General features: G+C 33.7%; 2 protein-coding genes, 1 non-coding gene and 1 pseudogene across 3 annotated transcripts; 1 reads left to right on the top strand and 3 right to left on the bottom strand.

The window, feature by feature from the left end:
* Nucleotides 1–6,324: 6,324 nt before the first annotated feature.
* LOC131174410 (probable terpene synthase 8) lies at nucleotides 6,325–9,058 on the bottom strand. The gene is made up of 7 exons (XM_058137530.1): nucleotides 8,928–9,058; nucleotides 8,425–8,698; nucleotides 7,978–8,350; nucleotides 7,682–7,900; nucleotides 7,443–7,581; nucleotides 6,951–7,196; nucleotides 6,325–6,802 (listed from the first exon to the last, which is right to left on the bottom strand). Exons 1-7 carry the CDS (start codon nucleotides 9,030–9,032, stop codon nucleotides 6,509–6,511), a joined length of 1,650 nt encoding a protein of 549 aa, XP_057993513.1. The 5' UTR covers nucleotides 9,033–9,058; the 3' UTR covers nucleotides 6,325–6,508.
* Nucleotides 9,059–27,700: 18,642 nt separating this feature from the next.
* Nucleotides 27,701–66,985, bottom strand: LOC110647725 (probable terpene synthase 8; annotated as a pseudogene).
* Nucleotides 49,787–49,893, top strand: LOC131175056 (small nucleolar RNA R71). Its single transcript, XR_009145216.1, has one exon. It is a non-coding gene; the product is annotated as a small nucleolar RNA R71 (small nucleolar RNA).
* On the bottom strand, nucleotides 66,962–68,295 carry LOC131174627 (probable terpene synthase 8). Its single transcript, XM_058138383.1, has 5 exons — nucleotides 68,213–68,295; nucleotides 67,583–67,790; nucleotides 67,384–67,523; nucleotides 67,088–67,306; nucleotides 66,962–66,989 (listed from the first exon to the last, which is right to left on the bottom strand). Exons 1-5 carry the CDS (start codon nucleotides 68,293–68,295, stop codon nucleotides 66,962–66,964), a joined length of 678 nt encoding a protein of 225 aa, XP_057994366.1.
* Nucleotides 68,296–72,089: the final 3,794 nt, after the last annotated feature.

Raw genomic sequence — 72,089 nt, 5'->3', positions numbered from 1 at the left:
TGGGGATGTTGGCTTTTCATATGATCTTTCTTTATGGGCATCTCCTTTGCAGAAGCGTTATATTGCCACGAGTGTTAATTCGGCCTATAATGGTAGTCATACTGAATCGAAACAGTTAGGTAAATCTCTATTTGTATGTCATCAGCTTGATCTTTAGGATGATGAGCAAGAGTCAGATTTTTGGGAAGATACCTCTAATTCTGTTCGGCAAGCTGTTATGGATGGTCTTGATGGGTCTTTTAATAAAAAGATGGCTATTGGTTTGACAACGGTGGAGGTGCCTATTGGTATTGTGTCTAATGTTGAAGTGACGGCTTGTGTTGAGGCTGCACCTCATGTTGTCTAGGATGGCAAGCACTTTTCCATGGGTTTGTCGATGCCGGTGCAACATCGTCGATGACACCCTAAGAAAGTGGCTCATGTGCCGAAGGGTGGGCAGGATAGAGATTGCATAGGAACAGTGGTAGGGACTAGTAAGCCAAAAAAGAAACGGTGGCGACTTTCACAAAAAGAAGAAAGGCTTATTCCTGTGCACTCATCATATATGAGGGGTCAGTTAGAGCTCAGAAGAGGAAGGATGTGATGGTTATTGACTAAGAGGTTGAATTTTCTGTGAAGAAGTTAGTTGTGGCAGATGTTCACTCTCCTAACCCAATTTGTAAGGCAGTGTCTTTTGTGCAGCACAGCCCAACGCTATGAGGCTCTTAAGTTGGAGCCTCTGGGGGCTGGGTAACCCTTGGACTATTCATGCATTATAACAAGCAGTTAAAAATAATTACCTGGACATTGTTTTTCTTATGGAAACTCATTTATGTAATTTTGAGTTTGCTGGAATAAAACGTTTATTTTTTTAGTTATAATTTTCTTATTGTGGATGCTTCCAGTAGATCGAGTGGTTTGACTCTGATGAGGAAAAAGGATGTACATGTATCTATTGTGGGCTTTTCTAGTCATCATATTGAGTTTGTAATTGATAAAGGCCAGCAGGAGCAATGGAGGGTTACTGGTATTTATGGGTGGCCCGAGGTTAGAAGCAAAAAATTGACTTGGGCTCTAATTCGCCAGCTTGCTTTGCACAACGGTGTTCCCTGGTTAATGTTTAGGGATTTCGATGAAATCATGTTTCATTATGAGAAGGCTGGATCTCAAAGGCGTCAAAAAATGCCTGATGATTTTTAAGCTATGGTTGATTCTTGTTCTTTGAATGATTGGGGTTTCCAGGGACCTATTTTTATGTGGGATAATGGTAGATCAGAAGGTAATAATATTCAGGAGACTAAGCCTTTCAGATTTGAGGCAATGTGGACTAGAAATGGTAATTTCAAGGTAGTTATGAAGGAAGGTTGGGGTGGAAATGGGGTAGATGGTGTTCAGTCAGCTCCTAAAAAGATTAAAAATTGGGCAGCAGCTCTTCGGTAATAGAACTCTATTTCTTTTAGGCATGTGGGCAAGCGAATTCAACATTTGCAAGGTGAATTAAAGAGGTTGCAAGTTGCACATAGATTGGAGGAGAATGTTTAATTGAGAAAAGATAGGCAGAAAAGTCTTGGTAAGGTCCTAAAGAAAGTTATGGGAGCTTTGAAGCAAATGCATCCGCTGAAGGTGCTGGGTCCTGATGGTATGCATGTACTTTTCTTTTCAAAATATTGGAATGTGGTGGGTTAGGATGTGCTTAATTTTGTGTTGGGTTTTTTGAATACGGGTGTTATGCCTCCTTTTATTAATCATACTTTCCTGACCTTAATTCCTAAAGTAAAAGCTCCTGAGTCTATGAAGGACGTAAGGCCTATTAGTCAGTGTAATGTACTCTATAAGTTGATATCGAAAGTTTTGGCTAATCGGTTGAGGAAAGCTCTGCACATTTAGTCTATGAAACACAAAGTGCCTTTATTCCAGAGACTTATCATAGATGATGCATTGGTCGCTTTTGAAGTGTTCCATTCAATGAAGCACAGGTGTAAAGGAAAGCAAGGTTATTTTCTTTCAAGTTGGATACGAGTTACATCAAGTGATGCTTAAAATGGGCCTCCCAATTATGTTTGTGGACTTAATTATGACCTGTATATCTTTTGTGTCTTTCTCTTTTCTTATAAATGGTAGGCCTTCCAGGTTTTTTTCGCCCTAGTATGAACAAAAAGAGAGTTACGATTCGGTCATTCATTCCACATATACAAAACAAGGCAAAGTTTTCTTTTTGTATGGACATGGAAGTGTTGCATATTAGATTTTTCTTTAAAAGACAATTATCTTCAAATCAAGCCTTTGTTTGTTTCGTAGAAAATAATTTGTATGTCAAAAGTATATTTTTCATGAAAATATTTTTCATTATTTGATTGTAGTGTTAACTAATAATATGTATTTATATTATACTTGCGTAAATATTTTCATATTTTAATAAGATTATTAAAGTCAGGACAATGACTTTTTCTTTAAAAAAAAAGAGAAAGCTATTTTTCTTAAAAATGGTTTAATTTTTCTTTTGATCAGAAAAATATTTTTCATTCACCTATTTTTTTAAGTGTTCAAACACTAAAAAATACGAAAAATATTTTCTTTAAAACAAATGGAGCCTAAGATCTGAATGAAAAACAGTACCAAGCCTTTGCATCATCAGGCATTTATCCATGTTTATTCAAGTTTAAAACACTTAATAAATTAATATTACATTCAATTTTGATAGGAATTGCTTCACTCATACTTCCTGGAGGGAGAACCGTGGCACATGGTAAATTTGATATACTCAACACTAGGCCTTTGCAATAGTACTAGACTTGTGATAACACAATTAAGAAGGCACATCATTTAAGGAAATATAATCAACGGCAACAATAAGCTAGCAACAAACTGTTAATTCCAATAATTAACATGACTTCCACTGAAACAAAATGGCCCTTCATTCCCAACAGCCAATTCAAGCAAACTTATTGTTTTTCCTATGTATCCCTAGGATTGTGGATTTAATGCAGCACATAATTGACAAGAAACAAATTTATGAAGTGACCATGAGTTGTCCAGAAGCTAAGGATGGAATGTACATAGTATTATGAGTTTCTCTGAGATAATTTGAGTGAATTTGAAAGTTTACTAAAGGTGCAAATGCATGGATCTATAATCTCATTGTGTGAAAAAGAATATGATAGTAATTTTCACTTCTATTTTATGAGCAATTGCAAGTTATCATTGAACTGGATTAAACAAGAGGAGGTGAATGAGTGGGTCGAGATAAGAATTTGTGAAGTGTGAGATAATGAGATGAGCTTACTTAGACTTGGACTAAGCATTGCTAAAATGTTAGAACTAGCTATTAGTTGGCCATTCACCCTTTTAAGTGTACCTTGACACTTGAATTGAATTGGACAATACCTATTCTGATACCATATCATTGAATTGAATTGAACAAGCGGAGGCGAATGAGTGAGTCGAGATAAGAATCCATGAAGTATGAGATGAGCTTACTTGGACTTGTAACAGCCATTGCTAAAAGGTTAGAACTCTCTAATTAGTTGGTCGCCCATCCTTATAAAGGAATATTGACACTTGAATTGAATCAGGCTAGACCTGTTTTGATACCATATCACTGAACTGAATTATTAAACAAGTGGAGGCGAATAAGTGGGTTGAGATAAGAGTTTGTAAAGCGTAAGACTTAGGCTTGGACCAATCAGGTAATCATTATTTAGAACTAACCAATTAGTTAACTGGCCATTCATCTTTATATAAGCCCTTTAAACATCTTATAATTTTTAGAGGTAGAACTCGTCACAAGCATCAAAAAGAGGAAGCTCTGTAAATCATATCAATTCAGCTCACAATACATGAATAATACTTAACTAGTATTATTGAAAAATCTAAAAACACCAAATTAAATAATAAATTTTTTTATCATATCTATTCTATAAGATTGGTGTTAATAAAAAGAAAGTTTCATAAATTTATTATTTTTCTTTAATATGCTATTAATTTTTTTTATCAATTAAATTTAAAAACATAATATATATATATATATATATATATATATATATATATATATATATATATATTATGAATTGAATATGACAATATGAATTGAATTGAATTAAAAAAAAAATAAATTGATTCTATTTTGATTTATTGATTTGCATTACATTCTGTAAAGTCTATAAAATCAATAAAAATTATTATAAATTGGATAAATTGGTCAGTTTTTTTTTTTTTTTAGTGTTTTTATGAAAATAATTGAATGATTATATGGAATTTTCTAAAAAAATACTAACTATATCGAATCTAACCAATTAAAAAATTAAATTGAAACAGTTCGACTTTCAATTATAATTAATTTTTACTCACCCGATAATTTAGTGACACTTCTAACAATATTAATTTGAAAAATGAAAGATATAAAATAGTAAAAAATAATAAATATATAAAAGAATTTACGTGGTTGAGCACATGCACCACGTCAAGACTGCTGCTAGTGTGCCAACTAATTGCTTCATTATTATTAATATTATTATTATTACTAGTTGGTTACAAACCACAAATTATATCGAAGTCTATTTTTTAAAAAATATGTTTTGATGAATATTAAATAAATATGAATATTTTAGAGTAAATTTTCCATGAAACTGAAAGAATTATTCAAATTAAATGCAAAAAAGCCTCCCAAGTTATACACTTAAATTATATATTTAAAACATCTAAAACAATAAACAACTGAATCATTCAAGGAAACAAGTTTTGATACATCAAAGAATTACACCTATTTGAATCACATAAATATAATTTCAAGCGGCCATGGTAGGCTAATCTTCAATATTAATATGCGGTCACACCTTCAAGGCATAGGCAACTTGCATTTCATCATTGCTTACATGATTTCTTGATATTATTTAGCTTTTAGTCATTAGATTATTGGTTAAACTTAGAGCCTATTTAGTTCGCATATTAGAAATCAGAATTAATATTAAAATCAAAATCGAACGAAATTAAAAATAGAATAGTGAATTTTTATTTTTGCTTGGTTTACCTTTTCAAGATGTTTGATTCACATACAAAAGCCGTGGAATTGAAATTGAACTTATTTTATACTTAATGAAAATTAATCTAAAATTACTTTATATATATATATATATATATATTTATTGTTTTCTAATTTTAATTAATTGTAAAAAATAAAAATTTTTTTTTTATATTTTCAATTATAATTAATTATAAATTTTTAATTTTGTTTAATTATAAGAAAATATAAAATATATTTTTTGCATTTTTAATTTAAATAATTAAAATTAATTATAGTAATAAATTTTTAATTTTAATTATTTATATCAAAATATAAAATAATACTTTATATTTTTAATTATTATAATTATTTTTCATTTTAATTTTAATTTTTAATTAATTATATGAAAGTATAAAATAATATTTATTATTATTATTTCAATATTTAATTTTAATTAATTATATAAAAATACAAGATATCATTTTAATTAATGATATGAAAAATATCAAAATTGAAATATCTAATAATGGATGAAATTGAGCATTTAACTTTTAACATGATAATCAATTTCATTTCTCACTTTTGATTCCTAGATTAAAAATGGGAATGATGATTCTCTTAATTGTGGGAATTGAATTATCTAAATTGTGAGAATAAAAATGAAAAAAAAAAATTCAAACATCTACAAAAGGAATGAAATCCATTCATTCCCATTCTTGGATCATTTTTGGTAAACTAAACAGGGCTTAAAATTATCCTTTCTATAGGGGCAAAGATGGACAAAAATATTGATTTAATTTGATACAGGAAAGGTTCAGCACCAATGTTCGTCCAATCCAACAAGTAGATTTAACTAGCAATTTTTTTTTTTTGGCATTTCTTCTTATTTAAGTAGAGTATTATTTTTTTTCTTGTCTTGGCACTTATAAAGGCCAAATACTTTCATTACTTGATAATTATATCTAAATTTTTTAATTTTGAAGAAATTTGAACTTTTTTTTTAAGCTAAGAGAACAATTTATAGCTTGTAGGCAACAAAATGAACCCTAAAATCTATATTTTATTGTTGTAAAATTTGAAATTTGGATATAATTGCTCTCGATTTTAAAGATTGTGGTTCAAAATTATTGAATAATGATTGTCCAATGGTTAATTTTAAACATTATTAATAAATAGATTTTTACATTACAGAATAAACACTAGGCCATTGAGCAATGGATGCCAATGGTTGCAAACATTCTTATTAATAAACAGAATCAGCATATCAACTATAAACAACATGCTTGAATTGAGAGACATTTCTCTTACTCAGTTGAAAGTGAACACACATGACACTGCTCACTCGGTTATTTTTTTTTTTTAACTCATAATCTTATTAAAACTAATAAAACAAGAAAAAACTTAGCAAAATAAGCCAGACTAAACTATGGGCAATAGACTAACCCACAATACCCAGACTAAGGGACAGCTCACTCAGTTTATTTTGATGTTTTCTCCACAACACAACAAATATAGCTCCTCATTCCATTCTTATATTGAAAATGGATCAACCAATAATTTTGTGACATAATCTTTCATACTTGATGGGTTGGTGTAGAAATCAAGGAAGTTGTACAGAAATTCTGACATGCGTCCAAAGTTGAGAAAATACTTGAGAATAATCTTTGAAACACGTCTTGGCTGAAGAAGTAGTTCCTCATTTATGTCCTTCCATGCATTTACAAATATTTTATCAATCTCTTTAACAGCCTTCTCTTTTGACACACCAAATTCCTTCATGTAGCACTCCACACTTGAAGGAGAGTCTCCCCGCTTTTGCTCCTCCTTTATTATGCATATAATATTATTTCAGTTAAAAAAAAAAAAATCAGATCAGGAGAATATGTTTTTTAGTGCTTAGATGCATGCTAGAATTTTCCTATATATATATATATATATATATATATATATATATATATGAAATTAATAATACCTCGTGGCCTGCTATGTCATTCTTCAAAGTTCCAAGTAACTTGGCAGAGTTAACAATTTTTGGGTTACTTCGTATCCATACCATTTCCTTAATCCCTACATCCTTCATTCCGAGGAGGAATGCTGAAGCAAGGACATCACAAGTGCTTACGATTAATCCATTCTGTACATAATCATCGAATGCTGGCACATACCCATTTTTTGCCCACTGTGCCTCAATTATGTAGCCTCTTGTCAGTTCTTTAAACTACTAACAGAAGGGGAAAAAGAAACAAATCAGTTACATATGTTAAATGGGAAAAAAGAAAAATTAAAGCCATTCAACTTGAGAAAATTTTCTTTAAACAATGCAGGCAATTACGCAAACTCTTTTCCAATAAACATTAAACTAATTGCTCAAAATCAAGGGTCAACCAATGTCTATAAGCGTACTAGCCATCAAAAACTATCAAACTAATTAATTAAATGGAAAATAGTATCCAGCAAATCTTACCATCTCCTTGGCATAAGAGGTTTTCAAAGAGCTTCCTTCATTGCCATCATTCTCCGTCTCTTCAAAAAGTTTCAAAAAATCCTTGTAAAGATATTCCATGTACCCAGATAGGTGATCATCAATACCATCAACATTGCACCTGAAAATTTGCAGGAAAAAAAATATGGTTGGGCTATATTCACTTTTGTATATATGGTGATTGAAATTTTGTTATGTATTCCATGTCAAGTTCCTATAACCTTTCAAATGCAGCTGTAAAACGATAGAGCTCATCCAGTGTTCCATATGCGTCGTATGTGTCATCTAGCACTGTCTCCATTTGCACATACTTAGCAATCATCAACCGAGAAGCACCAAACTGAGGTTCGCAAATGCATCCAAGTGCCCATACATAGGCCTCCACAATTCTATCTCTTGTATAAGGATACTTGTGCATAACATTCAAGTCTCTCGACCACCTGATAATATAACATAATTCAATTTATGTTAAATTTATTAATCTATACCCTGTGTGTGCATGTGAAACAAAATTTACCTTGAGAGAATGGCTAGCTCTTGTCTATATAATAATTGAATTCGATTGTAGTCCAACTCTGCAAACTTCAGCAGAGTTTCATTGCGAGACTCCTCTTTTTCGTAAAAGGATATATATTGGTGAATCTTTAGTCTTTCCATGCTTTGATGGATTGGCCATACCAGAGAATTCTTTATATGTTCAGCAAGATGGGGGCTTGCCTGCTCAGCTAGAGTTTCCAGGTATGGCTTTGTAAAAGCAAGGGCTTCATCTAAAATATCTTCTCCATGCACACTTAGAAAGCTAGCTTCGTATAAGCCAAGGAGGCTTTTCACATCATTGGTGATGGTTTTCTTGAACCGTCCATCATTGTCTTTGAATTTGTTAAAAACGTCTAATTCATGATGATCATCCACATCACATATTTAATCTTCTTAATATTGATAATATTTATATACAGACACTTACCACAAGTCACTTTATGACCATGTTGTCTTAAGATCCGAAATAAAAGCGCCGCAACGTGAAGGTCATAGTCATTTTCATGGAGGAAAGTGGGAAGAGCAATGAAAGTATGGTTTAATTGTTCTTCAATTTCATTCTCAAAATAATATGACACTCCAAGGCAGCATAATATATCAATAAATTCAATATTTTCGATTAATCCTCTCGTGGATTGCATTAATATATCTTTCACCTTTTCTTTAAATATTTCCACCTCTTTACTAAGTGATTCAAACTCCTGCACAGACAGTAGTTAAATGCCAATTTAACATCATGATTAAATAGAAAAATACTCAATTTAAAGAATTTTTAACATCAACATCAATAATAAATTTATCATGAACCCAAAACACAGATGCCCGAATTCAATCTATTTTACATATGTTATATCTTGGATACATAATATACTAGATCTAATTTAGAATTTTCCATATTATCTATTAATTATAAATATGATAGAGATATACCGAATCTTGGAAGGATAGGGAAGCAAAAGAGCAACCCCAAACGCTAGAGGGAAAGTTTGCCGATGGACGAAAGTTGTCTTGCTCACTTTTGGCTTGAGTGGTCATTTTCCTGCAAAGCACCTGCTTGCTAATTAAAACAATTGATCACTTGCTTGTACCTGCCCTAAACGGAGAAAAGCAACGCTATTTATAGAGAGAATGCCAGCATTTTTAAGTCATTTGTCCGCCCATAGCTGTCATTGTCTGTTTTTAGTTTTTTTTTTTTTCTTTTAATCGTTTTAAACATTATATATATATATATATATATATATATTATAAATGATTATATATGTAAATATTGAAATTGTGGGAATTAAACAATTAGGTTAAAAGGTTAAAGTGGAAATTACAAAAAAATATCATGTGGTTTCGCTCATTTTTACTTCAAGATCCATAGTTCATTTTGTGACAAAGTGATACCTTGAGGTTTTACACTATTAGCAAATCAAGTGAATTATTTAACTTTTTAAAATAATTAGAATTTGAGATCCTTTTCTTTCAAAATATTATAGAAAAACTTAAGCATGTTCTCTTTGAAAAGCTCTATTTGTCAGTTTAGTATTTTATAATGGTTGAGTCTCTAGGCTAGAAGAATTTGACACGGTGTCTAGAAGTGCTAGGGAGTTTGGGAGGAAATTTCAGCCATGAACTTCTCAAGGTAGTTATGATGGAAGCTGTGCTTAAAGTGAAAAAAGGTATCGGCCTGCCAAGAGCATCAGTTCAATCTAGCCGGCTAAGAGCACCGGTTCAATCTTGCCGCTCCAACAATAAAACTGCTGCTTCTACCCAAATTCTTAGAAATACTAATCCAGTAATTCACCCTGGAGTTATGCTACATCAGCGATTCTTAATAGTGATACCAAAAGTGAATATGCAAATTCCAAGTTTAGAAATCTGTTGATAGTGATTCTGAAAGTCATGGTCTTTATGCAAAACTTCACATCAACATATCTAACTTTCAGAATCACTATGCCCAAAGTAAATAAAATCTCTTTCTTGCATGAAATATTGAGCAGTGTGTAAATTATTTTTTCTTTTTTTTTTTAATTATTAAAAATAATTGAAAATATTATTTTAATGCCACATTAGCAAAATTGAAAGCATTAAACCCATTATCCATTCTAGAATGAAAATGAAAAAATATGGCCATGGATTTTGTTGTGGGGTTACCAGTCGCCTCCAGCAGACATGACTCGATATGGGTTATAGTGGATAGGTTAACCAAGACTGCTCACTTCATTCCTGTTAGAGCTAACACCTTTGTGGATAAGTTGGCTCAGGTGTACGTGGCAAAGATAATAAGGTTGCATGGAGCTCCAGTGACAATAGTCTCCGACAGAGGACTGCAGTTCACATCAAGGTTTTGGCGTTGTCTTCAAAATGAGCTAGGCATCAGGTTAGACTTTAGCATGGCCTTTCACCCTCAAATAGATGGACAGCCAGAAAGGACCATACAGACTTTGGAGGATATGCTGAGAATGTGTGTACTTAACTTTTGGTGGATCATGGAAAAAGTATCTTCCCCTAGTTGAGTTCGCATACAACAATAGCTATCACTCTAGTGTCAAAATGGCACCATATAAAGCTTTGTATGAGAGGAAATGTATGCCTCCTGTGTGTTGGGAAGAAATTGGTGAAAGAGCCTTAGCAGGAACAGAGTCGGTAAAAGTTACCAATCCAGCTATGCCCTTAATTAAGGCAAGGTTGAAGACAACAGCCAGTAGATAAAAAAGTTATACAGATCTCCATAGGAGAGAAGTGGTTTTTTAGGAGGGGGACGTAGTGCTTTTAAAGGTATCTCCAATAAAGGGCGTCATCTAGTTTGGAAAAAGAGGCAAGCTAGCTCCAAGATACATTAGACCGTATGAAGTGCTGCAAAGGGTCAGAAATGTGTCTTATAAGTTAGCTTTGCCACTAGAAATGAAGAGGATGCATTCGGTGTTCCATGTTGAGGAAGTTCATGTCAAATCTGAACAAGGTTATAGATGAACTAGACATGAAAATTTCAGAAGATCTTTCTTATATTGAACAACCTGTTTAGATTATAGACACTCAAATAAGGAAGCTTAAAAACAAGGAGATACCAATGGCCAAAGTGTTATAGAACTGCCATAACATGGTAGAATGCACGTGGAAAACCCATGATTCCATGTTACAATAATATCCCCACCTTTTCTAGGTATGTTCTGAACACCCTAGGCAAATCCCACATCGGCAAAACACGGGAGAGATGCTGGGTTTATAAGTTGGCGATTCGTAACCCCTATTGATGCGTTTTAAAATCGTGAGGGCTTCGGCTCAGAGCGGACAATATCACTAGTGGGCCGGGCCATTACATTTGTGGTATCAGAGCCGCTCCGTGTGCAACCTTGAGCGATAGTGGGGCAAACCTCAGCGAGGACGCTGAGTCCCATAAGGGGGGTGGATTGTAACACCCTAGGCAAATCCCACATCGGTAAAACACGGGAGAGATGCTGGGTTTATAAGTTGGTGGTGCAACCATGAGCGATGGTGGGGCAAACCTCAGCGAGGACGCTGAGTCCCATAAGGGGGGTGGATTGTAACACCCTAGGCAAATCCCACATCGGCAAAACACGGGAGAGATGCTGGGTTTATAAGTTGGTGGTTCGTAACCCCTGGTAACGCGTTTTAAAACCGTGAGGGCTTCGGCCCAGAGCGGACAATATCACTAGTGGGCCGGGCCATTACATACAAATGTAATGGCCCGGCCCACTAGTGATATTGTATGTAATGACCCGACCCACTAGTGATATTGTCCGCTCTGGGCCGAAGCCCTCATGGTTTTAAAATGCGTCACTAGGGGTTACGAACCACCAATTTATAAACCCAGCATCTCTCCCATGTTTTACCGATGTGGGATTTGCCTAGGGTGTTACAATCCACCCTTCTTATGGGACTCAGCGTCCTCGCTGAGGTTTGCCCCACCATCGCCCAAGGTTGCACGCGGAGCGGCTCTGATACCACAAATGTAATGGCCCGGCCCACTAGTGATATTGTCCGCTCTGGGCCGAAGCCCTCACGGTTTTAAAATGCGTCACTAGGGGTTACGAACCACCAACTTATAAACCCAGCATATCGTTTTGCCGATGTGGGATTTGCCTAGGGTGTTACATGTTCTATATGCTATGTTTGTTATGTTTGCTTTTATGTGTTTGTTTTAACATTCGAGAATGAATGTTCTAAAAGGGGAGGAGGGGGGGGGGGGGGGGGGAATGTAAAACCTGTTATTCTCAGATGTTAAAATATCTATTCTTGATGGAATATTCTAGTAAAAAATGAGACTTTACTGATAAAAGAGTGGTAGTTAGATGTGAAAATATGTTACATCTATATGTGTTTAAAATGTTCAAAATGTATTTAAGAATGAAAAAAAAATGTTTTAAGGTTTTTATTCTTTAAAAGTTTTAAAGTGGTTGTTTTAGGTAGAAGGAGTTTTGGCAGTCGAAGGATAGACTTTCGGCAGCTGAAAGATAGACTTTCAGCAGCAAAGTCCTTTTTATGGTTTAAATGCCCATTTGGGTAGAACTGACTCCAACAGCCGAAAGTTCCCTGATAGAGAGGGTATAAAAGGGAACTCAATTCATTTCCTGCGTAAAACGCTTAGGGTTTTCTTATTTCCTTTCTCTTTCAACTTTGGGGCATACAAGGGGCTCTTTAAAGAGATACCTTTGAGTTTTTGAAGATCTAGAGGTGGATTCTTTCATTTAGAAGCGTGGAAGAGTAGATTTAAGTTTTGAAGTTTTGGTTCTCCCGTCTTCAAGCTCTAAGAAAGGAGGTAACCTTCTTTTTTTCTTGATCTAATAAATAGATTTAAGAGAGTTGATGAGGAATTAGGTTTCTAAAGCTTTAATTTCATGAAAAATTATTTCAAGTTTAGTTTTGGAAGTTTATGCTATGTTGGGTTTGGGAAAAACCTAAGATTTAAGTTTTGATGAATGTATGTGGGTGTTTAGCATGTTTTCTAGTTGTTTTAGGCCCTAGATATGTGTATATGTGATGGGTTGTGTTTTAGAACTTTAGAATGAGTTTAGGTGTTGATAGGAGAAGGGATCTGCAGGTTTTTGACTTGGGAATTTTGGAAATTCTCAAGTTCGGTAGCCGAAAGCTAGAGTTTTAACAGTCGAAGCTTGCATTTTCTTAGAAAATCTAGAAATTTTCCAGGGCCAACAGCTGAAGTCCCAGACTTCGGCAGCTGCTGTGGCTACTGCCCAAAATGGGCACCTAACATTCCAAGGTTTGACAGTTGAACTTGGTTCTGTCCACTTATTTTCTTCTTTGATTCCAAGGTTTCAAAACGTAATTTCGTAATTCCTAAGGGCCTAGAATAGGATGTTTGTATTACGTATAGAGTTTTAGAGCCTTGTATAACACTCTAGGGTCCAACTTTATAGGATCGGGCTTAAGGGACTCAGAAGAGTAAGGATCTGAGTATAGCTCCCATTTGATTAAGGAGGTTGATAAGCTATAAGAGGTGAGTAACTCTAACCTTAATAAAATGAAAACTATTTACAGGTAATTAATGAGCATCCTCATGCATCATGTCATATTTATTTAGGGTGTATATATCTAGAACATTAAAATGTTCATAAATTGCTGTTAGTGCATTAATGGATATTTAATGACCCATTACTCCTCCCATGTTATGTTGTGTAATGTTACGTATGTTATGGATCCATAAATAAATCCTAAGGGGAGATCTGACGTTGCCTTTCAAGGGAGATCTAATAGTTGCCCTTGGATACATGGCACAAGTCATGTTTTAAAGGAAAGTTTAGGGAGTTATTGGTGATAATTTCCATCTTACGTGAAATGTTTATGATGTGAAAATCTACGTGAATGATGCATTACACAAGTATGAATGAATAATAATGGTAATGATGGTTAGTTTACTCACTGAGCTTATGTAAGCTTACCCTATTCCCCTAACCCCTAGGTGCAGGGTTGCAAAACTAGAAGAATTCCTTAGAGGGAGAGCATCAGTGGTAGCTTTAACCTTTCCCTTTATGTGTGATGTATGGATAGATGGACATGTAATTTATGAATGGATAGTACTGTGCTGGTGATTAAAGAAAATATGTAATATTTGTTTAAGTATAATGATGTATATGTTGTGCAAACCCCTTTTTGAGTGTATGCATGTAGAACCATTACACTTTAGATCTTATATTTGTTAAGGTTGAAATTGTGAACCATTATTATGTTTATGTATAAATGAAAAGACTAAGGTGTAATGGTTGGATGTATGTTTAAATCGTAAGTTGTAGGAATGTATGTAAGTTTTATAAGTTTTAGGCTTCCTACGGGTTCTGGCAGCATTAAGCTGACTTGATACCTAGCGTCAGTAACGGGCCCTAGCCTAGGTCATTACAAAGTGGATATCAAAGCTCTAGGTTAGATGAGTGGACCAAGAAGCTAGTGAGAGTACAAAAGAAAGGTGAAAGGAAGTTTGTTGACCAGCACAGTTAGGGAAATACATGTCTAATAGGGTTGAGTCACTACATGTTACGTGATGAATATATGTGCATGTTATGCTTGATTATGTGTTGTGTGTTCATGTGAATGCACATGAAATTTTTATGTGCTCAACACTTTTTATTTGTTTTTAAAAATGTGAGGTTCAAAACGGTCCACTAGGTTGACCAGCGCTCCACTCGAGAATGAGGGTATGAGAGCACTACTCGCCAACCCTGTTGTCAAGGAGAAAGCAAGCAGATGTGGAAGGGAGAATCTTCAAGAGGTCCTAGAAGGTCCTTTGAAGTTAATAGGGAGACTGCACAGGCACCAAGAATGTCTGTAGATGCAAGAAGGAGTTCTTATGGCTTTTCCCAACAGTATGTGTGTAACTCCCTCACATTAGGTAGTTCCGAACATTCTACTGTTCCAGTGATTAATGTCTATTTGGATAGTTAGAATGTCTGGAACCATACTTAAATCACAGAGAGAAGTTATAAATTAAACTAATAAAGATCAAATGAGGTTGGAGAAAAATAAAAGAAATGGAGTACAAATAGGTTAAATGAGCCTAGGTTCCCGGTGATTGGTGATCGACACGGGAAGTGATTGTGAGTTTAGTTGCTACCATAAATTTTTGTGGAACCCTATAGAGTCCTTAATTAAGGATTAATTTAGAAATTATTAGGAATTTGAAAATCAAAGAAATAAAAAGGGAATAAGCACAAATAAGTGAATCAAAACCCAAGGACTCATCGGGTATTACTGAAAAAGATAAACTATAACCCGATGAGGGGCATTTTGGTTAATTCATTTCAAGAGTTGACTTTTGACCTAAATATCCATTGAAATGAGTGAGAAGAATACATTGAAATAGGAATTAAATAAGTAATTGGTGTAGGAAAATGTAATTGGGACATATAAGGAATTAATAAAATTGTATGAAAATAATGATAATTAAAATTATAATTTAAATATTTAATTTGAGATAATTATAAATAAAGAAAATTATATTAAAAATCAAACAAAACTCATCTTCTTCTTCTTCTCCATAAGTCAATCTCCCTCCCTCTCTCTTCCACCTCTATTTTTGCTTATCCTAAGCTTTGAATCCACCATTTTCTTTCATAAATCCCATACCAAATTAGTAGAAAACTTGAAATTAGCCATGGATTGGAAGATTGGAAATCAAGTGATCTTAAAGAAATTTGAAAGATTGAAAATCACCATTTGAGGTAAGTGACATTCAAGCTTAGCTAATAGTATATTCTTTGAATTTAAGTTAAATTGGGTAGAAATTACATGAGAAATAATGAAAATCATGCATGAAAAAGGGAGTATGAATTTTGGCCAAGGTTAGGGGAGTTAGGGTTTTGGAGTTTTTGATTCAATTAAACATAAATTCAAGCTTAGGTGAAGTTGTATATATGATTTATATGCTTGGAATTGAAAGTGGAGAAATTAGGGTTTTGAGAAATTAGGGTTTTGTGGTATGAAGTTCAATTAATGTTTTTGATGTTGTATGCTAACCATTTGATGTGCAATTAATAAGAATTGAAGTTAGTTTGGTGAAGGAATTAATTAAAATGAATTTGAACCTTAAGCTTTGAATCTGAACAGCTTGAGTCCAGTGTGTTTAGATGCTCATAAGTTGAGCTACATATCTTCAATTGGTGTGAAACCAATGGGAAATGAAACCCTTCCAAAACTTTCATGTTGGACACTTGCCCAGAAAATAACCATAGGATACCTCAATTAGGGCTTGAATTTGGAATTGTAATTATGGACCTGAGAAAAATGACCAAATAAACAGTACATAATCAATTATGCATAACTCACTCTAGGAAACTCCAAATTGAGTAATTCTTGAACCTGTGTAATCTTGAGACATAGGGGAACAATTCCTATGAAGACCATGAAGCCAAATTATGATCATAACTTACCTAAATTTCTTGAACAAAGTGAGTATAGAAATCTGCCCTAATTTTGGACTGGATCTGAATTCTGGGAAATTTAGACATCCTACCAGTTTTGGGAAAATTGCCATAACTCAAGCTACACAATAGTAAATTTAGTGATTCCAAAGCCAAAATACTTATAAGACATAGAACTACAAATGTTATGTTTGGACTTAGACTCAGTTCTTAGGGCAAAGTAGGGAAAATGTTAGAGCAAATTAGGAATTCAAAGTCTGAAAATCCTGCAACTCAGTAATTTTGCCCTATGACCTCTAGGTAGTAATCAGGGTATAACTTCCTCTAAAAAACTCCAATTTAAGTGATTCAAAATGATTTAAAAACTTAAAACAAAGACCTAAAACCTTGTTTCAAGGACTAGGGTCAAATTCTGAGCATAAGGTGCTTGTACAAATTTAAGGAGAAAATCTGGAAAACTTGAAACTATAGGATAAGGCACCTGGAATAGTGTCTAGTATTTTGACCATAACTAGAGATCTAGAACTCTAAATTGAGTGATTCAAAAAGTAAATTAAAGCTAAGACATAGGGGAACAACTTTTATGAGGATTACCTTATCAAATTATGACTGAAACTAGGTTGAAATTGGGTTCTAAAGTTAGGTCCCAAAACTCTCTAGAAGCCAGAATCAACTATAACTTTAGAATTCATTAGAAATTTGTTTGATTAGCTATGAGTGGAACTTATAATGATATTAAAGCTTTGAATTTGTAAATTTTCAGTGGATAAGGAGACTTCCAAGGAAGGGAAGAATTGAGACAAGAAAAGGGAATTGAAATAAGGTTTGTGTACAACTCAATTTCTTTTTGCTTTAGAATTTGTAAATGGATTTAATAGATTTTGTCTAACCCAATTATGCTTTTCTTTTATATTTGAGAATTATTTACATTGTTTTGAGAATTTTGAATGTGAAATGAATTTATAATTATGGAAAGGTGGATGTGGGCTATTAAATTTTTTGTAGCAAAGGGGTGAGCCACTGTGAATGCATTTTGAAGTGTTTTGAGAAATTGATGTGTTGCCAATTTGCATGTAGATTTGTGACAATTAAATATGAATTTGGTTTGTTTAAAATCCCTTGTAGTGACAATGTGAATTCTGAGCCTTCAGGTTTGGGAAGGATGGGAGAAGACAGCTTTGAGGAAGGAAGAGATAAGTCAGAGTTTGTATCTCCTCCACAGATAGGATCGGAGCATGGGTTTGGGTATCAATACCTGCAATAGGGGAGTTTTGGAAACCCTAGGTTTATGGGTTACCCCTAATATCCTCCTTTTATGCCCTATGCACCTTACTTCCCACTGTATAACCTATATCCTATGTATTCTCTACAGCAATACCTCAAAGTTCTTATCTACCATGGGAACTCAAAATCCCATGGAGAGAGTTACAAGAAAGCAAGTACCACCACCACCCTTGTAGCTCTAACAGTTCCTACACAAGAGATCGTAGCAAGTAGTCGAAATAAAGCAAAGATGACAGGCTACTTAAAGTTGGATGCTCCTAAGTACAAGGAAGGAGATGATCCTTTCAAGTACATTAGGGTAGCCAAAATGATAGCTAATGAGTTGGACGATTATAATAGTAGGGCCATTCAGATAGCCGACTTTACCTTAAAATGTAAGAAAGTAAAGGAATGATACAAGTCCTATGTTGAAGATAAAAGTTAACAATATGATCTGGTCTTAATTTGTGATAGAGTTTATAAATTAGGCTTTTTCAGAAAGCTATAAAGAACTGAAGGTGTTGGAGTTTGAACAGTTGAGATAAACTACTAATATGAGTGTGGATGAGTACACGAACAAGTTTGTTGAGCTTTTGTAGTATGTGGGTCATGGGCATGATACAAATAAGAAGAAAGCAAAGAGGTACACTCAGAGGTTGCACTCCAGATACTCTTCATTGATTTTTGCTACAGAAACCCATAGCTTCCATTCCATAGTGGATGCTACAAGGAAGATGGAGGCTGGGGCTGTCATTGAAGAGAGTCTAAAGTTAAAAAGTACAAAAGCCGAGCAATCTGTGATTCCTAAGGCTACTAATGTAAGGAGTTTTGATCATTTAACCTAGACTGTTTCTTCATTCGAAACTAAGAAAGATAAAGGGGGAAAAGCAAGAAGCAAAAGAAGAATAAGTTCTGAAACAGAATCAAGTTAGGCCTTGGGATGGGAGGCGGCTCTAGTTCGGGTTCGGATATCTCTAATTGTGTCAAATGTGGGAAGCGTCATCGAGGAGTTTGTAGGTTTGGAACTTCATAATATTACAGATGTGGTCAGGAGGGGTACATGTCTAGGGAGTGTCCTAACATGGAAAGGGTGGCTTCATAGCAGCAGATTGAGTCAAGTAGTATGGCTCAATCAGTAGCGAGACAGACTTCGATGGGTCCCTCATCAAGAAGGGGATAGGTTGGGGGATGAGGTTCTTCTTCCTCTATGGCAGGCTCTCAAGGAAGGGGTTCAACAGCACCGGCACGGATCTTTATCATGACAGGTGTCAAGTAACCACTGCATTGGATGTTTCGATGTACATGTTTTGATTGATCCTAGTGCATCCCATTCTTTTATTAACCCCAAAGCGGCTTTGAGATTGGGTTTATTTGTTTTGTGTCTACAATGTCCATTGCTTATTAGTGGGCCTAAGTGGGATCCTTTGGTGACAAAGATGATTTGTATGCCTATCCAGTGATAGTAGAGGATAAATGTTTTTCAGCCAACCTGGTGGTCCTAGACTTGATGGATTTTAATGTCATTCTAGAGATGGATTGGCTCTCAGCCAATTATGCCATCTTAGACTATAGAAATAAGGTAGTAAAGTTCAGAGGACCGGATGGGTCAGAGATAGTTTTCTAGGGAGATTAGACATCAGTAGTGAAGGGGATGATCTCCGCAACACAAGCCAGTAATATGCTCCAAAAAGGATGTAGAGGGTTTCTAGCCCGTGTTAAAGAGGTTATGGAGAACAAAAGTGGAACGGAATCAGTTTTTATGATAAGAGAGTTTTCAAATGTGTTTCTGAGGAACTACCCAGTCTACCATGTGAAAGGAAGATAGATTTTGAAATTGATCTAGTGCCTAGTACCAGACCCATGTGTAACACCCTAGGCAAATCCCACATCGGCAAAACACGGGAGAAATGTTGGATTTATAAGTTGGTGGTTCGTAACCCCTATTGACGCATTTTAAAACCGTGAGGGCTTCAGCCCAGAGCGGACAATATCACTAGTTAGCTGGGCCGTTGCATTTGTGGTATCAGAGCCGCTCCGCGTGCAACCTTGAACGATGGTGGGGCAAACCTCAGCGAGGACGCTGAGTCCCATAAGGGGGGTGGATTGTAACACCCTAGGCAAATCCCACATCGGCAAAACACGGGAGAAATGCTAGATTTATAAGTTGGTGGTTCGTAACCCCTATTGACGCGTTTTAAAACCGTGAGGACTTCGGCCCAGAGCGGACAATATCACTAGTGGGCCGGGCCATTACACCATGTCTATTCCTCCTTATAGGATGGCTCTTGCAGAGTTAAAAGAATTAAAAGAATAGCTGCAAGAATTGGTGGATAAGGGATTCATCTGATCGAGTACTTTTCCTTGGGGTGCTCTAGTACTGTTTATAAAGAAGAAGGATAGATCTTTGAGATTGTGCATTGATTATAGACAGTTGAACAAGATAACTAGGAAGAACAAGTACCCTCTGCCCCATATTGGTGACTTGTTTGATCAAATAGCTGGAACCAGTTGCTTTTCAAAGATAGATTTGAGGTTTGAATATCACTAGTTGGGGATTAAGGAGTCAGATATTCTGAAGACTGCCTTTCTGAACAGATACTGGCATGGAGTTTCTTGTGATGTTGTTTGGGTTAACAAATACCCCAGCTACATTCATGGATCTCATGAATAGTGTATTCAGACAGTATTTGGATCAATTTTGAATCGTCTTTATTGATAATATTTTGGTATATTCTAGAAGTGTAGAAGAGCATGCACAGTACCTAAGAATAGTTCTTCAAACACTGAGGGAGCATCAGTTGTATGTCAAGTTCTCCAAGTGTGAGTTCTGGCTGAAGAATATATCTTTCTTAGGGCATATAGTGTTAGAGAATAGAATCGAAGTGGATTCTAAGAAGGTAGAAGCAGTGGCGGATTGGCGAAAGCCAACCATAGTGACAGAGATCAAGAGTCTCCTAAATTTGGCTGGCTATTATAGGATATTTGTACCTAATTTCTCCAAGATAGCTGCTCCAATAACTAAGTTAACTCATAAGAATAAGAAGTTTGAATAGAGTAATGAATATGAAGAGAGCTTTCAGAAGCTTATGTATACATTCAAGTGTTAAAAATTATAAAGCACTCAGATTTTTTTTTTGAATTATTTGTCAGATTTTTTTTATATAGTATTTATTTGATATTACATCAACATATTATACGTATTTGTATATATTAAAAAAATATCAAAATTCAAAAACTTTTGATATATGTGATAAGTATAATTTTTATTTATATTAATTATATCTTATATGTACTACTTATAAAATAAATGATTAATTTTTAAAAAAATATATAGTTCTTTAATTATATATATATATATATATATATATATATATATATATATATATATATATATATATATATATATATATATATATATATATATATATATATTAGATGTTAATAGTTAGAAAATAAAATTTCAAAAATTTAATTAAATTCAGACTAATTGTTGAAAATTTTAAAATTAAAAATTTAATTGAGTTTAAAATTAATTTAGTCGTAAAATTAAATCTTAAAATAAAATTTAAAAGAGAAAAATATGCCATTATATTTTGATGAAGTTGAATCAAACCTGCATAAACTAAGATTAAGTAAATTGAATTTGTAATCCAATATAAGTATTATTATTTTTCTAAAAAATATAATTATAAAATACAATCAAATAAATTAAAGACAATTATATTTTAATAAAAATATAATACTCACAATTATAAATTTTTTAAAAAATAATTAAAACTAAAATTAATGTACAGGCAATGTATTTATATATATAAGTGCGAGGGAGGGATATTGAAACTGCCAAAAATACCCTTAATCATTTACATTATTTACAACATTATAAATTTTAATGCAACTCTAATATTAATCTATCCATAAAAATATAATTAACTGAAAAATGTATATTATTAGCTGTTGAAATAATAAGAGGGGAAAAAAAAAATAGAAGTTTTGCTTTAACTATAATTCTTTTCTTACTTAGAAAGTAATGTAAAAGTATTTAAAAGTTTCTATTTAAAAATCTAAGTCTATTTTTTCAAATTGAATATTTCAATACTTATACTTTTAAACTAAGTAAAACTTTTTTTTGTAAAAAATAAAATTTATTTTCACACATTTTTTAAACTTAATTTAACATGTTATTAAGAAATAAACATGAGTAAACCATTAAAATGCTACTATAATTATTTATTTTAATTGCATTTTAATTGAAATACCGGACAACAATACTGAAATGATGAAAAATGTAAAAAAGAAATTAAATAGAAATAATAAAATCGGAGAACTGTTAGCTTTCATATAAGAAATTAAACTTTACTTTAATTGATATTATTTATATATAAGAAAGAGGGAATAATTTTAACATTATAAAATTATATGCTTCAAACTATTATTTTAATTTAGATATAAATATTAAATCTAATATGATATATATATATATATATATATATATATATATATATATATATATATATATATATATATATATATATATATATATATATATATATATATATATATTAATCTAATAACATACAAGGACACAATATTAGATTAGTTAAACTTCAAATTCAGATAAATCTCTCTCATAATTAGATTTATTTCACATAATTAGATTTAAAAGAAGCTAAAAATTAAAGACTTCTTAATTTTTAATAAGAAAAACAAATAGAATTTAAACATTCATATGAATTACTATTAACAGAAGTTATTATTATTATTATTATTATTATTATTATTATTATTATTATTATTATTATTATAAAATCATCATGAATTAAAAAATACGAAACATATATATATACTTTATAAATTAAAATTTTATTTAAAAATATAAGTGAAAAATTATAAATCGGTAAAAATAACAAAATTTATTATTTATAAGAGAAGACGATAAAGTAATAAAACACATAATTACATATTAATTTTTTTTATTGATAATTATAAAGTTCCTATACATATATAGAGTCTATATGAAAAATTAAAATCTAATTAATTTATAATTTTTCTAGAATATTTATTATTTATAAAGCTCAAAATAGTTAGGATTTTCAAAAGAAAATGCCATTCTTTTGATGAGAAATAAAATGAAATATTTAATTGTATTTAATCTTTATTGGTATTTATTCATTCTTTATTTTTATTTATTTGATAGTAAAAAATACATTATCTAAATATTATATGTTAATAAATCATAAAGAATAATATATATTATATGTGAGAAAAATATAAAATAAAATATTTCATATTATATATAAATAAAATTTTAATTTACATTTTATTAATCTATTTAGGCGTAAATTAATTACTGTTGATCAATATTAAATATTGATTATGTTCAATATATTTTACATTATAGTGAACTTAAATATTTTTATGTTAATAATAAATTATAAATGCACTTGCAACATGTGTTTTAAAATAAATAGTTCATATAAATGTATTTAGATAGTAGCATCCAATATATAAAATCCGATGTTAAATCAAACTTGATATAAAAATTATTTTTTAAGTGTTTTCGATTCTAATTTGGTTCTAGTTTTAATTTTGATTTCGATTCTGATTTACTCGATTATTTGTTCCTACATTTAAAATTGCAACTTGATTACATTCCTTTTAACAAAATATAAACAATTATATATTTATAACATCAAATTATCAATAAAAAAATAATAATACCAAATCAAAATGACATAAAAATACTATTCAATTATAATTAATTACATTATCCTAATTAATTGTCCCACATAAAATAAATCAATTGAACATAAAAGGCCAATTACTTTCGGTAATTGGTAATTATATTTAAATTTTTTAATTTTGGATCACATATCGAAATAGCCAAACTTCAAAATCAATTTTGAGGATATTTGAAACACAGCTCACTCAGTTTTTTTTATATATATATATATATATAATTTATATATAATCTTATTAAAACTAATAAAATAAGGAAAAATTTAGCAAAATAAGCCAGACTAAACCATGGGCAATAGACCAACCCACTACGCCCAGACTAAGGGACAGCTCGCTCAGTTTATTTTGATGTTTCCTCCACAACACAACAAATGCAGTTCCTCAATCCATTCTTACATTGAAAATGGATCAACCAATAATTTTGTGACATAATCTTTCACACTTGATGGGTTGGTGTAGAAATCAAGGAATTTGTAAAGAAATTCTGACATGCGTCCAAAGTTGAGAAAATAATTGAGAATAACATTTGAGTGGAAAATTATTCAACAGATTTAGTGTGTCACTGAATGATGTGATACACTCAATCAATAATAATAATATGATACATTATTTATATTATTTAATAAAAAATTAAATAAATAAAATTAATATATTTAATATTTTTATTCACTCCGTTGATATTAAAACTCTATCGGTAACTTAAAATTCACTTTCTTATTTAGAAAAATAAATAAAAGCTGATAGTTAGCTTTTACATTCTCTCATTCAGCACGACACATGTTTTTAAAACTTTTTCATAACAGCACGTAACCTAAATATGCATAACAAAAAAACAAAAAAACATAGGGAACTAAAAATCTAACCACTGCAAAATCAAATTCTTAAGTGCAGGTTTTTTCTTATTAGTGGAAGCTTTCTCAAATCATACTATGGACAAACAAAAAGGCATGCCTCCATATAAACTTGTATATAAATTTTGATTATATATTAGCCGTCGGTATTAATTACATAAATGATCTCACTTTTATTGATTATTCATATACTTACATTTTAAGAATTGAAACAAAAAAGAAGAGCTCTGTACTATGATGGTACTCTTAATATGAATACATAGTCAAAGAAAATAACATCTCAAAATATAATTTTGAAGTCCAAGCTATGTTTAATTAATGAATTAGAAATTTTGCATTAGGAGAAAGTGGAATTATGACGGTAATATCTGAAAAAATTTTAATAATAAACTGAAAATATATTCAACATGGTTTGGCGAGAATTAATTTTTTACTAATCCTCATGCCAATCTGTTATAAATAATTAGTATATTTGGATTATGGTAATAATAGTATATATCGAATTAGTAATGTGAAAACATGTTGATATTTAATTCTTAGCATCTAAGAGATATCAAAATTGGCAGTTAAGTGTTTGTGGGCTTTTGTTAGTTTTGTGCGCATGGAAAAGGAAAATCAATAAGCATGTGCTTTGATAAATTATTTTTTAGTATTATTTTTTAATTGTTTGTTTTAACAAGATTCAAAATTTGAATATAATCATTAATAATTTAGTTTTGTTCTGATCCATCTAAAGTTCTGATATTTCAAAATATATTTATAATAACTTGGCTAACTCATTATTAATCCCTTTTAACATTTAAATTATGTTGTCAGTAGAGGATGTTTTCACTTGGCTGCTGTTACCTTTTAAGTCTTCTTTTTTCTGTTTTGTCCTATGTAGGACTAATATATAGGCCTAGTCATGGATAATCGTCATCATATTAGTATAGGCCTAGTTACGATTTATTTATTATAGAATTTGTATTAATATATTTATTATGAGCTGATTTTTATATGAATACAGGTATAATTATTGAAAGTGATTGTGAAGTAGAAAAGGATAAGAATGATATTGTAAAATTGATGAAGATCTTTTTATAAAACGACAAGTGAGCAATGATGATAATTTACTTGGAAGAGTGGTTTCTAATGAAGAGGAAGCATTTGCATTATACAACAATTTTGCATTGGGAATCGGTTTCAGCATTCGTAAAGGGAAAGTTAGATATAGTGTTGGATCAAAGAATATGAAACAACATGAATATGTTTGCTCGAAACAAGGTTTTAAGTTAGATGATATTTCTTCAAAAAATAAAATGGTGAATAGGTTGGATACTCGAATTGGTTGTGAAGCTTTTATTTGTTTTACATGTAATGGTCAGGATCCAGCAATGTAGACAATTAGTGACCTGTGGCCATGTCTTGTCAGTAAAATCCAATCAGGTAGATAAATACTGTGTAAAAAAGTAAATAATATTGATTCAAGTTCATAAGATTTTAACTACTTCTGTTACACAGGCCCTAAGGCAGTGCCCCAGTGATTCCATTGGACATGGCGAAGAAGCTCCTGAAAGATGGAAAACACGTCCCACATCGGAATGGGAGTGGAAAGAGAAGATATATAAAATGAGGTAACTAATCATTAGAAGTGCCTTTTGGTGGAATGGAATGGAGAGTTGAAAGAACTCCAGGATTAAGCGTGCTCGCTTGAGAGAAATCCTAGGATGGTTGACCTCCTGGAAAGTTCTCCACTCCACCTATGAGACAAAACCGTGAGGCCTACAGTCAAAGCAAACAATTTCTCTAGTGGTTGGAGCCTGACCATTACATTACAGTTGAAAAAGATATGTGGAAGGTTACTCATTTTATCCCAACACACAATCATGAGTTAGCATTAGTAAGAGAAAGGCATTTGTTGAGGTTAGGACGAAATATTTCAAATGCTAAAGCTGTTGTTATTAATACAATGATAAATGCAGGTATATGTACAAAGGATGCATTTTTTTTTTAAGTGAAGAACATGGAGGGTTTGAAAATACTGGATTCCCAAAAAGAGATTGTTATAATCATGTAAATAAGTAGAAATTGATGAAAATTGATGTAGGGGATGCTCAAAGTTTGATGAACTATTTCAAGCGAAAAAAAACGGCTGAAGATCCCATGTTTTTTTATGCAATGCAAGTTGATCAAAAAAATTGCATGACTAATTTTTTTTTGGAGAGATGGGCTAGCAAGAATTGATTATGATTGTTTTGGAGATGTTGTGAGTTTTGACACTACATATATGACTAATAAATATAATCTCATTTGTGCTCCTTTTGTAGGCGTTAACCATCATTAGCAAAATGTGTTGTTTAGTTGTGCTTTTTTACTAGATGAGAAGATTGATTCCTTCAAGTGGTTATTTCAATCATTTTTAGAGTCAATGGGAAATCGACCTCTGATCACTATCTTTACAAATCAAGATTTTGCAATGTTAAATGCGATTAAGGTATTGTTTCCAACTACACATCATCGTTTATGTTTATGGCACATTAGCAAAAATGCTCCATCCCATTTTGGAAGTCTCAATTCCAATCCTGAATTTTAGAAATTATGGAAGAAATGTTGTACTGGTTGTGAATCTGTAATAGAATTTCAAGAAGCTTGAGATGAAATGATCAGAAGATATAATATTTCAGACAATAATTGGTTCAATCTTATGTATACAGTTCATGAAAAGTGGAATACCATGTTCACTAAAGGTAGTTTCACTACTGGGATAAAATAATCTCAAAGAAGTGGAAGTACTAACAATCTTTTGACTGGTATAGCAAATATAGCAACAAGCCTTACTCATTTTCACTTGCATACGAGAACATAGTTGTAGGTTTGTGTTCAAAGGAGTTAGATGAAGATTTTCGTTGCAAGCATGGTAAACCTGTTACTGCAGTGAAGTATAGTCGTATTTTAGAGCATGCAGTCAAAATTTATACATGCAAAATGTACATGTTATTTGAAAAAGAGTTTCTTTATAGCCTTGCAACCTTGCGGAGAGAAGTAACTAATGATGGATTATTTTGCACTTATGAAGTGAAAGAAGAGGCTAATGAACGAGTGCACATGGTTCATTTTAATATACTTAATCATCAAATTTCATGTACTTGTAAAAAGTTTGAGTCAAAAGGTATTTTATGCTCTCATGCTTTACGAGTTTTTAGTGTGAGAAATGTGACTAGCATTCCAAATCAGTATATTTTAAAGAGGTGGACAAAAGAAGCTAGGAGAGGAATGATATTGTATGAGAAAAATATTCATTTTCTAGGGAATAAAGAAGAGGTGGAGCTAGTATGGCGCCATTCAATGATGCGTATAGCTAGCAATTTGATATATAAGTGTCAAGGAAATGATAGTACTAAACAAATGTGCCAAGAAGGTTTAATGAACCTTGAAGTCAAACTTGATCGTCAATTAGCAAGGTTAAAATTGGGTGAAGCTCATGTTGATGACAATGATGACCATGGTAATGTATACGACTTAAATTATTTTATTTTTATGATAAATTTCTGACTCACTTTTTATAATTGATATGTTGTTATATGTTTGATCTGGTGCACCAAGTCATACCTATGACTTGGTACACCGAGACTATTGAATAATTTCCCTGTTTGAGACACTTCTTGGCTTAAGAAGTAGTTCCTTATTTGTGTCCTTCCATGCATTTACAAATATTTTATCAATATCTCTAACAGCCTCCACTTTTGACATACCAAATTCTTTCATGTAGCACTCCACACTTGCAGGAGAGTATCCCCGCTTTTGCTCCTCCTTTATTGTGCATGATATATTATTTCAGTTTAAAAAACAAAGAAATCAGATCAGGAGAATATATTTTTTAGTGCTTATATGCATGCTAGAATTTTCATATATATATATATATATATATATATATATATATATATATATATATATATATATATATATACGTGTGTGTGAAATTAATGATAACTCGCGGCCTGCTATGTCATTCTTCAAAGTTCCAAGTAACTTGGCAGAGTTAACAATTTTTGGGTTACCTCGTATCCATACCATTTCCTTGATCCCTACATCCTTCATTCCAAGGAGGAATGCTGAAGCAAGGACATCACAAGTGCTTACGATTAATCCATTCTGTACATAATCATCGAATGCTGGCACATACGCATTTTTTGCCCATTGTGCCTCAATTATGTAGCCTCTTGTCAATTCTTTAAACTAATAACAGAGGGGAAAAAAGAAAGAAATCAGTTACATATGTTAAATGGGAAAAAAAAAAATAATAATAAAGCCATTCAACTTGAGAAAATTTTCTTTAAACTATGCGGGCAATTACGCAAACTCTTTTCCATGAAATATTAAACTAATTGCTCAAAATCAAGGGTCATCCAATGTCTATAAGCGTACTATCCATCAAAAACTATCAAACTAATTAATTAAATGGAAAGTATTATCCAGCAAATCCTACCATCTCCTTGGCATAAGAGGTTTTGGAAGAGCTTCCTTCATTGCCATCATTCTCCGTCACTTCAAAAAGTTTCAAAAAATTCTTGTAAAGATTTTTCATATACCCGGGTAGTTAATCGTCAATACCATCAACATTGCACCTGAAAATTTGCAGGAAAAAAAATGGTTGGGCTATATTCACTTTTGTATATGTGGTAATTGAAATTTTGTTATGTATTCCATGTCAAGTTCCTATAACCTTTCAAATGCAGCTGTAAAACGATAGAGCTCATCCAGTGTTCCATATGCGTCGTATGTGTCATCTAGCACTGTCTCCACTTGCAGATACTTAGCAATCATCAACCGAGAAGCACCAAACTTAGGCTCGCAAATGCTTCCAAGTGCCCATACATAGGCCTCCACAATTCTATCTCTTGTATAAGGATACTTGTGCGTAACATTAAAGTCTCTTGACCACCTGACAATATAACATAATTCAATTTATGTTAAATTTATTAATCTATACACTGTGTGTGCATGTGAAACAAAATTTACCTTGAGAGAATGGCTAGCTCTTGTCTATATAATAATTGAATTCGATTGTAGTCCAACTTTGCAAACTTCAGCAGGGTTTCATTGCGAGACTCCTCTTTTTCGTAAAAGGATATATATTGGTGAATCTTTAGTCTTTCCATGCTTTGATGGATTGGCCACACCAGAGAATTCTTTATATGTTCAGCAAGATGGGGGCTTGCCTGCTCAGCTAGAGTTTCCAGGTATTGCTTTGTAAAAGCAAGGGCTTCATCTAAAATATCTTCTCCATGCACACATAGAAAGCTAGCTTCGTATAAGCCAAGGAGGCTTTTCACATCATTGGTGATGGCTTTCTTGAACCCTCCATCAATGTCTTTGAATTTGTTAAAAACATCTGATTCAGGATGATCACCCACATCACATATTAATCTTCTTAATATTGACAATATTTATATACAGACACTCACCACAAGTCACTTTATGATCCTAAGATCCGAAATAGAAGTCCCGCAACGTGAAGGTCATAGTCATTTTCATGGAGGAAAGTGGGAAGAGCAATGAAAATATGGTTTCATTGTTCTTCAATTTCATTCTCATAATAATATGACACTCCAAGGCAGCATAATATATCAATAAATTCAATATTTTCGATTAATCCTCCTGTAGATTGCATTAATATATCTTTCACCTTTTCTTTAAATATTTCCACCTCTTTAGTAAGCGATTCAAACTCCTGCACGGACATTAGTTGAATGACAATTTAACATCATGATTAAGAAGAAAAATATTATCTATTAATTATAAATATGATAGAGATATGCCGAATCTTGGAAGGATAAGGAAGCAAAAGAGCAGCACCAAACGCTGGAGGGAAAGTTTGCCGATGGACGAAAATGGTCTTGCTCAATTTTTGCTTGAGTGGCCATTTTCCTGCAAAGCACCTGCTTGCTAATTAAAACAATTGATCACTTGCTTGTGCCTGCCCTAAACGGAGAAAAGCGACGCTATTTATAGAGAGAATGCCAACAATTTTTAGTCATTTGTCCGCCCATAGCTGTCATTGTCAGTTTTTAGTTTTTTTTTTTCTTTTAATTTTTTAAACATTTTATATATATATATATATATATATATATATATATATATATATATATAAATGATTATATATGTAAATATGAAAATACAATCACAAGGAGAAAATGTATTGAAATTGTGGGAATTAAATAATTACGTTAAAAGCTTAAAGTGGAAATTACAAAAAATATCATGTGGTTTCACTTGTTTTCAGTTCAAGATCCATAGTTCATTTTGTGACAAAATGGTACCTTGAGGTTTTACACCATTAGCAAACTAAGTGAATTATTTAACTCTTGAAAATAGTCAGAATCTAAGATCCATTCCTTTCAAAATACTATGGAAAAACTTATGCATTTTCTCTTTGGAAAGGTCTATTTGTTAGTTCTAGTATTTTATGATGGCCAAGTCTCTAGGCTAAAAGAATTTGACACGATGTCTAGAAGTGCTAGGGAGTTTGGGGGGGAATTTCAGTGATGTTGACTACTGCAAGTGCATGAATCATTCAAATAGTGTAAAAAAGATATCGTTCCCACGAAGAGTTGTGTTTTCAGTTGAATTTTTGATGTAAAATGAACAATGTTAAAATTGTATTTTAATAAAAAAAAATAAGAAATTTGGGAATTTGAAGTTTAGGGTATAAAAATGTAAAACTCAATTCAAACAATGACTAATTTAATAATTGGCTAAATAAAGAAATTGAGAATATTAATGATAAAAATTAATAAAATGAGATTAAACTAAACACTAAAAAGTAAAATTCAATGCAAGAATTGTAAAAAGACGATTTCGGAGTTAAGAGTTCATATTCAAGTCAATTTGGGATTTTCTTAGCTAGCCTAATCTATGAAATTTTTGGATTTAAATGGGACCAATTCTAAAATCCTTTAAAATCTCTTTCGAGTGAATCAAAGAGTGCCTTGGTTAATTAAATCATACTTTTATGGAGTTTAAAATTAACCAAGACCCATAAGGTTCTTTAATCAATCTATTAGGCCCTCTTAATCCTTAGTCTATTTCTAGATCTAAGCTAATTAATTCTAATTTCTTGATTATGTATCACTTAGTCTTCTCCTTTCAGTCCTTCGACCAAAAATTAAGAACATAACTTAATAGAGCCCTACTAAGCATGTAAATAAGCACATAAGAAATGGATTAAACCCAATAAATTTTATTAAATTGGGACTGACCCAGTTCAGTCATAAAAAATAACTCAAATATTGCATCCCTAACTCCAAAATCAAAGAAAACTAATCACAATTTATGTTTAGTACAAGAGATTTTGTGTAGAAGAAGGAATAAAACTTAAAAAATAAACTAAAACTGAAAAACTTGATGTTTGGCATGAAAAAACTGTGAAGAAGAGCCAAAATCTCAACTGGTGCGAGAAAAATGGGGTTCTTCCTCTTTTTGTCTCATTCTTTCTCAAAAAATTTCTTCCTATTCTTCTTCTTCTTCTTCTTTTTGCAAAAAATGATGTAAGGATACTTAAATTCCCCTTAACAAAAACCCTAGATAGGCTAAAAATTGGCTGGAATAAAGTCATTACATATGTAAGAATATTTGCTTCTTCAGCCAATTAATGAGGAAGTGCACAGATTGTGCATTATCTGTGTAACATCTTGTGCGCATTTCGGCAAGCTCCAGAGATTTTTGGTAACACCCTCACTGTAGCAATTTCGTACATTCCACTGTTCCGGTGATCGGTGTCGGTCCAGACAGCTAGAACGTCTGGAAAAATATATAGACTAAAGTGAGGAGATGATGAGGCAACAGTTCCCTCAACTATTTGCATCAGCTAAGAAACTGTCCACGTAGAATCGCATACCTGTTTGCTCGGCATAAGCGAGATAGACACTACCTGCACCTCAAAGGGGTAAAAAGTCTGGTAAATTTGAGGCAGCTGATCCATTATAGAGACCTACATCTAAGACAGCCAAGAGGCCAGAGGCCAGAGGCCAGAGTATCTACCAGGGCTTATGCCATGAGAGCTCAGGAGGAGCAAGATGTCCCACATGTGATTAGGGGTATGTTTTCCCTCTATAACATCTCTGTACAAGCATTGGTGGATCCAGGATCTACCCATTCATATATCTGCATCAAGCTACACTGTAGACGGGTAAGGGGTGTCACATTTTCCATGATGCTACATGGTTGTGCAAGTTTTAGCATGTTCTTGTAATTTTTTGTGAAGGTGCATAGGCAAGTTGCATAGGCTGTGCAATAGGTTGTGCAAGTTTCGGCAAGTTCAAATTGTCTACAGTGAAGGTGCACAAGCAAGTTGAATAGGCTGTGTGACATCCTGTGTAGGTCTCAGCAAGTTCAGGCTTTCTCCTTTAAAGGTGCACAAGCTATGTAGCACTCTGTGCAAGTTTCGGCAATTCTCAAAATTCTTTCTAATTTTTGTACACAAACTGCACAGGCTATGCAGATTTTGGTAAACTTTAAAACCTTAAATTTTCAAGCTTTATTTTTGGTACTTTTGGACTTAGAATTTACTTCTTACTTGCATAATTACCTTTTAGTTCCTCAAGAACACCATTTTATCTATAAAACAAAAATAAAATTACAAATTAATCTAAAAATTGATAATTATGAAAAATTAACTAAATAAATAATAAAATTAACTAAAAATGACTACCAAACAAATAAAGTGACTATGAAATTAAATCTAAATGACTATATAAAATGCATATATCAAATGCCTCCAAACTCAAATATTTGCTTGTCCTCAAGTAAACCTTAAAATATAATGCAATATTTGGGTGCCTTGTCCATGGAGTTATGAAAATCACCTATTAGAGTAATCAACTCGCCTCTAGCCATACCAATAATCCATAAACCAATCCTTCAAGATGCAAAGTATCTAATGCTTACTAAGGCTTTCACCACTTAGCCTCAAGTCAATTAATCATCCAAAAATCCCAAAACAACTGATCAAAAGAGAAGGTTATTCTCAAAAAGAACTCTAGAACAATCAATAGCTAAAGTGCCTCTAAATAGAGTGATGGAATTTGAAGAATGAATGAATAAATTCCCAATCCCATAAGCAAACTTCCTATCCCTATATCCACTAATGTAGCAAGTACAATCAAGAGATCAAAGGTCTTTTTAGGGATGTAATAGGGCTATAGGGTTCAAAATGAAGCTAACAAGAAAAGTGCTAAAAAGGATTTAGAGCATGAGAATGTTTTCAATATTGAAAACATAAGGTACACATCTTTTTTTTTCCCTTTTTGTTAACCTTTTTTTTTTTAAAGAGGACAAAATACACAATGAGAATTTTCAAGTGTTAGCATATTTTACAAAGTGCACAAAATAAAGGGACTATTTTGATATTTTAAGTTTGTATCTTGTATTTTCTCTTAATGATTGTCTCAAAAAATGCCACCCCTAACTCATTTTCTTTAATTACTTTGGGTGGATTTCCTTCAATTTGAATAATAATAATGAAATGCACATATATACAAGCACTTTTACATAAGATAGGCATCTTTTCTCCCTTTTAATTTTTTTCTCTTATTCTTTTTTTTTTTTTTGGATAGTGTACCAAATATTATGCATAATTATTCTCATGAAAAGGGTGGCAGTGTTTGGTTCATTGTGTAACACCCTAGGCAAATCCCACATCGACAAAACATGGGATAGATGCTAGGTTCATAAGATGGAGGTTCCTAACCCCTATTGACGCGTTTTAAAACCGTGAGGGCTTCTGCCCAGAGCGGACAATATCACTAGTGGGCCGGGCCATTACATTTGTGGTATCAGAGCCGCTCCGCGTGTAACCTTGAACGATGGTGGGGCAAACCTCAGCGAGGACGCTGAGTCCCATAAGTTTAAAATTAACCTTTGCAAACCCCTTTAAGCTTACATTACACCTAAATTTTCTTGAAAACCCTTATTGTTACCTAGCCAATGTGTAACACCCTAGGCAAATCCCACATCGACAAAACACGGGAGAGATGCCGGGTTCATAAGTTGACAGTTCGTAACCCCTATTGACGCGTTTTAAAACCGTGAGGGCTTCTGCCCAAAGCGGACAATATCACTAGTGGGCCAGGCCATTACATTTGTGGTATCAGAGCTGCTCTGCGTGCAACCTTGAACGATGGTGGGGCAAACCTCAGCGAGGACGCTGAGTCCCATAAGGGGGGTGGATTGTAACACCCTAGGCAAATCCCACATCGGTAAAACACGGGAGAGATGCTGGGTTCATAAGATGGAGGTTCCTAACCCCTATTAACGCGTTTTAAAACCGTGAGGGCTTCTGCCCAGAGCGGACAATATCACTAGTGGGCCGGGCCATTACATTTGTGGTATCAGAGCTGCTCCGCGTGCAACCTTGAACGATGGTGGGGCAAACCTCAGCGAGGACGCTGAGTCCCATAAGGGGGGTGGATTGTAACACCCTAGGCAAATCCCACATCGACAAAACACGGGAGAGATGCTGGGTTCATAAGTTGACAGTTCGTAACCCCTATTGACGCGTTTTAAAACCGTGAGGGCTTCAGCCCAGAGCGGACAATATCACTAGTGGGCCGTGTTTTGCCGATGTGGGATTTGCCTAGGGTGTTACACATTGGCTAGGTAACAATAAGGGTTTTCAAGAAAATTTAGGTGTAATGTATGTAACAGCCCGATCCTTCTCCAGTTAGTATTGTCCGCTTTGGCCCATGGACCTCACGGATTTGTCCCTTGGGAGGTTTCATTCCCAAAAGCGCGCTGACCAGGTGAGGAAGGCTCCCACATATATGGCCCAAATCTTTTCTTCCCATTTCCGATGTGGGACACGAAGTTTCCACCCCAGTGCGTAGCTGGTTGAACAAGCACGTCTCAACCCCATCCCTGGGTCGTGACAAGCCCACCAGCTTTCGCCTGGTGTGTCCTCGCACCACACACCGTACTAGAGGGAGTTCAGCTCTGATACCAAATTGTAACAGCCCGATCCTTCTCCAGTTAGTATTGTCCGCTTTGGCCCATGGGCCAAAGCGGACAATACTAACTGGAGAAGGATCTGGCTGTTACAATGTAAGCTTAAAGGGGTTTGCAAAGGTTAATTTTAAATGAAAGGAGGGTCAAAAGTTTAAAATAAGAAGGTTTTAATCAAAGGATACCTAATCATTTCTCTTTCAAGTACAAGCTGGTATTTTGCCTTGAAAGGTTTAGAAAGCTTATTCTAAGATTGGTGAGACATCACTTGACTACCTTTTATCCTATAGCTCTCTCTAAACACTTCAATCTCTAAATAACTAGTTGGGTAGCTCTTTGACTAAGAAGATATAGGCAAAGGTAAACATTTCAAAACTTTTCACCTCTTAAGAACTTTCAATCCTCAAACCCAACTAGAGGTAGGCTAAATCACTCTACTAAGTAGCTCTCATTACTCAAGGGACCTGGCAAAAATTTTATTTCATGAATGCATGATTCCTAAAAATGAGCAATGCATTAACTAAATAAAAGAAATCTATATGCAAATTTCTATATCTTTACTATATGATGTATGGTATGTATGTATATGTAAAATATTTACATTGTGAATATATGATATATGTATGGTATGAAATGAAATGCACTTAAACTAAAATTCCTAAAAAAGACTTTTTAAGCTAAAAGAAGAAAAAATCTTATATACACCCTCAAACTCAAAGCAGACATTATCCCCAATGTCAAAATAAATACCAAGGTGGGATGGAATATAAGAAGTTGGTGCATAAAAGTGCAATAAATTTATGAAATACAAGTAAGTGGTAAAATAAATAATTCTAGAGAATGAGCAGTAAGGCTTACTTGTAATTGCAAGAATTGAAAAATGCATTGTATAAATAGAATAGAAAATTGTAAGGGTTTACCTTGAATGGAGAATGGATAATTTTGAGGTAATCGAAATAAAAAAAGATCCCTCAACAATACTATTAAAGAGAATGAATATTATAGAAAAAGTGGTGCTGTACAGGTTAGGTTGCATAGGCAGTGAGGAGTTGCTGTAAAGAGCAAATTCTGCAGAATTTCTTCAGAAATGTTCACTGTGAACAGTAAATTCTACAAAACTAGCTCTGCAGTAATAAAACTACATAAGCTATGCACCAAGCTGTGCAGTTTTTAGTAGAATGAACAAAAAGGCATAAACAGTGCCACAAACTTAAAAAAAAAAAAAGTGCATTCCAAAAAAGTTGCCGGTGCCTAAAACTCAATTAAAATGAAAAATATCAGTTGCATGAACTTCATTAACACCAAAATTAAGACTAAACATGAACAAATACATTATTTGTGGAAAGTAAAAACACCAAATTCTGTTGTGAACAATAATAATTTTTGAACAAATATGCATATGAACAATATCAATTTCTGCAAAATAACTCTGTGAACAGTAAATATGTATAATTCTACATATTTTCATTTTCTTTTTTATTAAGCAAATATCATTAACACATTAAGAACCATCTAAAAAAAAATTTCAGCATATTCTCATTGAAAATATACACTCCAAAACCTAAAAAAAAAATCTCCATATAAGAATTTGCAATAGGAAATATCCATCTCCAAAAGCTAAATTCAAGCCCAACACATCAAAATCAAAATTCACACACCAACTCAATTCTCAATTGCATAATTAAACAAGCATTCAATTCTTCAATCCGAACACACCCTCTCACATGAAAAATCAATATTAAGGAAATAAATTTGCTATATCACCTCCACCACTTATCATAATAAAAAAACAAGAGATGAACTCCTTTAAATGTTATCCTGATGTAGAATGTAAGTTCTTGACAACAGCTCTCCTTTTTGCTAATTTGACAAAATATGTTGCATAATAAGCACAAATTAAATTTAGAATCAAATCAATTATGCAACCTAATAAGCAAATATTAAAAGAATAGAATACTTCCTCAATTTGCATTTTTGCATTTGCCATCTTATAAGCATTTGTACAAAGTAAAATTAGATAATTGTCAAAAATTGAATCTAAGGGTGATTGAAAACAAAGCAAAACAAAACAAATAAAGTAAAATTAACCAAAACAAAACAAAAGAACTTGGGGTGCCTCCCAAGAGCGCTAAGTTAAGGTCATTAGCTTGACCCTTATCATGTTTCATGGTGGCTAAAATTAGAATTTGTTGCCTCTATTCCCAATTGGTGCTTCAATGAATCTATACTTCATTTTCTTTCCATTGCATTAGAAGATTCCTATCGATTTATCTAAAAGTTCAACCATTTCTTTCTTGACAATCTTTGGTGCATCTTTTTCTTTGAGAGATTGTTGCTTAACTACGCTTTTCTGCACTTGCTTAATTTGAAAAACTAGTGCCATTGGAAAATGTGGATTACTCTTCAATTGTTGCGCAGAGGTTGCAACTTTTAGTTTTTCATCATTAATAGTTCCTTCATGGACAAGACAATTTTCAAGGGGATCCTTCGGAACTCTTTTTAAAGTGATCTTTCACTAACTCGTCAACTATATGAATTCTCAGGTAAGAGTCTATATCTTGATGTTGCTTCTTCTTAGCATTGCCAATGTTGAAAACTAATCATCCTCTCCAACTCTAAGAATGAGCTCTTCACCTTTGATGTAACAACCTGAAATTTTAAATTATAAATAAAATAAAAAGAAAATATTATGTTATTAATATTATGGGATTTATTTGAATTGAATTTGAAATAAAAGAAGATAATTAAAAAAGAAAATAAAAAAATAAAAAATAAAAATGAAAATATAAAAAATATATAGATAAAGATAGTTAGATTATATTATATTGTGGGTTATAGTATTTTAATGTTAAATATTTTGAAAGTTTAATAATAATAATAATAATAATAATAATAATAATAATAATAATAATAATAATAATAATAATAATAATAATAATAATAAAGAAAACAAAAGAGACGACTTTAAAGGCATCTGCATCTACCCCACTCTCTCTCTCTCTCTCTCTCTCTCTCTCTCCTTTTCATTTTCTTTTTTCTTCCTTTTCTTTTTCTAGCCACAACTTCTTCCTCCGATCATCGTTTTTAGCGTTCTTGGTATCAAAATATTCCTCCCTTCATGGGCATCATATAGATACTAAGTTTGTGTGGTATCATTTCCTAGTTTGTGCGAATCAAGCTTCAGAAGTTTTAGCTCATTTTAACTTCTGGGCTAGATCTCTTCCAAACCATAAATTCTATCAAAAATCTGAGACCACTAGCATTCTCCACTTGTCAAGGACTTTGCGACGACACTAATTTGAAATTTTTTCGACACCGTTTTCTAGTGGGTCTCATGGAATTTCGCAGTGTTTTTTCGGGCATTAAATGAGCTTAATAAATTCCATAAAAATTATGTACTAACCCCCATATTATGGGCTTCACGTAGGTACATTAAATTCGTGGAAATGTGACTGTCAATCAGGTTTACATTTTTCAACTGAACAGACAAGCGACCGAAGCTACTTTAGAACCAGGTCAAAATTATAGGCTATGACATCATTTTCAGACGTCTTGGATACGTTTCTAGTATTAGAATTGGTGTAAGTAAGACCGAACCCTAAGTTTCCTTCATTATTTTATTTTGAGTTTAGATTAAAAATCCATAAAATATTCGTGGGTAGTTAGAAAATTATAATTCCTTTTGTATTAGTGTATTAATATTGCTAAGGACCACGGCGCAAAATTTTAGAATTTTTAGAGCTCATTTGGATAGTTTTTCCAAAAAGGGTTAGTTGTAGGGACTAAATGATAATTTTCCAAAATTGTGATGTTGACTGTTTAGGTGGCCCCATGAGGGGCCATGTGATATGATCGAGATATGGTTGTGTGACTTGTGGATATAGAAGTGTATTTTGAGCCATTTTGTAGGTTGGGGAGGTCATAGGTATAGGGTGAACTCTGCCAGATTTTCAGTATGACTTAGGGTGTCTTTGGTTCTTTTAAACTTGCATTGAGTCATTTATATTAAATAATTATAATGTAATTGTCCGGTGAGCTGGGACAACCTTCCTCCTATACCCAGCCATCACAATGACCTCGATTTACGTCTGTGAGTAAAATATTAATTTTAATTATAATTTCAATATTATTATATGTTTAGGCATGCCCATGCATCACTTACAAATATATATCTATATAGTTAAATACTAGGCACATTTTATATTGCATTCTTAATTGATGAAATGCTATGGATGTTGTTTTATGATAATTTAGAGCAGTGTGCGTGTGTGTGTGGTGTGGCGTATTGGATATGGACAGAACGGGTAGATGAGGCTGAAGCTTGACTCGCTGGGACTCGATCCTTTTATGGATAAGTTGGGGTAGGCATGGTGCGAGATGATCTCACTGGCCCCCGCATTTGGTCTATTAAGCGAAAGTTCGGCTTGAGATGTTCTCGCTGGCAGAGGTTGGATTAAGAAAGCTGTATAGGGGATCAGCTCTCATATATGCACTATTTGAATATTATATGGGTGTGTGAGTGCTCCAAATTACCTTTTTGTTGTTTATGATGTGATTTGTATGAAAATTATGAAGGTGTTGCATTCCACTCTTCAGGATGCATTAGCCTTAGATAGCTATAGAAATTGTACTTAAAATTAGTATTTTACTCCCTGAATCGAATGTTCACTCCTGTTCACCTTATTTTTTCAGGATACAGGAGATTTTTTGTTGAGTTCTAACCTGTCTCTCTCCTTCACAGGTGTTAACACCATATTTTGGTCGATTCCCGAAATCAATAAACTTTGAAATCGATCCCCATCACCAAGTCTCCATTCGTTTCCGATCTCTCTTCATAGGGATCTAAACCGACACCAAGTCTCCTTGCCAGACGATCACCTTTCCGATCTCTCTCCAAAGAAACCGAACCAATACCAAGTTTCCGTATCGCTCAAATCCCTACCGATCTCTTGAACCAATTATTAAGTCTCTTGGCCAGTTAATCACATTTTCGATCTCTCGTCAAACGAAATCAAACCAACATTAGGTCTTCATGCCATTCAGTTTTATTTTCGATCTCCCTTTTAAAATTTTAAGGATAATCGTTTAATAAAGTTAAGGTTTTAATCCGGTTTAATGATGCTTCCGATCTTAAGTGTTCAAATCAGGTTTCCAATTTTAATAATCTTAAGTCCCGTTCGGTGTTTGTCCTCAGCCGATCTCATGCTTACAATGTTTTTCCAACCTCTTATACTTGGATTAATAATCACTTTTAAGTTTGATGTTCTAATTGGTTCAGACAGTCAGGCGCTTGTACAATTTAGATTCTTTCCGATCTCATCAAGTCATTAAACAAAAGAAAGAACTTCATTTCATTTCAAAATAAAAAATACAAGTCATTCAGCTGGAGGATCACCCCCAGCCTGTTCTACATTTTGTTCACCCTCTCTATCACCCTCAGCCTCCTCCTCGCTATCCTCTTCGTCTTGGGGAGCCAGGTCCACCATCCAGGAAAAGTCCTCCTTGGGATAACGCTTCTTGAGCTTGGCCAAAAGGTCCTTGTGGGCGTTCACATAAGCACCGACCTCCCTCATCACTGCCTCTTCTTCTTTCGCTCTAAGTTCTGTAGTGAGGCAAAAGACATCAGCAGCTCGGAGTGCCCGAGCTTCTTCAAGAACATGAGCCTGCTCGGCCAATTTATCCTCATAGAATTTCATCCGCCCCTCAATTTCAGCTATATATTCTCGGGCGGATGAAAGTTGAGCTCAAGCGGAAGCCGCTTCCTGACCCACCTTTTGGATCTCCTGCTTTAAATGATGAGCCTTTTCCCGGACAATATGTTGGTTCACCAAACTCTCCACGCTCAGGCTCATAGTCTGGGTCAGGATATCGTCGAGACTGTTCAGGGTCAGCCTATTCCGATCCTCCTGAAGGCAGATGGAGGCCCCCAAAACCTTAGCCAAACCTGGATTATCTCGAACAGTTCTGTTCTTCTCCAGGGAGTGAATTAGGACTTGAGCGCTGTGAGAAAGGGTCCTTATAGGAGGTTGGGAAGGACCCCCTTCCGCACTTGGAGCAACCGTTAGAGGTGGCGGTTCTTCTTGTTGAGGAGGAGACTGGATCACTTCTACTTCAGAGATCGGCGGTCCCAAGGGTCGAGACAGCTTCCCTGCATTTGCTCTGGATCGTGCCTTGGTGTCTGAGAGGCCTCGGCGCACTTCATCTCCCGCACTTTTCTGGAGACCTCTCTCTTCCACTTTCGACTCTCTTTGGAAGCCTCGCCGCTCGCCATGCCTGCACAAAAAAAAAGTCGGTGAGTTCGCTAAGGCCCAAAGATCAAAGATATAGAAAGTATCGAGGCCGAGGTCAAAGAGCTGAAGCTTGCATTCTTCGCCGGTAATCAGCTGCATTGTCCAATGATGCAATTCGACTGTCACCGCATCTAAACAGGAAAACTTCTGAGTGGCCGCCTGATCTTTCAGCTCCATCACCATTATGCCCTCTTCCCTATTCACGGTGATGCGCTTCGGAAGTGAGAGGCCCAAATGCAGCCAGCTACGTGGGAAACCCTCAAAACCATTCGGAATTTTGCTCCTCAGGATAAAGAAGCGATTCTTCCAATTTTTCAGTGAGGAGGGCAGATCGGCAAAGAGCCCACAATGCGGTTTCGCTTGAAAGAACCAGTACTCATCGTCCTTTCGATGAGTTAGCCTATGTAGCTCAGTGAACACCTTCGCTGTAGGACTGAGTCCCTTAGCTCGGTAGAGGCCTCTGAATGCTACCAGGATCCTCCATGAGTTCGGATGTACTTGGGCTATACATACTTGGTGGAATTTTAGAACTTCCTTGAAGAAGTCATCAAGGGGAAATAGCAACCCGGCTTTTAATTGCTCTTCGTATACCATGATCATATCATTTTCTTCGAAGAAGTGATCGGCTCGGAGGTCGCCATGACACCTGATAAGTTCGTATGAATCAGGCCGAAGGTTATATTCTTAGCTAAACGTTTGCAGATCGATTTCTTAAAGGATTGATAGCAGCTCATCCACGGGAAGGTTTTCTCTCCCTGAGGGATGCGTCTGTCTTGAGGGTCCCGCTTGACCACGAGCTGAAACGGAGGTCATGGGAGGATCAGATCACTCACTTGGCCCGACCAGCTCAACTTCATTTGACGACCACGAGACGTGAACGAAAGGGGGGCTCGCCGCCCTCTGACCCTCGGCACAGCTCATTTTCAAAAAAAAGAGAAAATTTAACTAAAAGAAAGATCAAAACCCTTACCGTAGTGTGATTGGTGTCGGAAGAACTTGAAGACACGAGAGAATTTCGGAATCGCTCGCGATATGCTGAAAATGACATAAGAGAGCAACTGGCTGACTCATCCCCTATTTATACCAGTCTGAGCATTTAATGCTCACAGTGCCCCAAGCGGCTCATCGGTTAACGGGATTCGCCAGCTTTTTCTGACACGTCTCACGAATATTTCGGAAACTCCATAATTAAATAAGGAAAGATCGGCTAGTTAAAGACTGACATATTAAAGTAGATGTTTAGAAATTATAGATCGGCTAAGGGCTATTCAGTTAGGAATCGGATCGGATAAACACATCAGAGATCGGAAAATAACCAATGCAATAATAATAAAATGATAATTGTCAAAATAAGAATTCATTTCCAAAAGGTCGGATTACATCATTTGGGTGATCTCAAGAGATTGGATTTCATTAAAGGTCATATCACATCATTTGGGTGATCTCTGGAGATCGAATTACATTAAAGGTCAGATTACATCATTTGGGCGATCTCTAGAGATCAGCGATACATCCTACTTAGTAAAGACCTATGTCAAAGCCTAGTCTCATGGCTGAATCAAAAGATGTGTTTGATTAGGAAACCAGCCATCGACATCGGATAGATGTACAGCTTAGATGGGGTGACTATGACTCTCATGAAGATAAGAGAGGTCGTCGTCAATGTTATCCCTTGAAACCGAGCCGCGGTCGGGACACCCGATGTGGTGAGGAGCCAAGTAAACTTTGAAGGGCAGTCACCAATGATAAGAGGGAAATTAGCAGTTTTCTTGCCCGAAATCGGTTCGCCGATTAGATTGGTCGGCCGACTCGAGATCAACACGATCGACATTCTCGATCTGGATCGGTAAATTAGTCCGATTCTCTCTCTGTCATCAGAGGTGGCCATCGTGATTTTCTGATCACCGGGGTCGTAAATTTCAGTCGATAAACAAAGGGAACAGTCGGAAAAAGATCAAAAACATCTACCATGGCCGGATTGTGGCCAGAGCGGCTAGAACAGGAAAAGTGAGAAAGAAAGAGGAGAAAATGAAATGCGGAAGGATTTCCCATTAAAGGTATATATAGAGAAGGTCTGAGCATTTATTGCTAGCAGAAAACGAAGCGGACGCCTAGGAAACCGAAGGAATAAATGCTTAACTGAACCGGCCTAGATAAAGGAGAAGACTCAGGAATGGGAGAGATTGGGAGAGAGGGCCCGGCATGAGAGATCGGAAAAAGATCGTATTAGGAAGGTCGGAAGGAATGGGAGATTGAAAAGTAAGGAGAGAATAAGACAACTTCCAATAACTGTCATCATAATTAGAGCCGAAGTAGTTAAAGCATTGCAGACAAGATCAAATCTCCACCGCACGCCTCCTTTGTAGAATCGCCCACATTACTGACAGGTGCCAGAACGTGTCATGGCAGTCCTGTACATCTCGATCTCCACCATTGATCTTACTTGTAAGGACAAGTCCGGAGCCCTTGGATCAAAGAAGAAGACGACAAGACCAGCGCTTTTTATTCCCAACCCTCAGATCGCTCTTGACAAGAAAATTTTGAGCCGTCAGATTAGAAAAGAGAAAGGACAAATATTCTGAAAAGGATCTCAGCCATTCATTTTGATTCTCTTTAATTCCCAAGCATCAGATCATGTCCTTTAAAATCCAAACCTTCCATCTCCCTCAAAGAAAAATCCTGACCCTTCATTAGGAGCACCCGGTCCCTATAAATACCTACATGAAAACTGTTGAAGGGGACGAAAGAAAAAATGGTGGTGATTATAGTGGAAAGGCTCTGAAAATGGATTCAGTTTTGCTACTCTGCTATTTTTAATCTTTTAACATAGAAAAGAACTTCAGAAACCAGTTTTCTAAAGTATTTTCTCTGAAGGAGTATTGGACACTGGAACTCTTTATTTTCAGTTTGTTCATTGCTTTGCGATACACCCCCCCCCCCCCTCTCTTAGTTTCAGTTTCGTTGTCATCACTTTTATATCCACTTTTATTTTCCAAGCTCAATCTCATTCGAACCTGGTTATTGTCATTCCGGCTCGACTACACTCTAACTTTGTATTCTTCATTTCAACGCAAGCATTAGTCCCCAGACTATTAGCACGCAACTCTACAACATTCGTGACTCCATAGTTAGTTCAATAGATTCAACTGCCTACAGGTGAGTGTCCGAACTGTTGCCCTATCCAGTGCTTGTTTTATTTTCTTTATTTTCATGCTCGTAATTTTCGTCAAGTTTATCTTATGTTAAAAGGCCCCTATGTAGGTGTTTATTCTCTTGAGTTTATCTTTTGATACATCAGTTCATGTTATTTATTTGTTCTTAGTCTTTATTATCTCCTAATATAGGCGTTCTGGTTATGGATAACATGTAGGTAGTTTGATAAAACGTTGGTAGCTCTATCTTAACATGAGAGTTTCCTTAAAATAATTAAAGTTTGGATAGTAAATCGGAGAAAAAATTATGAAGTCGAACCACTAAACACGTTCTGGAGATAGCCTGGTATAGTGGGGAACCGAGATAAGATCGGATCCCAGACTAGTAAGCGGAAGAGATCGAATGTTGCCTATCAAAAGGTATTGGTAAGGCGATCACATAGGAGATCAGTAAAAATTCAGTCCGCATCCCCTACCTAGTTATAAGGTACCAACGGGATAAGAGAAGCCTTATTCGGGTTCTCAGCATCTGCGGATGCCAAAACCTTTAGTCTAAGGTCTTTACAATATACGATCGCAATTAAATCTCAAGAGATCGGAGGAGAGTTCTTATCCAATTCTCAATCAAAAATTCTAACAAATTATTTAAAGAGATCAGAGTAGAGTTCTTATCCGATCTTCAATCAAAATTTTTAATAAATATTAAAAGAGATCAGAGGAGAGTTCTTATCCGATTCTCAATCAAAATTTTTAATAAACATTTAAAGAGATCGGAGGAGAGTTCTTATCCGATCTTCAATCAAAATTTTTAATAATTATTTAAAGAAATCGGAGGAGAGTTCTTATCCGATCTTCAATCAAAATTTTTAATAAATATTAAAAGAGATCGGAGGAGAGTTCTTATTCGATTCTCAATCAAAATTTTTAATAAACATTTAAAGAGATCGGACGAGAGTTCTTATCCGATTCTCAATCAAAATTTTTAATAAACATTTAAAGAGATCGGAGGAGAGTTCTTATCCGATCTTCAATCAAAATTTTTAATAATTATTTAAAGAAATCGTAGGAGAGTTCTTATCCGATCTTCAATCAAAAATTTTAATAAATATTAAAAAAGATCGGAGGAGAGTTCTTATCCGATTCTCAACCAAAATTTTAATAAATATCAAAAGAGATCGGAGGAGAGTTCTTATCCGATTCTCAATCAAAATTTTAAGGAATATTAAAAAGAGATCAGAGGAGAGTTCTTATCCGATTCTCAACCAAAATTTTAATAAATATGTGGAGATTGGAGGAGAGTTCTTATCCAAGATCCTTCATTCAAACTTTAAATAAATTATCCCAGAGATCGGGAAAAGCCTTTACCCGAATTTTCTCAAATCCAAACTAAAATAGCACAATACGCAAAGTAACTCCCTAAACAAAAACTGATATGCAATACCAACTCACTAAGGGTCATCTCATTTATTTATGTATCTAGGTAACCCGAACCAGTGAAAAATTAAATATTCTCTTTTATCAAAGAGATTAACATCTTCATTCTAACCCCCCTAACTACCGATTTTAATTTATAAAGGGCATAATGTCAAATCTGTTTGCCCTCATAGAGGGACGAGGTGGGGTGCCTAACACCTTCCCCGTCCGTATACGGACCCCGAACCTAGAATCTTTGTTTTCGAAGTGGTTTCATTTTAATTTATTTTCACAAATGGTTTTCTTTAATTTCCATCAAAATTAAAGTGGCGACTCCTCACTCTTTCCCACTTCGATGAGTGTTCGTCCAGGCGACCGCAAAATATCTTGCGACAATAGGTCATCTATTAATATCTATTGTGTTTTGTATAATTTTACTAAATCCTAGAACTTCGCATGTATTAGAAGTATTTTATTTGATTTGGGTCTGTAATATAATATCGTTTTGGATCTATAAATTTATTAGAGGCATGTATGATTGGATTGGATGAGGGAGCTAAGCTCCCATTTGATTTTATGATATGATTATTATGTGAAGGGGTAGAAAGAAAAGAAGGGGTAGAAAAATCCTTGATGAATCTATTGTAAAATCCAGCATGCCCCAGTAAACTCCTCACTCCTTTCACAGATGTCGGGGGTGGCATTTTCTTAATAATTTCTACCTTTATTTTGTCCACCTCAATACCCCTGTTTGACACAAGATGTCCCAAAACAATTCCTTCTTGTACTATAAAATGGTACTTTTCCCAATTCAAAACTAAATTAAACTCTTCACATCTCTACAAAACTTTAGACAAGTTAGATAAGCATTTATCGAAAGATTTACCATACACAGAAAAATCATCCATGAACACTTCCATAGTATCCTCAATCATGTCAGAAAATATGGACATCATACATCTTTGAAATGTAGCTGGGGCATTACATAATCCAAATGGCATCCTTCGATATGCAAAGGTACCATAGGGACATGTGAATGTAGTTTTATCCTGATCATCTGGGTGAATAGGGATCTGAAAGAACCCTGAATAGCCATCCAAATAGTAAAAATAAGAATGATGAGCTAATCTCTTAAGCATATGATCTATAAATGGTAATGGAAAATGGTCCTTTCTAGTTGCATTATTCAACTTCCTATAGTCTATACACATTCTCCATCCAGTTACAGTCCTAATAGGTATTAATTCATCATTTTCATTTTTCACTATTGTGATGCCTCCTATTTTGGGTACGACATGAACTGGACTTACCCAATTGCTATCAGAAACAGGGTAAATGATACCTGCATCAAGCAATTTCAAGATTTCCTTTTTCATAACCTCTTTCATATTTGGATTCAATCTTCTCTGTGACTCTCTGGAGGCTTTATGATTATTTTCCAACAAAATTCTATGCATGCACACAGAAGGATGGCCCACTAGTGATATTGTCCGCTCTGGGCCGAAGCCCTCACGGTTTGTCACTAAGGGTTACGAACCACCAACTTATAAACCCAACATCTCTCCCGTGTTTTGCTGATGTGGGATTTGCCTAGGGTGTTACAATAGCCAATTATCCTTCTATGCTTTCTAAGAACTCTTAATAATTTTTCAACTTCACAATCATTCAGTTTAGCACTAACAATCATAGGATATGTAGAATTTTGACCAAGAGAAGCATACCTGAGATTTGTTGGAAGAGGCTTCAACTCTACCTTCGGTGCTTCACTTTTTCAAGCATTGATGATGAAGTTGTATCTTGCTTCAAATCTCCAATCTTCTCAATACTAGCCATAGACAAAGGTGGATTTCCTTCCAAGATTTTACCATATTCTGCAGCTTCTTCAATCTCATCCCCCTTTTTGATGTTGTAAACCAAACAAGCTTCTAAGGGATCTTTAGGATGTTTCTTTTTAAGCACTTCTTTGACCACTTCATCTATCACATCAATTCTCAAGCATGAATTTGAATCATCTTTCTTTTTCATTGCTTGAAACAAATTAAATTCAACTTTTTCTTCCCCAACTTCTAAAGTAAACCTTCCATTTTTTACATCAATCATAGCCGCAGCAGTAGCAAGGAAAGGTCTACCAAGAATAATAGGAATGTGTATATCCTCCTCCATCTCCAATACTACAAAATCTATCGATATGAAAAATTTTCCAACTTTTAGAGGAACATTCTCAATCACCCCAATTGGAAATTTAATAGACCTATCTGCTAACTGTAGTGAAATGGTGGTAGGCTTTATTTCTCCAATCTTCATTTTCTCATAGATAGACAATGGCATTAGACTAACACTAACTCGAAGATCACATAAAGCCTTATCTATACTGATATCCTCAATGTGACATGGTATGGAAAAACTACTAGGATCTTTCAGTTTGGGTGGAAGCGTATTTTACAAAATAGCACTGCTTTCTTCTGTGAGAGCTACGGTCTCAAATTCTTCCAACTTCTTCTTACTAGAAAAAATATCCTTCAAAAATTTAGCATATGAAGGCATTTGTGCTAAGGCATCAGTGAAAGGAATAGTCACATGCAAAGACTTTAATACCTCTAAAAACTTCCCAAATTGTTTATCCAACTTTACTTTCTAGAACCTTTGTGGGAATGGTAAAGATGGCATGTAGGCTTTAGGTGCTACATATTTAGGTTCTTCCTCTTTACTCTTTCTCTCTCTTTACTTCCTTTTTCTTCCACTGAACTCTCTTTCATAGCTTCAATTCTAACTTCAACTTCAATTTTTTCATCTCCTTCTCTGTTTTTCTCTTCTTCAATTTTCTCTTCAATCTTTTTATCTCCACTCTCCAATATTTTTCCACTTCTTAATTTAACAGCCTTGCAATGCTCCCTTGAATTTTCTAGTTGGCTAGGGAGCTTCCTAAATGCTTTGTTGTCTGAAGAGCTAGCTTATTGAGCTATTTGATTCTCTAACATCTTATTGTGTGTTGCTATTTGATCTACTTTAGATGCTAATTGAGAAATCATATCTTGTTGACTTTGATGGCTCACAAGTAGAGTCTTAATCATAGCTTCCAATCTAGCTGTCTTGTCTGGTTGTGCTTGCTGTGGTAGAGGTTGTTGTGGTTGTGGTGGAGCAGGTGCATTTTGAGGTTTAGGAATTCTAGGAAGAGGATCTCTATTGTGCTGAAAATTCTAATGTTGTTGATACCCAGAAGGTTGCTAAAAATTTTGGTGTTGTCCTTGTCTACCTCCCCAAGAGAAATTTGGGTGGTTTCTCCATGCTGGATCATAAGTTGCAGAAAATGGGTTACCGCTTGGTCTTTGATTGTAGTTCCCCACATAATCCACTTGCTTACTTGAAAAATCTTGACTAAGTGCAGAAAAATCAGCTGCACAATTGACATTTACAGCTCCAACTTCTACTGAATTACTAGAACCTCCAACTGAAGAATCTACTTTCATGGTTAGCTTATCCATTTTCCTTGTCAAAGCATCAAACTTAGCATTAATCATATTCATGGCATCAAGCTCAAACATACCAGCTAGTTTCTTGATATCATTCCTCTCACAACTCCACTGGTAATTGTTACAAGTAATTTTATCAAGAGCAGAAAAAGCTTCATCTTCAGATTTCTCCATAAGATCACCTCCAGAAGATGCATCAATTGTACTTCTAATACCTGGTGAAACTCCATTGTAAAAGTGTTGAACAAGCATCCACTTAGGAATCCCATGATGTGAACATCTTCTTTGCAAATCCTTGTACCTCTCGCATGCTTCATATAAGCTTTCATCATCTCTAGGTTTAAAAGAAGCCAGCTCATTTCTTAGCTTAGCTATCTTGCTTGGTGGAAAATATTGAGCTAAAAATGCTTGAGAAAGTTCATCCCATGTTGTGATAGAACCCGGTGGCAAAGAATATAACTACTCTCTAGCTCGGTCCTTCAAAGAAAAAGGAAATAATCTTTGACAAAGAATGTAACTACTTGGCCTTTGCATCATCAGGCAATTCTCCATGCTTGTTCAAGTTTAAAACACTTAATAAATTAATATTACATTCAATTTTGATAGGAATTGCTTCACTCATACTTCCTAGAGGGAGAATCGTGGCACATAGTACATTTGATATACTCAACACTAGGCCTTTGCAATATTACTAGACTTGTGGTAACACAATTAAGAAGGCACATCATTTAAGGAAATATAATCAACGACAATAATAAGCTAGCAACAAACTATTAATTCCAATAATTAACATGACTTCCACTGAAACAAAATGGCCCTTCATTCCCAACAACCAATTCAAGCAAACTTATTGTTTTTCCTATGTATCCCTAGGATTGTGGATTTAATGCAGCACATAATTGACAAGAAACAAATTTATGAAGTGACCATGAGTTGTCCAGAAGGTAAGGATGGAATGTACATAGTATTATGAGTTTCTTTGAGATAATTTGAATGAATTTGAAAGTTTACTAAAGGTGCAAATGCATGGATCTATAATCTCATTGTGTGAAAAAGAATCTGATAGTAATTTTCACTTCTATTGTATGAACAATTACAAGTTATCATTGAACTGGATTAAACAAGCGGAGGTGAATGAGTGGGTCGAGATAAGAATTTGTGAAGTGTGAGATACTGAGATGAGCTCACTTGGACTTAGACTAAGCATTGCTAAAATATTAGAACTAGCTATTAGTTGGCCATTCACCCTTGTAAGTGAACCTTGACACTTGAATTGAATTGAACAATACCTATTCTGATACCATATCATTGAAATGAATTGAACAAGCGGAGGCGAATGAGTGGGTCAAGACAAGAATCCATGAAGTATGAGATGAGCTTTTCTTAGACTTGTAACAGCCATTGCTAAAAGGTTAGAACTAGCTAATTAGTTGGTTGCCCATCCTTATAAAGAAACCTTGACATTTGATTTGAATCAGGCTAGACCTGTTTTGATACCATATCACTGAACTGAATTATTGAACAAGTGGAGGCGAATAAGTGGGTTGAGATAAGAGTTTGTAAAGGGTAAGACTTAGGCTTGGACCAATCAGGTAATCATTATTAAAAGGTTAGAACTAACCAATTAGTTAACTGGCCATTCACCATTATATAAGACCTTTAAACTTCTTATAATTTTTAGAGGTAGAACTCGTCACAAGCATCGAAAAGAGGAAGCTCTGTAAATCATATCAATTCAGCTCACAATACATGAATAATACTTAACTAGTATTATCGAAAAATCTAAAAACACTAAATTAAATAATAATTTTATTTTTTATTTTTTTATCATATCTATTCTATAAGATTGGTGTTAATAAAAAGAAAGTTTCATAAATTTATTATTTTTCTTTAATATGCTGTTAATTTTTTTTTATCAATTAAATTTAAAAACATAATATATAACTAAAATTTAGAACATTGATTTTTTTGTTTTACAGTTTGTTTGTCTTAACTTATAAGTTAGTGAAACCAGCTTACAAGCTCTAAAAATAAATTTATCTGTTTACTTATAATATTTTTTAACAAGCTAAGCTTACAAGCTAAAAGAAAAAAAAAAAAAAAAGTTGGCGAGGACTAACTTCCCATTTTGATACTTATATTTGACCAAGTATTTTAGTATATTTGTAACACCCTAGGCAAATCCCACATCGGCAAAACACGGGAGAGATGCTGGGTTTATAAGTTGGTGGTTCGTAACCCCTAGTGACGCGTTTTAAAACCGTGAGGGTTTCGGCCCAGAGCGGACAATATCACTAGTGGGCCGGGCCATTACATTTGTGGTATCAGAGCTGCTCCGCGTGCAACCTTGAACGATGGTGGGGCAAATCTCAGCGAGGACGCTGAGTCCTATAGGGGGGGTGGATTGTAACACCCTAGGCAAATCCCACATCGGCAAAACACGGGAGAGATGCTGGGTTTATAAGTTGGTGGTTCGTAACCCCTAGTGACGCGTTTTAAAACCGTGAGGGCTTTGGCCCAGAGCGGACAATATCACTAATGGGCCAGGCCATTACAATATTATTTTTATTTAATTTTTAAAATTTTATTTCTAATCTCATTTAATATACTTTTTAGTTATTTTAATAATAAATATGCTTATAAGCTATACCAAATACATCAACTGTTTATCAATCACTTATAAGTAATTCAACCAAACACATAACTGTTTAAAATTTTAAATGCTTGTAAACTTGAATTAGCATATAAGCATTAAGTATTTATAAATTAATCTTCATAAATTAAGTCAAATACTCTCTTAAACCCACATTATAAGCCCCCACCCAAGCGGCAAGGCTATCTACTCATTGCCCAAGAGACTTCATACATAAATAATCTCTAAAAATATAAATTAATATTAAAAGAATGAAAATATGAATTGAATATGACAATATGAATTGAATTGAATTAAAAAAAAAATAAATTGATTTTATTTTGATTTATTGATTTACACTACATTCTGTAGGTTTGGAACTTCCTAATATTACAGATGTGGTCAGGAGGGGTACATGTCTAGGGAGTGTCCTAACATGGAAAGGGTGGCTTCTTAGCAGCAGACTGAGTCAAGTAGTATGGCTCAATTGGTAGCGAGACAGACTTCGGTGGGTCCCTCATCAAGAAGGGGATAGGTTGGGGGATGAGGTTCTTCTTCCTCTATGGCAGGCTCTCATGGAAAGGGTTCAACAGCACCGGCACGGATCTTTATCATGACAGGTGTCAGGTAACCATTGCATTGGATGTTTTGATGTACATGTTTTGATTGATCTTAGTGCATCCCATTCTTTTATTAACCCTGAAGTGGTTTTAAGATTGGGTTTAGTTGTTTTGTGTCTACAATGTCCATTGCTTATTAGTGGGCCTAAGTGGGATCCTTTGGTGACAAAGATGATCTGTATGCCTATCCAGTGATAGTAGAGGATAAATGTTTTTCAACGAACTTGGTGGTCCTATAATTGATGGATTTTGATGTCATTCTTGGGACGGATTGGCTCTCAGCCAATTATGCCACCTTAGACTGTAGAAATAAAGTAGTAAAGTTCAAAGGACCAGATGGATCAGAGATAGTTTTCTAGGGAGATTAGACATCATTAGTGAAGGGGATGATCTCCGTAACACAAGCTAGTAAGATGCTCCAAAAAGGATGTAGAGGGTTTCTAGCCCTTGTTAAAGAGGTTATGGAGAACAAAAGTGGACCAAAATCAGTTTTTATGGTAAGAGAGTTTTCAAATGTGTTTCCTGAGGAACTATCCAGCCTGCCATGTGAAAGGAAGATAGATTTTGAAATTGATCTAGTGCCTAGAACCAGACCCATGTCTATTCCTCCTTATAGGATGGCTCTTGCAGAGTTAAAAGAATTAAAAGAATAGCTGCAAGAATTGGTGGATAAGGGATTCAATTGGTAAGCTCAATTGGTAAGAGGCGAGTAAAACCGTGAGGTGATATGGGTTCGAATCCTAGCTCTGCAGGGCCAAGGGATTAACTCCACCAAAGCGGACAGTACTGATTTGAGTTGCAGGCCCGGCCTCTAGAAGGGTACGCTGGCAAGAAGGCTCACTAGAGGGGCTTGAGCTGGGGCCCCCTAAGCCGGGGTGTGACAACTCTAGTACTGTTTACAAAGAAGAAGGATAGATCCTTGAGGCTGTGCATTGATTATAGACAGTCGAACAAGATAATTACGAAGAACAAGTACCCTCTTCCCCATATTGGTGACTTGTTTGATTAAATGGCTGGAACCAGTTGCTTTTCAAAGATAGATTTGAGGTTTGAATATCACTAGTTGGGGATTAAGGAGTTAGATATTCCGAAGACTGCCTTTCTGAACAGATACTGGCATTATGAGTTTCTTGTGATGTTGTTTGGGTTAAAAAATGCCCTAGTTACATTCATGGATCTCATGAATAGTGTATTCAGACAGCCATTGGATCACTTTGCAATTGTCTTTATTGATAATATTTTGGTATATTCCAGAAGTATAGAAGAGCATGCATAGTACCTAAGAATAGTTCTTCAGACACTGAGGGAGCATCAGTTGCATGCCAAGTTCTCCAAGTGTGAGTTCTGACTGAAGAATATATCTTTCTTAGGGCATATAGTGTTAGAGAATAGAATCGAAGTGGATTCTAAGAAGTTAGAAGCAGTGGCGGATTGACCAAAGCCAGCCACAGTGATAGAGATCAAGAGTCTCCTAGGTTTGGCTGGCTATTATAGGAGATTTGTATCTAATTTCTCCAAGATAGCTTGTGACACCCCTTACCCGACTACAGTGTAGCCGAGCAAGTTATGCCACTCAGTGTGCCGGAGCACTCTATTTTATCTTAATTCATTTTTATCATAGTTTTGAATATAACTTGTGAAATATAATTCATTTTAAGCCATTTATCGAAATTATTATTTATTTGAGGTTCCGAAAATTTTATAGAAAATCCGACAGATCTGCTAAAAATGGAGAAAACTGTTCTTCGAAACCTGTGAAAAACACTTCCTATATTCATATTCAATCATCTCAACTCCATTTGTTATAATCTCAACATTTTTCAACCATTCATTTCTCAATCATTCATCTCATTTGATCCATTTGCATCACATCAATTTACAACAATTTATTAACAATTCCTCTATTTGTCCTTCATTCATTTCACATCATCATTATACTCAAATCATAAATAAATTCTCACATGTGATTTATAATCACAAATTACAAGTACTTACATTAATACAAAATTATATTACATTTGTTTCAAATACACATGATAAAATAAGAGTTTAATTACAAAATTTACAAAAAACATAAAATACAAAATGGGACCTAGTGTCCTACCAATGCACTGTAGTCTGTGAGGTGACACGGACGCTATGCAGAACTGTGAACTGCCTTACCGAATCGTAGTCTCACGGGCCCTCTGTCCAAATCTTGATACCTACGCGTTGCAAAGCGGCGCTAAGCATAAAGCTTAGTGGTGCCAATAATACAAGAAAATATAATATGCAAATAAAAATAATAATTTCCTTGCTATTGTGTTCATAATAAATGAATAATTACTAACTTATTGTGTAGTCGAGGCTAATCATGTTTCATAATATTAACTTCTTCATGCATTTCGTTAATTATTTTCTTCATGATATTGAGCTTCTTTGTATTTTTGTAATCATTCCTGATACTTAATTTTCGTATTTTCTTTAATAATCAGTTCAATCACAGTTATACTTTTCCGTGCCCAAGTAACCTATCTTTGGATGTGGATGGATAACGGTCGTTGGCCTTTGGACAGCGGTGTCTCGGGCGTCATACCATGGGGCAGAACGTCAACCATGTATGCAGTCAGTATGGCTAAAAAGCCATGATATCACATAATCGGGCATAAAAGCCATGAATACTGGCATAAAAGCCATGAATACGGGCATAAAGCCATGAATACAGGCATAAAGCCTTTCGCAGTACTGCTAAAACAATACCCTATTGGCATGCCAATCTATCCAAACCAATCACATTAGGCCTACTGGGGCATTTTGCACTTTTAAGTTTCACAATTTTTGAATTTCAAGTTTTCATGTCACTATTCATTTTAGTAGTCAACTAAAATGTTGCCTTTTGCATAAACAATAGGTACATTGGTTTTAGTACTCCCAACATACCACATTTTGTATTCAAAACTTGTTGGTTTTGGTCACTTTCTCAAAGCTTAGGTCATTTTGGCAAAATTGCCAATTTTTGATTTTAGTGTCACTATTCACCTCATTGGTCAATAAAAATATTGACTTTTGAATAGAAAATAGGTGTATTGGTCTTAACACCTCAAACATACCACATTTTGTATTTCAAACTTGTTGGTATTGGTTGCCAATACCATTTCTAAGTTTAATGCTAATTGAACAAAATTTTCAGATTTGGTGCTTCATCTTTATTGTTCCATTTGATATTTCTACAGTGGGAATTTGAGGAAACGGTAAACATGAAAGTTGTTCCTTATTTTGTCTAGTTGAATTTCTTTTTTTGAATCACTCCATTTGGAGTTTTGTAGCTCAAGTTATGGCCAAAATAAGTTTACTGTTCACATGTACTGTTCATGCTGAAATTTTGGGTTTTGATTTTGGTCCAACATTGGTCAGTAATTTGACCAAGTAAAGATCATAATTTGGTCTAACTATCTACATAAGACATGTTCTACCATACCTTAGGTTTCCATCGGTTCAAGAATCGCCTAAATCCGAGTTTTCTAGAGGGAGTTATAGTCATCCAAACATTACTGTTCAAATGTAAATCTGCAGAGTTGCAGGTTTGATAACTTAACTTTGCCCAATCATTTGAATGGGTTAATGGCATTATTTGGGGTAGGTTTCTTCATGAAAGTTGTTTGTCTATATCTTATCTTGTTGCTGTAAAAATTTCAGGTCAATTAACAAAATATACAGTGAGTTATGGCCAAATGAACAGTTACTGTTCATTTGGTCAATTCTCTGAGGGCTGTTGCAGGGTGTCCGGATTGGGGCCAAGTTTTGGTCCTTTTTCTTTGGTCTTTTGGGCATGGTTTCTTCAGCAAAAATGTGCCATTATAAGCCTAGTTTCATGTCCAATTGGCCAAACACCAATTGGACCAACACAGCCCAAGTTATAGCAGTGCAAGTGGACTGAATTTTCAGTCCCTCTGCTGCTGTCCTAGGGCAGCCTACAACTTCACTTTGCAATCCTATTTTTCAGTCCATAATATGGTCAACTTACCTAAAATGGTCACTAATTGACCATTAAAATGTGCTCTAACAATTTCATAAGCCAAATCAATTTTCACTCCCCCAAAACCCTAGCTTCACCTTATGTTTTCTACAAGATGCCTTAGTTAGCATATCAATTTATTATCCTTGTGTATATGTATCTTAAACATCATTTCTAATCCACTCTAAGTCCAACAAAACCCTCATTTCTATTCCTTCAATATGGCTGCCGAAATTCATGGCATTCATACACATGGGTTTGGTTCATTTATTCCACAATTTCTTACCTATTACACATCTCTAACATGGAATTAATGTGTTTTAAATACATATGTGCACTAACCTTGAATGGAGCCACTTCTAAGACTTCAAAACTTCACTTTCTTCCTTTCTTTTTTCTGTCCAAAGCTTGCTCTAGGTGTGAGGACCAAGTTTTATGAAGGCATATAGGGGTTTTATGGTGTAATTGGCTAGGTTTTGGAGCTTGGGTGAGTGCATCAATGGAGGGAGATGGGGAGAAGTCACGTTTTGGTGAAGAAGAAGAAGAATGGCTGCTGTAATTTTTGGTTATTTGGTCTTCATTTAGTCTCTTTATTAGTTAGTCAAATGATGGCTTAATTGTGATTGGTCATAATTTATAAATGACATCATCAATATGTCATAAATGAGCTTTTCTTTGATTTTTCTTTTCTTTTCTTCACTACTCAATTTCAATTTAATTTCTAGTAATGTTTATTCATATTTTATGTCATATTAATTATTTACTTAACTGGACAAGTCGGCCAAAAATCACCTCTGAAGGCGAAATGAACAAAATGCCCTCCGTTTGGCTTAACGGGTCAAAATTGTCTGTACCGATTGAAAAATTTTTCTAAATATTTTCTTGGCATTCTAATGCCATAGGAATCTCAATGACCCTTCTTTGGAGTCCCAAAAATTATTTTATGAATTTTTCCCCGGGTCTAGGGCTCCTCATTGCGAGAACCGCAACTTACCTCTGGTTACCCATCGCTTGGGCACAGGATCATTTGACATCTTTGCATTTTATTTCTAAAATTTTTAATAAATTTTTATTATTAATATTTGAGTTAATAATGGTTCTGACTTTAGTTTAAATATTTTTTCGGACGTTCTAGCTGTCAGGACCGACAGATCACGGAGCGATGGTATGCGGAGTTGCTACGGGGAGGGTGTTACAAGAAGTTCTCCATTCCACCTATGGGACAAAACCGTGAGGCTTATGGCCAAAGCGGACAATTCCTCTAGTGGCTGGTTCCCGATCGTTACAATTGGTATCAGAGCGCTCGCGTGCCTCTTGGGCGATGTGGGGCAAACCTCAGCGAGGACGCTGAGTCCCGAAAGGGGGGGAAATAGGTCCTGCGAAAGGATGATCCCTTAGGCAAATCCCACATCGGCAAAGCACGGAGATGGTCTTGGGCTCAAAAGTAATGATATATAAGATGGGGGAACTAATCACTAGAGGCGCCTTTTGGTGGAATGGCCTGGAGAGTTGGAAGAACTCCAGGGTTAAACGTGCTCGTTTGAGAGAAATCCTAGGATGGGTGACCTCCTGGGAAGTTCTCCATTCCACCTATGGGACAAAACCGTGAGGCTTATGGCCAAAGCGGACAATTCCTCTAGTGGCTGGTTCCCGATCGTTACATAGCTACTCCAATAACTAAGTTAACTCATAAGAATAAGAAGTTTGAATAGAGTAATGAATATGAAAAGAGTTTTCAGAAGCTTATGTATACATTCAAGTGTTAAAAATTATAAAGCACTCAGATTTTTTTTTTTGAATTATTTGTGTCAGATTTTTTTTATATAGTATTTATTTGATATTACATCAACATATTATACGTATTTGTATATATTAAAAAAATATCAAAATTCAAAAACTTTTGATATATGTGATAAGTATAATTTTTATTTATATTAATTATATCTTATATGTACTACTTATAAAATAAATGATTAATTTTTAAAAAAATATATAGTTCTTTAATTATATATATATATATATATATATATATATATATATATATATATATATTAGATGTTAATAGTTAGAAAATAAAATTTCAAAAATTTAATTAAATTCAGACTAATTGTTGAAAATTTTAAAATTAAAAATTTAATTGAGTTTAAAATTAATTTAGTCGTAAAATTAAATCTTAAAATAAAATTTAAAAGAGAAAAATATGCCATTATATTTTGATGAAGTTGAATCAAACCTGCATAAACTAAGATTAAGTAAATTGAATTTGTAATCCAATATAAGTATTATTATTTTTCTAAAAAATATAATTATAAAATACAATCAAATAAATTAAAGACAATTATATTTTAATAAAAATATAATATTCACAATTATAAATATTTTAAAAAATAATTAAAACTAAAATTGATGTACAGGCAATGTATTTATATATATATAAGTGGGAGGGAGGGATATTAGAACTGCCAAAAATACCCTTAATCATTTACATTATTTACAACATTATAAATTTTAATGCAACTCTAATATTAATCTATCCATAAAAATATAATTAACTGAAAAATGTATATTATTAGTTGTTGAAATAATAAGAGGGGAAAAAAAAATAGAAGTTTTGCTTTAACTATAATTCTTTTCTTACTTAGAAAGTAATGTAAAAGTATTTAAAAGTTTCTATTTAAAAATCTAAGTCTATTTTTTCAAATTGAATATTTCAATACTTATACTTTTAAACTAAGTAAAACTTTTTTTTATAAAAAATAAAATTTATTTTCACACATTTAAACATGTTATTACTTAGTTTAACATTTTTTTTAAACTTAATTTAACATGTTATTAAGAAATAAACATGATTAAGCCATTAAAATGCTACTATAATTATTTATGTTAATTGCATTTTAATTGAAATACCGGACAACAATACTGAAATGATGAAAAATGTGAAAAAGAAATAAAATTGAAATAATAAAATCGGAGAACTGTTAGCTTTCATATAAGAAATTAAACTTTACTTTAATTGATATTATTTATATATGAGAAAGACGGAATAATTTTAACATTATAAAATTATATGCTTCAAACTATTATTTTAATTTAGATATAAATATTAAATCTAATATGATATATATATATATATATATATATATATATATATATATATATTAAACTAATAACATACAAGGACACAATATTAGATTAGTTAAACTTCAAATTCAGATAAATCTCTCTCATAATTAGATTTATTTCACATAATTGGATTTAAAAAAAGCTAAAAATTAAAGACTTCTTAATTTTTAATAAGAAAAACAAATAGAATTTAAACATTCATATGAATTACTATTAACAGAAGTTATTATTATTATTATTATTATTATTATTATTATTATTATTATTATTATTATTATTATTATTATTATTATTATTATAAAATCATCATGAATTAAAAAATATGAAACATATATATATACTTTATAAATTAAAATTTTATTTAAAAATATAAGTGAAAAATTATAAATCGGTAAAAAAAACAAAATTTATTATCTATAAGAGAAGACAATAAAGTAATAAAACACATAATTACATATTAATTTTTTTTATTGATAATTATAAAGTTCCTATACATATATAGAGTCTATATGAAAAATTAAAATCTAATTAATTTATAATTTTTCTAGAATATTTATTATTTATAAATAAAATTCCCCAGTATCATGCTCAAAATAGTTAGGATTTTCAAAAGAAAATGTCATTCTTTTGATGAGAAATAAAATGAAATATTTAATTGTATTTAATCTTTATTGGTATTTATTCATTCTTTATTTTTATTTATCTGATAGTAAAAAATACATTAACTAAATATTATATGTTAATAAATCATAAAGAATAATATATATTATATGTGAGAAAAATATAAAATAAAATATTTCATATTATATATAAATAAAATTTTAATTTACATTTTATTAATCTATTTAGGCGTAAATTAATTACTGTTGATCAATATTAAATATTGATTATGTTCAATATATTTTACATTATAGTGAACTTAAATATTTTTATGTTAATAATAAATTATAAATGCACCTGCAACATGTGTTTTAAAATAAATAGTTCATATAAATGTATTTAGATAGTAGCATCCAATATATAAAACCCGAAGTTAAATCAAACTTGATATAAAAATTATTTTTTAAGTGCTTTCGATTCTAATTTGGTTCTAGTTTCAATTTTGATTTCGATTCTAATTTGACTCGATTATTTGTTCCTACATTTAAAATTGCAACTTGATTACATTCCTTTTAACAAAATAAAAACAATTATATATTTATAACATCAAATTATCAATAAAAAAATAATAATACCAAATCAAAATGACATAAAAATACTATTCAATTCTAATTAATTACATTATCCTAATTAATTGTCCCACGTAAAATAAATCAATTGAACATAAAAGGCCAATTACTTTTGGTAATTGGTAATTATATTTAAATTTTTTAATTTTGGATCACATATCGTAATAGCCAAACTTCAAAATCAATTTTGAGGATATTTGAAACACAGCTCACTCAGTTTTATATATATATATATATATATATATATATATATGTATATATATATATATATATATATAATCTTATTAAAACTAATAAAATAAGGAAAAATTTAGCAAAATAAGCCAGACTAAACCATGGGCAATAGACCAACCCACTACGCCCAGATTAAGGGACAGCTCGCTCAGTTTATTTTGATGTTTCCTTTACAACACAACAAATTCAGTTCCTCAATCCATTCTTACATTGAAAATGGATCAACCAATAATTTTGTGACATAATCTTTCGCACTTGATGGGTTGGTGTAGAAATCAAGGAATTTGTAAAGAAATTCTGACATGCGTCCAAAGTTGAGAAAATAATTGAGAATAACATTTGAGTGAAAAATTATTCAACAGATTTAATGTGTCACTGAATGATGTGATACACTCAATCAATAATAATAATATGATACATTATTTATATTATTTAATAAATAAAATTAATATATTTAATATTTTTATTCACTCAGTTAATATTAAAACTTTATCGGTAACTTAAAATTCACTTTCTTATTCAGAAAAATAAATAAAAGCTGATAGTTAGCTTTTACATTCTCTCATTCAGCACGACACATATTTTTAAAACTTTTTCATAACAGCACGTAACCTAAATATGCATAACAAAAAAACAAAAAACATAGGGAACTAAAAATCTAACCACTGCAAAATCAAATTCTTAAGTGCAGGTTTTTTTTTATTAGTGGAAGCTTTCTCAAATCATACTATGGATAAACAAAAAGGCATGCCTCCATATAAACTTGTATATAAATTTTGATTATATATTAGCCATCGGTATTAATTACATAAATGATCTCACTTTTATTGATTATTTATATACTTACATTTTAAGAATTGAAACAAAAAAGAAGAGCTTTGTACTATGATGGTACTCTTAATATGAATATATAGTCAAAGAAAATAACATCTCAAAATATAATTTTGAAGTCCAAGCTATGTTTAATTAATGAATTAGAAATTTTGCATTAGGAGAAAGTGGAATTATGATGGTAATATCTGAAAAAATTTTAATAATAAACTGAAAATATATTCAACATGGTTTGGCGAGAATTAATTTTTTATTAATCCTCATGCCAATCTGTTATAAATAATTAGTATATTTGGATTATGGTAATAATAGTATATATCGAATTAGTAATGTGAAAACATGTTGATATTTAATTCTTAGCATCTAAGAGATATCAAAATTGGCAGTTAAGTGTTTGTGGGCTTTTGTTAGTTTTGTGCGCATGGAAAAGGAAAATCAATAAGCATGTGCTTTGATAAATTATTTTTTAGTATTATTTTTTAATTGTTTGTTTTAACAAGATTCAAAATTTGAATATAATCATTAATAATTTAGTTTTGTTTTGATCCATCTAAAGTTCTGATATTTCAAAATATATTTATAATAACTTGACTAACTCATTATTAATCCCTTCTAACATCTAAATTATGTTGTCAGTAGAGGATGTTTTCACTTGGCTGCTGTTACCTTTTAAGTCTTCTTTTTTGTGTTTTGTCCTATGTAGAACTAATATATAGGCCTAGTCATGGATAATCATCATCATATTAGTATAGGCCTAGTTACGATTTATTTATTATAGAATTTGTATTAATATATTTATTATGAGCTGATTATTATATGAATACAGGTATAATTATTGAAAGTGATTGTGAAGTAGAAAAGGATAAGAATGATATTGTTAAAATTGATGAAGATCTTTTTATAAAACGACAAGTGAGTAATGATGATAATTTACTTGGAAGAGTGGTTTCTAATGAAGAGGAAGCATTTGCTTTGTACAACAATTTTGCATTGGGAATCGGTTTCAGCATTCGTAAACGGAAAGTTAGATATAGTGTTGGATCAAAGAATATGAAACAACATGAATATGTTTGCTCGAAACAAGGTTTTAAGTTAGATGATATTTCTTCAGAAAATAAAATGGTGAATAGGTTGGATACTCGAATTGGTTGTGAAGCTTTTATTCATTTTACATGTAATGGTCAGGCTCCAACTGTAATGGCCCGGCCCACTAGTGATATTGTCCGCTTTGGGCCGAAGCCCTCACGGTTTTAAAACACGTTAATAGGGGTTATGAACCATCAACTTATAAACCCAGCATCTCTCCCGTGTTTTGTCGATGTGGGATTTGCCTAGGGTGTTACAATCCACCCCCCTTATGGGACTCAGCGTCCTTGCTGAGGTTTGCCCCACCATCGTTCAAGGTTGCACGCGGAGCGGCTCTGATACCACAAATGTAATGGCCCAGCCCACTAGTGATATTGTCCGCTCTGGGCCGAAGCCCTCACGATTTTAAAACGCGTCAATAGGGGTTATGAACCATCAACTTATAAACCTAGCATCTCTCTCGTGTTTTGTCTATGTGGGATTTGCCTAGGGTGTTACACCAGCAATGTAGACAATTAGTGACCTGTGGCCATGTCTTGTCAGTAAAATGCAATCAGGTAGATAAATACTGTGTAAAAAAGTAAATTATATTGATTCAAATTCATAAGATTTTAACTACTTCTGTTACACAGGCCCTAAGGCAGTGCCCCAGTGATTCCATTGGACATGGCGAAGAAGCTCCTGAAAGATGGAAAACACGTCCCTCATCGGAATGGGAGTGGAAAGAGAAGATATATAAAATGAGGTAACTAATCATTAGAAGCACCTTTTAGTGCAATGGAATGGAGAGTTAAAAGAACTCCAGGGTTAAGCGTGCTCGCTTGAGAGAAATCCTAGGATGGTTGATCTCCTGGAAAGTTCTCTACTTCACCTATGAGACAAAACCATGAGGCCTACGGTCAAAGCGAACAATTCCTCTAGCGATTGGAGCCTGACCATTACATTACAGTTGAAAAAGATATGTGGAAGGTTACTCATTTTATCCCAACACACAATCATGAGTTAGCATTAGTAAGAGAAAGGCATTTGTTAAGGTTAGGACAAATTATTTCAAATGCTAAAGCTGCTGTTATTAATACAATGATAAATGCAAGTATACGTACAAATGATGCATTTTCTTTTTTAAGGGAAGAACATGGAGGGTTTGAAAATATTGGATTCGCAAAAAGAGAATGTTATAATCATGTAAATAAGCAGAAATTGATGAAAATTGATGTAGGGGATGCTCAAAGTTTGATGAACTATTTCAAGCGAAAAAAAAGGCTGAAGATCCCATGTTTTTTTATACAGTGCAAGTTGATCAAAAAAATTGCATGACTAATTTTTTTTTGGAGAGATGGGCTAGCAAGAATTGGTTATGATTGTTTTGGAGATGTTGTGAGTTTTGACACTACATATAGGACTAATAAATATAATATCATTTGTGCTCCTTTTGTAGGTGTTAACCATCATTAGCAAAATGTGTTGTTTAGTTGCGGTTTTTTACTAGATGAGAAGATTGATTCCTTCAAGTGGTTATTTCAATCATTTTTAGAGTCAATGGGAAATCGACCTCTGATCACTATCTTTACAGATCAAGATTTTGCAATGTCAAATGCGATTAAGGTATTGTTTCCAACTACAAATCATCGTTTATGTTTATGGCTCATTAGCAAAAATGCTCTTTCCCATTTTGGAAGTCTCAATTCCAATCCTGAATTTCAGAAATTATGGAAGAAATGTTGTACTGGTTGTGAATCTGTAATAGAATTTCAAGAGACTTGAGATGAAATGATTAGAAGATATAATATTTCAGACAATAATTGGTTCAATCTTATGTATACAGCTCATGAAAAGTGGAATACCATGTTCACTAAAGGTAGTTTCACTATTGGGATAAAATCATCTCAAAGAAGTGAAAGTACTATAGCAAATATAACAACAAGCCTTACTCATTTTCACTTGCATACGAGAACATAGTTGCAGGTTTGCGTTCAAAGGAGTTAGATGAAGATTTTCATTGCAAGCATGGTAAACCTATTACTGCAGTGAAGTATAGTGGTATTTTAGAGCATGCAGTCAAAATTTATACATGCAAAATGTACATGTTATTTGAAAAAGAGTTTCTTTATAGCCTTGCAACCTTGCGGAGAGAAGTAACTAATGATGGATTATTTTGCACTTATGAAGTGAAAGAAGAGGCTAATGAACGAGTGCACATGGTTCATTTTAATATACTTAATCATCAAATTTCATGTACTTGTAAAAAGTTTGAGTCAAAAGGGATTTTATGCTCTCATGATTTACGAGTTTTTAGTGTGAGAAATGTGACTAGCATTCCAAATCAGTATATTTTAAAGAGGTGGACAAAAGAAGCTAAGAGAGGAATGATATTGTATGAGAAAAATATTCATTTTCTAAGGAATAAAGAAGAGGTGGAGCTAGTATGGCGTCATTCAATGATGCGTATAGCTAGCAATTTGATATATAAGTGTCAAGGAAATGATAGTACTAGACAAATGTGCCAAGAAGGTTTAATGAACCTTGATGTCAAACTTGATCATCAATTAGCAAGGTTAAAATTGGGTGAAGCTCATGTTGATGACAATGATGACCATGGTAATGTATACGACTTAAATTATTTTATTTTTATGGTAAATTTCTGACTCACTTTTTATAATTGATATGTTGTTATATGTTTGATCTGGTGCACCAAGTCATACCTGTGACTTGGTACACCGAGACTATTGAATAATTTCCCTGTTTGAGACACTTCTTGGCTTAAGAAGTAGTTCCTTATTTGTGTCCTTCCATGCATTTACAAATATTTTATCAATATCCCTAACAGCCTCCTCTCTTGACACACCAAATTCTTTCATGTAGCACTCCACACTTGAAGGAGAGTATCCCCGCTTTTGCTCCTCCTTTATTGTGCATGATATATTATTTCAGTTTAAAAAACAAAGAAATCAGATCAGGAGAATATATTTTTTAGTGCTTATATGCATGCTAGAATTTTCATATATATATATATATATATATATATATATATATATATATATATATATATATATATATATATATACACGTGTGTGTGAAATTAATGATACCTCGTGGCCTGCTATGTCATTCTTCAAAGTTCCAAGTAACTCGGGAGAGTTAACAATTTTTGGGTTATCCATACCATTTCCTTGATCCCTATATCCTTCATTCCAAGGAGGAATGCTGAAGCAAGGACATCACAAGTGCTTACGATTAATCCATTCTGTACATAATCATCGAATGCTGGCACATAACCATTTTTTGCCCATTGTGCCTCAATTATGTAGCCTCTTGTCAATTTTTTAAACTAATAACAGAGGGGAAAAAAAGAAAGAAATCAGTTACACATGTTAAATGGGGGAAAAAAAAAATAAAGCCATTCAACTTGAGAATTTTTTTTTTTTTAAACTATGCGGGGCAATTACGCAAACTCTTTTCCATGAAATATTAAACTAATTGCTCAAAATCAAGGGTCATCCAATGTCTATAAGCGTACTATCCATCAAAAACTATCAAACTAATTAATTAAATGGAAAGTATTATCCAGCAAATCCTACCATCTCCTTGGCATAAGAGGTTTGGAAGAGCTTCCTTCATTGCCATCATTCTCCGTCTCTTCAAAAAGTTTCAAAAAATTCTTATAAAGATTTTTCATGTACCCGGGTAGTTAATCATCAATACCATCAACATTGCACCTGAAAATTTGCAGGAAAAAAAATGGTTGGGCTATATTCACTTTTGCATATATGGTGATTGAAATTTTGTTATGTATTCCATGTCAAGTTCCTATAACCTTTCAAATGCGGCTGTAAAACGATAGAGCTCATCCAGTGTTCCATATGCGTCGTACGTGTCATTTAGCACTGTCTCCACTTGCACATACTTAGCAATCATCAACCGAGAAGCACCAAACTGAGGCTCGCAAATGCTTCCAAGTGCCCATACATAGGCCTCCATAATTCTATCTCTTGTATAAGGATACTTGTGTGTAACATTCAAGTCTCTCGACCACCTGATAATATAACATAATTCAATTTATGTTAAATTTATTAATCTATACCCTGTGTGTGCATGTGAAACAAAATTTACCTTGAGAGAATGGCTAGCTCTTGTCTATATAATAATTGAATTCGATTGTAGTCCAACTTTGCAAACTTCAACAGGGTTTCATTGCGAGACTCCTCTTTTTCGTAAAAGGATATATATTGATGAATCTTAGTCTTTCCATGCTTTGATGGATTGGCCACACCAGAGAATTCTTTATATGTTCAGCAAGATGGGGGCTTGCCTGCTCAGCTAGAGTTTCCAGGTATTGCTTTGTAAAAGCAAGGGCTTCATCTAAAATATCTTCTCCATGCACACATAGAAAGCTAGCTTCGTATAAGCCAAGGAGGCTTTTCACATCATTGGTGATGGCTTTCTTGAACCCTCCATCATTGTCTTTGAATTTGTTAAAAACATCTGATTCATGATGATCACCCACATCACATATTAATCTTCTTAATATTGACAATATTTATATACAGACACTCACCACAAGTCACTTTAGGACCATGTTGTCCTAAGATCCGAAATAGAAGTCCCGCAACGTGAAGGTCATAGTCATTTTCATGGAGGAAAGTGGGAAGAGCAATGAAAATATGGTTTCATTGTTCTTCAATTTCATTCTCAAAATAATATGACACTCCAAGGCAGCATAATATATCAATAAATTCAATATTTTCGATTAATCCTCCTGTAGATTGCATTAATATATCTTTCACCTTTTCTTTAAATATTTCCACCTCTTTAGTAAGCGATTCAAACTCCTGCACGGACATTTGTTGAATGCCAATTTAACATCATGATTAAAAAGAAAAATACTATCTATTAATTATAAATATGATAGAGATATGCCGAATCTTGGAAGGATAAGGACGCAAAAGAGCAGCACCAAACGCTGGAGGGAAAGTTTGCTGATGGACGAAAATGGTCTTGCTCAATTTTTGCTTGAGTGGCCATTTTCCTGCAATGCACCTGCTTGCTAATTAAAACAATTGATCACTTGCTTGTGCCTGCCCTAAACGGAGAAAAGCAACGCTATTTATAGAGAGAATGCCAACATTTTTTAGTCATTTGTCCGCCCATAGCTGTCATTGTCAGTTTTTAGTTTTTTTTTTTCTTTTAATTTTTTAAACATTATATATATATATATATATATATATATATATATATATATGAAAATACAATCACAAGGAGAAAATGTATTGAAATTGTGGGAATTAAATAATTAGGTTAAAAGCTTAAAGTGGAAATTACAAAAAATATCATGTGGTTTCACTTGTTTTTAGTTCAAGATCCATAGTTCATTTTGTGACAAAATGGTACCTTGAGGTTTTACACTATTAGCAAACTAAGTAAATTATTTAACTCTTGAAAATAGTCAGAATCTGAGATCAATTCCTTTCAAAATACTATGGAAAAACTTATGCATTTGCTCTTTGGAAAGGTCTATTTGTTAGTTTTAGTATTTTATGATGGCCAAGTCTCTAGGCTAGAAGAATTTGACACGATGTCTAGAAGTGCTAGGGAGTTTGGGGTGGAATTTCAGTGATGTTGACTACCGCAAGTGCATGAGTCATTCAAATAGTGTAAAAAAATATATCGTTCCCATGAAGAGTTGTGTTTTCAATTGAATTTTTGATGTAAAATGAACAATGTTAAAATTGTATTTTAATAAAATAAAAAAAGAAATTTGGAAATTTGAAGTTTAGGGTATAAAAATGTAAGACTCAATTCAAATAACGACTAATTTAATAATTGGCTAAATAAAGAAATTGAGAATATTAATGATGAAAATTAATAAAATGAGATTAAACTAAGCACTAAAAAGTAAAATTCAATGCAACAATTGTAAAAAGATGATTTCGGAGTTAAGAGTTCATATTCAAGTCAATTTGGGATTTTCTTAGCTAGCCTAATCTATGAAATTTATGGATTTAAATGCGACCAATTCTAAAATCCTTTAAAATCTCTTTCGAGTGAATTAAATAGTGTTTTGGTTAATTAAATCATACTTTTGTGGAGTTTAAAATTAACCAAGACCCATAAGGTTCTTTAATCAATCTATTAAACCCTCTTAATCCTTAGTCTATTTCTAGATCTAAGCTAATTAAGTCTAATTTCTTTATTATGTATCACTTAGTCTTCTCCTTTCAGTCCTTCAACCAAAGATTAAGAATATAACTTAATAGAGCCCTACTAAGCATGTAAATAAGCACATAAGAAATGGATTAAACCCAATAAATTTTATTAAATTGGGACTAACCCAGTTCAGTCCTAAAAAATAACTCAAATATTGCATCCCTAACTCCAAAATCAAAGAAAACTAATCACAATTTATGTTTAGTACAAGAGATTTTGTGTAGAAGAAGAAATAAAACATAAAAAATAAACTAAAACTGAAAAACTTGATATTTGGCATGAAAAAACTGTAAAGAAGAGCCAAAATCTCAACTGGTGCAAGAAAAATGGGGTTCTTCCTCTTTTTGTCTCGTTCTTTCTCAAAAAATTTCTTCTTATTCTTCTTCTTCTTCTTCTTTTTGCAAAAAATGATGTAAGGATACTTAAAAACCCTTTAACAAAAACCCTGGATAGGCTAAAAATTGGCTGGAATAACGTCATTACATATGTAAGAATATTTGCTTCTTCAGCCAATTAATGAGGAAGTGCACAGATTGTGCATTGTCTGTGTAACATCTTGTGCACATTTCGACAAGCTCCAGAGATTTTTTGTGACACCCTCACTGTAGTAATTTCGTACATTCCACTGTTTCGGTGATCGGTGTCGGTCCAGACAGCTAGAATGTCTGGAAAAATATTTAGACTAAAGTGAGGAGATGATGAGGCAACAGCTTCCTCAATCGCTTACATCACTAAGAAATCGCCCATGTAGAATCAGCATACTGCTCCAAAGATAAGCAGATAGACCTGCCCCTGCACCTCAAAGGGGTAAAAAGTCTAGTAAATCTGAGGCAGCTGGTACATTATAGAGACCTGCATCTAAGACAGCCGAGAGGCCAGAGGCCAGAGTACCTGCCAGGGCTTATGCAATGAGAGCTCAAGAGGAGCAAGATGTCCTAGATGTGATCAGGGGTATGTTTTCCCTCTATAACATCTCTGTACATGCATTGGTGGATCCAGGATCTACCCATTCATATATCTGCATCAAGCTACACTGTAGACAGGTAAGGGGTGTCACATTTTCCATGATGCTACATGGTTGTGCAAGTTTCAGCATGTTCTTGTATTTTTTTGTAAAGGTGCATAGGCAAGTTGCATAGGCTGTGCAATAGGTTGTGCAAGTTTCGGCAAGTTTAAATTGTCTACCGTGAAGGTGTACAAGCAAGTTGAATAGGATGTGTGACATCCTGTGCAGGTCTCAGCAAGTTTAGGCTTTTCTCCTGTGAAGGTGCACAAGCTATGTAGCACTCTGTGCAAGTTTCGGCAATTCTCAAAATTCTTTCTAATTTCTGTACACAAACTGCACAGGCTATGCAGATTTCGGTAAACTTTAAAATCTTAAATTTTCAAGCTTTATTTTTGGTACTTTTGGACTTAGAATTTACTTCTCACTTGCATAATTACCTTTTATTCCCTCAAGAACACCATTTTATCTATAAAACAAAAATAAAATTACAAATTAATCTAAAAATTGATAATTATGAAAAATTAACTAAATAAATAATAAAATTAACTAAAAATGACTACCAAACAAATAAAGTGACTATGAAATTAAATCTAAATGACTATATAAAATGCATATATCAAATACCTCCAAACTCAAATATTTGCTTGTCCTCAAGTAAACCTTAAAATATAATGCAATTTTTGGGTGCCTTTTCCATGGAGTTATGAAAATCACCTATTAGAGCAATCTAACTCACCTCTAGCCATACCAATAATCCATAAACCAATCCTTCAAGATGCAAAGTATCTAATGCTTACTAAGGCTTTCACCGCTTAGCCTCAAGTCAATTAATCATCCAAAAAATCCCAAAACAACTGATCAAAAGAGAAGGTTATTCTCAAAAAGAACTCTAAAACAATCAATAGCTAAAGTGCCTCTAAATAGAGTGATGGAATTTGATGAATGAATGAATAAATTCCCAATCCCATAAGCAAACTTCCTATCCCTATATCCACTAATGTAGCAAGTACAATCAAGAGATCAAAGGTCTTTTTAGGGATGTAATAGGGCTATTGGGTTCAAAATGAAGCTAACAAGAAAAGTGGTAAAAAGGATTCAGAGCATGAGAATATTTTCAATATTGAAAACATAAGGTACACATCTTTTTTTTTTTTTTCCTTTTTGTTAACCTTTTTTTTTAAAGAGGACAAAATACACAATGAGAATTTTCAAATGCTAGTATATTTTACAAAGTGCACAAAATAAAGGGACTATTTTGGTATTTTAAGTTTGTATCTTGTATTTTCTGTAACACCCTAGGCAAATCCCACATCGACAAAACACGAGAGAGATGCTGGGTTTATAAGTTGATGGTTTGTAACCCCTATTGACGCGTTTTAAAACTGTGAGGGCTTCCGTCCAGAGCGGACAATATCACTAGTGGGCCGGGCCATTACATTTGTGGTATCAGAGCTGCTCCGCGTGCAACCTTGAGCGATGGTGGGGAAAACCTCAGCGAGGACGCTGAGTCCCACAAGGGGGGTGGATTGTAACACCCTAGGCAAATCCCACATCGACAAAACACGGAAGAGATGCTGGGTTCATAAGATGGAGGTTCTTAACCCCT

This window comes from Hevea brasiliensis, chromosome 16 (genome assembly GCF_030052815.1).
Source record: "Hevea brasiliensis isolate MT/VB/25A 57/8 chromosome 16, ASM3005281v1, whole genome shotgun sequence".
Lineage (NCBI taxonomy): Eukaryota > Viridiplantae > Streptophyta > Magnoliopsida > Malpighiales > Euphorbiaceae > Hevea > Hevea brasiliensis.
Note: the sequence above shows the minus strand (reverse complement) of the source record. Positions and strands in the feature narration are given on the sequence as shown.

Excerpts from the sequence above, each read along its gene's own strand:
- LOC131174410 (XM_058137530.1), bottom strand. The coding sequence starts at position 9,032 with ATGACCACTCAAGCCAAAAGTGAGCAAGACAACTTTCGTCCATCGGCA. Across the intron at positions 8,351-8,424 it reads TGGTCATAAAGTGACTTGTG|ACGTTTTTAACAAATTCAAA; the intron begins GTAAGTGTCTGT and ends ATCATGAATTAG. Across the intron at positions 7,197-7,442 it reads CCTCTTATGCCAAGGAGATG|TTTAAAGAACTGACAAGAGG; the intron begins GTAAGATTTGCT and ends TTCTGTTAGTAG.
- LOC131174627 (XM_058138383.1), bottom strand. The coding sequence starts at position 68,295 with ATGGCCACTCAAGCAAAAATTGAGCAAGACCATTTTCGTCCATCAGCA. Across the intron at positions 67,791-68,212 it reads GTTTGGTGCTGCTCTTTTGC|ATTAATATGTGATGTGGGTG; the intron begins GTCCTTATCCTT and ends AATATTAAGAAG. Across the intron at positions 67,524-67,582 it reads TGGAAACTCTAGCTGAGCAG|CATGGAAAGACTAAGATTCA; the intron begins GCAAGCCCCCAT and ends AATCCATCAAAG.